Source organism: Lampetra planeri, chromosome 6 (assembly GCF_965212315.1).
Source record: "Lampetra planeri chromosome 6, kcLamPlan1.2.h2, whole genome shotgun sequence".
In the NCBI taxonomy this organism is placed as follows: domain Eukaryota; kingdom Metazoa; phylum Chordata; class Hyperoartia; order Petromyzontiformes; family Petromyzontidae; genus Lampetra; species Lampetra planeri.
The window spans coordinates 11,461,867-11,533,955 of NC_136112.1; positions in this window are offsets into that span (position 1 = coordinate 11,461,867).

Genomic DNA, 72,089 nt, shown 5'->3' on the forward strand with positions numbered 1-72,089 from the left:
AGTTGAAACCCCTCTGCAATCCGCATAAACAATCAGATTTAGAAACGTACAGATATAATTATATCTGTCAAACGTATTTCATTTAGGGTGGAAACTGATAATTATTAGGAAAGATGATCCAAAAGGTTATAATCAAAATAACAATTTGCAAAGTGCACTTCTGGGTGGGCTTTTGTTATACATTTATGATATCGTCTATCAAAAAAATACTGCATTCCATGCCTGAATTTGTCAGTTCTATTAGCTGGGAATGTTTTTTTTTATAACAGCCCAACTTGCATAGCCCTCATTGTGCCAAGTCACAATGAACCGATTTCATATTAATTGCCAGTTCCCATTTTCGTTAAGTCTTTCAGTCATCAAGAAGTATAAAATACGCTTGCCTCATTAAATTCCCCTAATTAGCTGGTCCTGATGGCATCCCACTATTATTTTTCAAGTTAGCCTCAAGCTCATTTGCAGGTCCAATTATACACATTTTAAATCTCCCCGTTTAATCAAATGTATTGCCCAAGAACTGGAATTTTGGTATGTGCATCCTGTACATGAAGGTGGTCACATAAAAAATATAACTTTAGGCTGATATTAAATATGTACGTTATTTGCAATCTCCTAAAAATAAACACAGCAACAAAAAACAAGTGTCATTTCAAGGCAAATCAAATTTTCAATTTAAAAGAATCCGGGTTTAGAATGTGGCATCAAACTAACAGCCAAACATCATGTTTTATGACATTCATGGCTAATTAAATACAAAAAACAGTGTACCGATGTGTTTTTATGACCTAAAGCACTCCACATGGTATGACATCTTAGTTTCAAGGTGATAAATCTGTGTTTTTAACAGCAGAAAAAGTGGGCTGGTCCCCAAATTATTTGGAGAGATTTTCTTTTATGACATCTAGGAGCGACTCGTCAGCTTCCTCTCCAAATTTGCGAGGACTTTCTCCCCAAGGTTCGACACGTGGCCACCGATTATATTATTTTTGTACTCAAATTTGTTGACTCAATTCAACTCACTGGGAGATACATATACACGATTGTACTCCCGTGTTTACTGTTTAAGAAGTTAATTCTAAATTGCAAGTGGATTTCAATGATATCGAATAAGATATATACCATGGAGACTCTTATCGAATGCTTACAAAAACAGAATGTTTCACTTTTGTTAGACCGACTTGCTTCTTGAAATTTAATCCCTGTAAAATAGCATTTTACACTTTACGTGGCTCCAATATTTAACATGTCGAATCTTAAAACACGAAGGCACGTGGCTACAGTATATCCTTCTCAAACATCTAAAATAGATATCCAAACTATCGGGGATCTTGCTGTGGTGTGATGGTTATGATGGTCAGCACATTGGACTTGCAATCCAGAGTTGACCGGTTCAATTCGATCTCCCGGTGCTGCAGTTGAAACTATTGGATGAGTCTCTGAAATCCCCCCAGCCTCTGTCCAAAACAGTGGCATATGGGCCACAGTTAGTGGATCGGCACGTCATATTTGGTGGGGTAAAGTGTGGGTACTCCTGCATATTCCAAGACATCGGGTAACAGTGTAGAAGAGTAGGCGAAATAACCTCTAGAGGGGCTCTTTAGAGTTTCCTCCAGTGGATGTCCTTCTGCCAGCAGTGGCATCATCAAGTAATTGTGAGATTGCACCTTTATCTTGATACAAAATGTAAACGATACGTTTTAACTTGTCACCGCTACTTGTTTTCTAGTTATTTTTTTATGGCAATGTGGTGTTCAGATTCACCAACACAAGTGTATGATTTGGGGTCGGACAAACGAGATAGTGAGACTCGAGAAATTTGTGTTTCTGGGAATGATTAATGGAAATGAATATGTAGTGATGGAAGCATAGGATTAATCAGGGACTATAAGCATATATAAACATAACAAATTTATGTGTATATATCAGACGTCATTTATCCAGACCAATATTATAAAGAAACATTTTTTAAAGCAAGCAATCTCTGGAATGGGTTGGTTCTCATCAGCATTCAAGCTTCTTAAGCAAATGCTGCTAGACTACCATAGGTTATTGGCAAAAACTCTCCATTTAAACTATAATAGGGTCTTGATAAATGCAACACACAATATCGGCTCACTATGCATTGCCATGAAGCGTTATGGGTAAACGCATATGTTCTGTTTCCACATTTATATATACTAGCGGAAGTACCCGGCTTTGCCCGGGTGAAAAATATATTTCTTAAAAACCTTACATATATATACACAGATACTAAGGTATTGTCAAAGCCCGGTGGGCTGTTTGTACATTTTTCCACCAACAAATATATAAGAGGCTTTCACAAGTCCAAAAAGTTGTAGAAAGTGTGGGGTAAATAGTTGATGTCAAAAGGTTTCCGAAAATTGTGGTCTCCCCCTCCACCTCAAAAAATATCTTTACCCCTCGTAGGTATATATACTAACAACACCTTACATAAAACAGAGGAAGTGGTATCTATTGATTCTGTAGTAGTATCTACTGACTGTACCGTAGTATCTACTGAGCCAGTAGTAGCTACTGACTGTGTAGTAGTATTTAGTGACTGTAATAACTACTGACCATAGTAGTATTTACTGGGCCTACAGTAGTATCTACCGACTATATACTCGTAACGACTAACTGTATAGTATCTGCTGACTCTATAGTTGTATCCACTGACTATAGTAGTAACTACAAAATCTATAGCAGTATCTACTCACTCTATAATAGTATCTACTGACTCTAGTAGCTACTCACCGTGGTAGTATGTACTGACTGTATAGTAGTATATACTGACTGTAGCAGTATTGACTGACTGTAGCGGTATATACTGACTGTTTTAGTATTTACTATAGCGGTATCTACCAACTCGATAGCAGTATCTACAATCGCTACAGCAGTGTATACCGACTGAGGTCGTACCTGCTATCACTACAGCAGTGCATACTGCTGTGTTGGTACCTGTTATGATGACAGCAGTGCATATTGTGGTGGAACCTGCTATGATTACAGCAGTGCATACTGCTGTGGTGGTATCTGCTATGATGAGAGGAGTACATATTGTGGTGGTGGTACCTGGTATGATAACAGCAGTACATACCGAGTGTGGTGGCACCTGCTATGACGACAGCAGTACATACTGTGGTGGTACCTGCTATGATGACAGCAGTACATTCTGTGGTGGTGGTACCTGCTATGATTACAGCAGTGCATATTGACTGTACTCATCATTCACCCTCACCATTCACCACTCACAACTCACCCTTACCACTCATCCTCACCACTCACCACTCCCACTCACTATTCACCATTCACCCTCACAACTCACCACTCACCAATCTCCCTCACCAATCTCCCTCACCACTCACCCTCACCACTAACCCTCACCACTAACCCTCACCACTCTCCCTCACCACTCTCCCTCACCACTCACCACTCACTCTCACCATTCACCCTCACCATTCAGCCTCACCCTCACCACTCACCGTCACAACCACCACTCACCCTCACCACACAACCTCACCCTCACTACTCACCATTCATCCTCACCAATCACCACTGACCAATCACCACTCACCACTCTCCACTAACCCTCACCACTCAACCTCACCACTCACCCTTAAAACTAACCACTCTCTCACCACTCACCCTCACCACTCAGCACTCACCCTCACCACTCACCCTCACCACTCACGCTCACCACTCACCCCTCACCACTCACCACTCACCCATCACCACTCACAACTGCCACTCACCCTCACCACTCACCCTCACCACTCACCCTCACAACAACCACTCACCCTCACCGCTCACCACTCACCCTGACCACTCACCACTCATCCTCACCAATCACACCCTCACCAATCACCAATCACCCGCACTGCTCACTCTCACCACTCACCACTCACCCTCACCACTCAACCTCCCCTCACCACTCAACCTCACCCTCACCACTCACCCCTCACTAATCACCACTCACAACCGCCACTCACCCTCCCCACTCACCCTCACTACTCACCACTCATCCTCACCAATCACACCCTCACCAATCACCACTCACCCTCACCACTTGCCACTCACCCTCACCACTCACCACTCACCCTCACCATTCACCCTCACCACTCTCCCTCACCACTCTCCCTCACCACTCACCAGTCATGCTCACCACTCACCATCACTACTCACCACTCACCCTCAACACTCACCCTCACCGCTCACCACTCACCCTGACCACTCACCACTCATCCTCACCAATCACACCCTCACCAATCACCACTCACCCTCACTGCTCACCCTCACTGCTCACCCTCACCACTCACACTCACCACTCACGCTCACCCTCACCACTCACCCCTCACTAATCACCACTAACAACCGCCACTCACCCTCACCACTCACTCTTACCACTCACCCTCACCACTCACCCTCACAACAACCACTCACCCTCACTACTCACCCTCACGACTTATCCTCACCAATCACCACTCACCCTCACCACTCACCCTCACCAATCACCACTCACCCTCACCACTCACCCTCACCACTTACTACTCACCCTCACCACTCACCCTCACCATTCACCCTCACCACTCACCCTCACCATTCACCCTCATCACTCTCCCTCACCACTCTCCCTCACCACTCACCCTCACCACTAACCAGTCACGCTCACCACTAACCAGTCACGCTCACCACTCACCCTCACTACTCACCACTCACCCTCAACACTCACCCTCACCGCTCACCACTCACCCTCACCACTCACCCTGACCACTCACCACTCATCCTCACCAATCACACCCTCACCAATCACCACTCACCCTCACTGCTCACCCTCACTGCTCACCCTCACCACTCACCCTCACCACTCACGCTCACCCTCACCACTCACCCCTCACTAATCACCACTCACAACCGCCACTCACCCTCACCACTCACCCTCACCACTCATTCTCACCAATCACACCCTCAACAATCACCACTCACCCTCACCACTCACTAATCACCTCTCACAACCGTCACTCACCCTCACCACTCACTCTTACCACTCACCCTCACCACTCACCCTCACAACAACCACTCACCCTAACAACAACCACTCACCCTCACTACTCACCCTCACCACTCATCCTCACCAATCACACCCTCACCACTCACCCTCACCAATCAGCACTCTCCCTCACCACTCTCCCTCACCACTCTCCCTCACCACTCTTCCTCACCACTCACCCTCACCAGTCACGCTCACCACTCACGCTCACCACTCATCCTCACTACTCACCCTAACCACTCACCACTCACCCTCAACACTCACCCTCACCACCACCACTCACCCTATTCCCGTTTTAAAAACTTACTTACGTGTCGCCAAGTATGCTTGAGGGTGATTGGTGATTGGTGAGTGAGAATGGTGAGGGTAAGTAGTGAGGAATAGTGGTGAGGGTGAGTTGTGAGGGTAAGTGGTGAGGGTGAGTGTGAGTGGTGAGTGGTCAGTGATAGTGAGTGGTGAGTGATAGTGAGTGATAGTGAGTGTTGAGGGTGAGTGGTGATGGTGAATGAGGGAGAGTGGTGAGGTAGAGTGGTGAAGGTGTATATATTTTTACCTATGATGACAGCAGTACATGCTGACGTTTGTATGTTAAATGTAAAAGCTAAATGTGTGAATGTGTGTGGGAAATGTTAAGCAAACGTGGCAGGAATAGGGCGATTCTAAAGGAATCTACAACCTTCAATGATTCCTTTGCGCGATTCAAAGAATCGATTCCTGGCGCGTAGGAGGTTTCCATATTTAATTACAGAGTTTTATTTTCATTGGTATGTTATGTTTTAAAGTTTTCAGGAGTTTTTAATTATATTTTTGCCCCGGTCAACGCCGGATATTTCCCATTCGTAGCAGTTTACATCGACTCTATAACAAACTTATATTAAACGGGAACACGGCGATTCTAAATGAATCTACAACCTTCGATTCCTTTTCGCGATTCAGAGAATCGATTCTTGGCGCGGTCGGGTTTAGAATTTTAATTACACAGTTGTATTTTCATTGGTATGTTATGTTTTAAAGTTTTCTGAAGATTTTAAATGTATTTTTCCCCCGGGCAACGCTGGGTATATCGAGTTTATACCACAAAGTCGTCACCTGACACGTGTGGGGTGTCGAGGCCTAGTACCGTGCAGAGCCTCCGGCCTCGCCTAGATTGCCCACCCGGCTGAGGCTGGGTACTGGGGCCGTTACCCCCCTCCCGCGCTACAATAATACTGTCTAATCGCTATAATTGTATTATCTACCGACCCTATAATAGTAATTGCACACATTGTAGTGGGGGGGGAGTGAAGAGGACGTGAAACTTTGATGAATTTACCTCAGAGTCGCGTGTTAATGCGTGCGCATATTTTTAACGGGAATTAAAAATGGCGTCCACCCCGCAGCGACAGCTTTGCTGCCCGTTGCCAGGGGCCAACCACCCGTTGCCAGGGGCAACCGCCTTATCGCATGCGCAACGGCGTGCTTCATTACGTGCTGGTCGGCAATAGTAAATAAATAAATAAAGAGAAATCGCACTAAATCGATAATCGGTCCGATTTAAAGTTTAGAGACGAAAAATCGGAAATGCCTAAGTTTACCGCGGGGCCGGGGGCGTGCCCACCTGCAAAATTTAATCTCGGCGAACCCCACGGTCCGAGAGCTACATCCCCCGGAAGGGAGCGTACGCAGACGGACAGACGGACGGACAGACAGACAGACAGACAAAAAATGAATTATATAGGTTAGATAACAATATGATTTAGTGCATCACCCCATTGGCTTTCCAGACCAATATTATAATTAGTATTATTTGTATTATTGCTTAAACAAACGGGGGAACACGCCCGAGAGGATATCAACAGCAGAGATGGAGCGATTAAATCAGCATGTTTGTAGGAGGTAAACAGATATATGTATCGCAAGACGGCAACAGCTTTTGGAGGCCTTCATCCAGCAGTGAATAGATCATGGTTGATGATGGCGGTGCGAGTATTTGGTGTTCAGCACTGCACACTGGATACACTGTCGCTCGGAAGAAACAATCTTAAGAGTGCTTGGCAAGCTCTGTCGGAGGAAAACAGAGAAGTGGGGTCAGGGCGTGTGAAGAGGGAGATATTGGAGAGTCGTGTGAGTGCCCTGGAAATATGGTAATGGACACACCCAGATAGATGCTGCGATGGGAGTCATGGAAAGAGTTTTCTAACATCACAAAGTTCTACAACGGTGTTGTTGTTGTTGTTAATAATAAATAACAAGTGAAGTGTCTCCACTGTTGTCGACATTGTTTGCTTGGTTTGCTGGCACTTAACCACTGCAGTGATGTGGTGCATAATTCGGAACCAATCACAGATCAAACAACCTCGATCAAGTTTTCTACACAGCCTTGTGTATATTCTTGGATGAGAACTATTCTAATCGTGAACTATTCTATATGTATTTAATACGCAGGCTTCCAGAACCAATATTAGTATTAATACTTGTTTTATTTAGATCAGTCATTGTGTAAGAAATGTGTCGTAAATCCTCCTCCACCCGACACAGCCAATTAATAAAAGTGTCACGGGAATCAAATGTGGCCAAACTTATTACTGCTTCATCAACACCAACGGTGTTGTTGTTGGAGAGGAATCTCACAATATTTAACAGGTGATTACGTTTCACTGGAGATTACATCCAGCATCCTCAGGTTGTCAACAGGAGCTCAGATCTCGAGTGAATGCACTTCCTGATCCAGGTCCTTCTGCACATCTGTGAAAAAGATCGGCATGGCCCATCAGATTCCTTCAGTCTAAATAAAGATCCTGATTCTGATTAAGAAGATGCCATGACGCCATTGGCACAGTCTAGCAAGACTTCAGGACTCAAATGTAACACCCAATGTATTTAACGTAACACATTACATTAAATAACTTCACGTACATGGTTGTGCACGTTTCATTCGCATAGAATTGTGTCCTGGCATGTATATTGTAGTTATATATATATAAAGAACAAGTGACTGTCCATCACACTGTGTGTTTCTGAAACATTACATTGAATAAAACATCTTTTGGTGAGGACATTTCTGCAAAAATGCTGCCTCGCTAAATTCACAACATTTTCCCACCGATGTTTCTAAGCTGAATAATGTAGAATACAAACCAATGAGAACCAAACACTTCCAAAGGAGTGGCTCGAGTTTTATTTGAAGAATCGTCCAGAAGGACGGTTTGCTCCATTGAATTAAATGTAGAACATGTCCGCTTTACGTCATTATCCCTTAAACAACGCATGTGGCTTCCCTGTGGTGATGTCACCCTATAGGGCTGTGTGATGCAAGTGATTACGTCATTGCACTTAACAACATGCACGCAGGCAAAAGAATGCTAAAGCTATATCGCATGCAAATGCCTGGGCAAGTATACATATTTAACCATATATTTAGCAACACATCTAAATATGTTATTTATATCTGGACTTAAAGCTTTCCTTGCTGCAGGAATTCATATTCTTGGGTCTTTCGGTAAAGTCACGTAGATAGGTTCAGAGAAAATAACAAAAAACTACGACGTTTCAATCGCAACACAAGTGGTCATCTTCAGGAAAAGGGGGGTTAGCTTTTAAGGCAAACTGTTTATAAGGGTTTGAAATGGCGTAGCCCAAATGTCAGCAGCCAATGAAAATGTAAGTGGTGGGCAACCAACCCAATGGTGGTTGGTTTTCCACCAATCAGACATTGACAAGATTGTTATCAATCAGAGTAACAATCCAATTTCAGACAGCCTAAAATCGGTTCTAGCCAAAGGGTTGAATTTTGCAGTCACCCCTAAACACATCCCAGTTAATTATATCATTACCCAGGTCGACATAGCCCTTAAGGGTTTGGGACACATTAATGCAGACGTGGCAAGATCAGAAATCACTGCAATACTCAAAAACGCTTTGAGCTTTCTCAATAAAAAAAGAGGGATGGCATTGTCATCCTCTCAGCCAAAAAGGGCAATGCCACAGTCATCATGGACAAAACTACATACAATAACACAATTCAGGACATACATAATGATTGTAGCTATACCAAAATTAACCGAGAACCCACCAACCGCATCGTTACGAAAACCAACAATATCATCACTGATTTGACATCTTTGATCAAACCAACCAAGCGGGTTTCCTTAATACCCACTGCTGCTAAACCACCCAGATTGTATGGCTTACCAAAAATCCATAAGGAAGGGACACCCCTTCGTCCTATCGTCTCCACCATTGACTCACCCACCTACAAACTGGCCCGATTTCTGTCTGAGACCTTACAACCATTCACTGCTAAGACCACTTCAGTTGTACTCAACTCAGCTCATTTGGTATCGTTAATTAAGGACATCTGACTATCTCCAGGGATTAGTTCCAATGTGGTCTCTTTGTTTGCCAAAGTTCCTGTGCTTAACACCATTGCAATCGTTGAAGATTTTGTCCAACAAGGACTGATTTCTGATGTACCGGCCCTGGTGAGACACTGCCTCACCAAACACTTACTTCACCTGGAAGAGAACATTCTACAAACAAGTTGAAGGTACCCCAATGGGTTCTCCCTTATCTCCAGTTGTAGCCAATGTTTTCATGGAAAATTTTGAGACAGATGCCATCCAGGCATCCACTCTACATCCGTCCTTGTGGAAGAGGTATGTAGATTACACGTTCGTCATCGGGCCACATGGCCGACCAGCTCTGAACCAATTCCTCAACCACATAAATTCCATACACCCAGCCATCAAATTCACCATGGATTTGGAAAAGGATAGCAAGTTACCATTCTTGGATGTTTTAATCCAAAAGAAACCAGATGGCTCAATGGGACACTCTGTCTAAAGGAAAGCCACCCATACCAATGCCTATCTAAAGCCTGAATCCCACCACCATCCATCCCAGAAGAATTCCCTCATCAACTCTACACCATAGAGCTCGATGTATTTCTGACCATCATCACCTAGAAGTGAACTGGAACACGTACACCACGCTCTCAAAATTAATGAATATTCAAACTACACAATCTGTAAAGCTATCACCCCAACTGTTCAGAAAGAACCATCTGAGGACCCAATCAAAACCATCACCTTGCCTTACATAGCAGGTGTCACTAAAAGATTTCCAAAATCATGAGCAAACACAAGATCCAGCTTCGATTTAACACAGTACATAAAATTCGTGATCTGATCCCATCTGTGAAGGATGTGTACCCTGACATGCAATACCCCGGTGTCTACAAACTAAGTTGTGTCTGCGGCAGTTGTTACATTGGGGAAACTAAGCGACATTTCTCGGACCGTGTTCATGAACATAAGGCAGATCTGAAACGCGGTGGGCTCACACGAAATTGATTTCTCTAAGACGAAGGTACTTTGCAAGCCCACTGGTTATCAACAAAGATTCATTCATATTTATAGACACAGACACAATTTCAACCGAGAAGATAGGTACAAACTGAGCAATCATTGGAAGGACGTTATCAACCAGTTTAAGTCATAATTGGATATGATGTTCCCATACTACCACCTTCCAATGTTAGTTGTGCTTTACTCCCATTTCAAACTTGCGCTTTCACTCGGTTTACACTAGCACAGTCATTTTGCGCTCCGACCTCTTGGTTGCTGCTCTGAGATATCCTATTAACATGTTAATCTCTCTTTTAAATGCTAATTTTCACTTGGCAGCCCTTTGATTGGTGAAAAACCAACCACCATGGGGTTGGCTGCCCACCACTTACATTATCATTGGCTACTGACATTTGGGCTATGCCCCCCTTTTCCTGAAGACGACCGCTTGTGTTGCGATCGATACGCCGTTGTTTTTGTTATTTTTTGTTATTTTCTTTGAACCTATCTACATGATATTCTTGGTTCTTTCGGTACAGTCACGTCTTTCCAACAGCTCTGTTCTTCACCTGAGGACGGCTGCTTGCGTTGTGGCCAAAACGTCGTGAGAATTTTATTCTGTTTTATTTTTATTATTTTATCATTTCCCTTCTACGTGACTTTACCGAAATAATCAAGAATATGAATCCCTTCAGTCACGAAAGCTTTAAATCGAAATCTATCTACATTACTTTACCGAAAGACCCAAGAATATGTGATTTATACATATTTGATATGCAAAGCCTATCCACATAAAGCTTTGAGCAGGTATTGAAAAGGCAATATAAATAACTTTAGTTAAAGGGTTTAAGAGAATGTGAATAAAATACGAATGATCAATTTTACCCATGAGTAATCAAGAAAAAACACCAGTAGCTTTTGAAGAGAAATAAAAAATGTTAACAAGTGTTGCATAAAGCATTGAGTCCAACTGTGCTTGTTTCAGCGATTCTACACATATTACAGATTTGCCTTATGGTAGTAAAATCACGTTTGCCAAACGGTATACGTATCAGCTGTGTGCCCATTTAGCACCCTTCTCTACCTACAGCCAATGCTCCCGCTATGTTTAGAATTCCCAGACTATTGCATCCCAAACTCTGACACTGCAGGGCAACTTTTAAGTCCGATTTGTTTTTTATTCTCACACAATCTTACATATTAAGCTTGGCCACCATTGTTGTTGACAAATACATGGCACGTTGTGTTTGGACCGGCACAATATTCTCCAACCGATACTATTCCTGTCAGTTGTACAGCCATCTATTTTTACATAATTATCTTTAAATGACATTTCAGATTACGGTACGCAATATATTTATATATGGGTATTTGTGTGTGTGTACATTTAATACAGTCCAATAGTTTTTTTTGTAATAGGCTGTTAATGGCTGAAGTTAATTTAACAATACATTCATTCTAGTTTGGCAGAGCAACCATTTTCCTTGGGATAATCAGGGATTATGTGCTATTGTGCAAAAACCACTGTCTAGGAAAAGGTTATATACAGTGAGGGAAAAAAGTATTTGATTCCCTGCAGATTTTGTACGTTTGCCCACTAACAAAGAAATGATCAGTCTATAATTTTAATGGTAGGTTTATTTGAACAGTGAGAGACAGAATAACAACAACAAAATCCAGAAAAACGCATGTCAAAAATGTTATAAATTGATTTGCATTTTAATGAGGGAAATAAGTATTTGACCCCCTCTCAATCAGAAAGATGTCTGGCTCCCAGGTGTCTTTTATACAGGTAACGAGCTGAGATTAGGAGCACACTCTTAAAGGGAGTGCTCCTAATCTCAGCTTGTTACCTGTATAAAATACACCTGTTCACATAAGCAATCAATCAATCCTCCAAACTCTCCACCATGGCCAAGACCAAAGAGCTCTCCAAGGATGTCAGGGACAAGATTGTAGACCTACACAAGGCTGGAATGGGCTACAAGACCATCGCCAAACAGCTTGGTGAGAAGGTGACAACAGTTGGTGCGATTATTCGCAAATGGAAGAAACACAAAATAACTGTCAATCTCCCTCGGCCTGGGGCTCCATGCAAGATCTCACCTTGCTGAGTTGCAATGATCATGAGAACGGTGAGGAATCAGCCCAGAACTACATGGGATGATCTTGTTAATGATCTCAAGGCAGCTGGGACCATAGTCACCAAGAAAACAGTTGGTAACACACTACGCCGTGAAGGACTGAAATCCTGCAGCGCCCGCAAGGAACCCCTGCTCAAGAAAGCACATATACATGCCCGTCTGAAGTTTGCCAATGAACATCTGAATGATTCAGAGGACAACTGGGTGAAAGTGTTGTGGTCAGATGAGACCAAAATGGAGCTCTTTGACATCAACTCAACTCGCCGTGTTTGGAGGAGGAGGAATGCTGCCTATGACCCCAAGAACACCATCTCCACCGTCAAACATGGAGGTGGAAACATTATGCTTTGGGGGTGTTTTTTCTGCTAAGGGGACAGGACAACTTCACCGCATCAAAGGGACGATGGACGGGGCCATGTACCATCCAATCTTGGGTGAGAACCTCCTTCCCTCAGCCAGGGCATTGAAAATGGGTCGTGGATGGGTATTCCCACATGACAATGACCCAAAACACACGGCCAAGGCAACAAAGGAGTGGCTCAAGAATAAGCACATTAAGGTCCTGGAGTGGCCTAGCCAGTCTCCAGACCTTAATCCCATAGAAAATCTGTGGAGGGAGCTGAAGGTTCGAGTTGCCAAACGTCAGCCTCGAAACCTTAATGACTTGGAGAAGATCTGCAAAGAGGAGTGGGACAAAATCCCTCCTGAGATGTGTGCAAACCTGGTGGCCAACTACAAGAAACGTCTGACTCTGTGATTGCCAACAAGGGTTTTGCCACCAAGTACTAAGTCATGTTTTGCAGAGGGATCAAATACTTATTTCCCTCATTAAAATGCAAATCAATTTATAACATTTTTGACATGCGTTTTTCTGGATTTTTTTGTTGTTATTCTGTCTCTCACTGTTCAAATAAACCTACCATTAAAATTATAGACTGATAATTTCTTTGTCAGTGGGCAAACGTACAAAATCAGCAGGGGATCAAATAATTTTTCCCTCACTGTATTGCTCCGTTTTTGTAAACATTTAGCGCAGCATAAGGATATATCTCACGACTGGTATTGACCACATCAGCTGCTAAGAAAATCATGAGCATTCATATAGGTGATATTACCTACAGTGTTCAATTCCACCATTAATACATGGCACAATCTCCACATAACAAGATGCCCCTGAAAGTAAGATTCACTCTAAACTAAAGTTATACAAATATTGTCGTATATACATACACACACCTACTGTATTTTAAGATGCACCCCCAACGTTTGCTTTCAATCCAGGGGGAAAAGTGCATCACAATTATAGCATCTATGCGATTTTTATTTTGTATACGGGTGAGAGGAGTCAGACCACTGAACCAGCTCTGCTGAGATCATAGGTTTGAATCCAGGTAACTACCCAGGGGTTGTGAGTTAACGGTCTCAACCGATGTATCAATGACAGCACCAACAACTATTTTACCCAGCTAAATTCCAGCTTTGAGAATGATCAGATATTGGTGTGATTGCGCCAGGATGATAATTTGTCTGTAGTGAAGCATGCGGCCAAGTGCACTCCACAGTGTGTGGACAAAAAAAGTAATTTGAAGGGGTCTCAGAAATCATATTCTCTTCTGCTGGTCGTTCTCAAATACACGAGGTGATACACCGCTTTGCGAGTTCCGCATGGATACTTCATCTCCTGACACGATGCCGATAGCTCACTGGGAATTAAAGTTCTTGAAAATAACAAACGAAATGAATAAATCAATAACCATGAGCTTCTAAAATATAGGAAGAGTTGTTAAATAATTCTCTATAACGTATGGTGCATGTGTTTTGGAATAATGGCTACTGCTGCATATCTTAATTTACATTTTTCACTCTTGCACTGACAAAAATGTTTTGTCTTGGTGCTAATGCACTGTTGCAGAAAACCTCTTTATGTATGTATCATTCCAATCCAGGGTCATGACCCCATGCATGCTTGATGCTGTGATCTGCTTGTGTGCAGGACTCCCAGATAATCTTTTGTCAACGCAGTAGTACATCACACACGCTGGATTTATTGTTCTTATTTTTTTACTGATCTTTCAAAATAAACGTTATCTTTCAAAGATTAAAATTATGTATACTGTAGTCCACCTTTTTGACATAGTCGCACAAAATCGAATGCCTTGCTACATAGTTCCAAACCCAGGAAGAAATATTAGAAGTGGATATTTAGCATTCTCAGTAATTGCAATAATATTGCTTGCATCTTCCGAATGTGCTTTTTGACACAGTGCCAGCAGGACATTATCACAGCACACAACATGGAGTTTTAAGGCACTGAACCATTTCCTCAGTAGGAAGCACTCTAGACCTCTAGATAGCACCTATTATTTGTGAAAGTAATTTTGTGGACTTTAATCCTCTAATTTTACAGTCTGTTGGTACTTATTTTTTAAAATAATCTATAACCTAATTTACATTCTGAAAAAAGAAGTAAATTGTATTCAACATAATTCATTCTTGTGTGTGCTGTACGTGCATGACAGTGTTGTAATGCTCAGACTTGTGTCGTTTATAGATGAAGACAGGTTTATCACAGTGCTGAAATTTGTATTATAAAGTTTGAAAACAGGTACAAATATGATGGAAATGTAGATGAAAATGTAAAAAACAATCTACTGCAGGATGACAATAACTAAAGGTATAAATTTCGATTTAAAGCTTTCGTGACTGCAGGGATTCATCTTCTTGGTTCTTTTGGTAAAGTCACGTAGAATTGAAATAATAAAATAATAAAAATAAAACATAATAAAATAATTCTCACGACGTTTCGGCCACAAAGCAAGTAGCCGTCCTCAGGTGGAGAACAGGTCTGTCAAGTAGCCGTCCTCAGGTGGAGAACAGGTCTGTCGAGGAGACAGACCTGTTCTCCACCTGAGGACGGCTACTTGCGTTGTGGCCGAAACGTCGTGAGAATTATTTTATTGTTTAATTTTTATTATTTTATTATTTCAATTCTACGTGACTTTACCGAAAGAACCAGGAAGAACTAAAGGTATGTACAGCCACAGGTCAATCCACTGCAGCTGGCTGAAGACCTCCTCGTGTCCTGTTGGTCATTATATTTTTTTTATAGCATACATCACCACGCTTGTCAAAGTGGGTTGGTGATATGGGGAGGGGGGGGGACCAGTTCAGATATCAATCTGCGCTGACGTTTTCTATGGCTGGGGATCAATTTCAGGTTGCCTGGTTCATAGTGCGCCAGGAAACTGTGCCACTGCAGCTTCATATTCCACGTGAACATAACTGGTGGCTTCATTATTTTGAGGGCATCACAGCTGGTGCTGCTGCACTCATTTGCACAGGCACACCTGTTCAAACCCTGGAGTTATCATCCTTATTGTTAAAACCCATTCCCAAAGTGTGGCATCTATTCTAAGGTTGGTTTTCGATAAACTGTGCCATTATTTGCAAACAGGGTTGCCGGTATAATGATTTGAATGGGGGGCCTGAAGAGTAACTCACAAAAAGAAAATACAACCTTCGCTGCATATTATTCTCTTGGCGGTATAAATAGTTACTTACAGTTTCCTTGCCATATTGCATTTTAGCTAACACCAGGCTCTTAATAAAGAAAATAATTTTAAATTGAAAATGGAGTCACGAAAAGTGTTGTGCAACAGCCCAGCTTAGTGTATTAGCTTGAAACATTGCATGCTTTGTTGATTTCCGTTTAGAGCAGCTTCTTATAACATTCTCTCAATGAAGGTCCCGGAGAGGAAAACAAATAATAAAGGGAAATGTTGTGGCTTATTGTACCACTTATAACTGTGTTCCTTTTTGTAGTTAAGTGAAATCTCAGACCTTTGCTTGTTAAGTGAAATCTCAGACCTTTGCTTGTTACAGCCCGGCCTTGGAGTTTCCAGTTTAAGTGCAAGAATGGCATGCCAACTCCTTATCCTCTGTGCAGGATCTGCAGTATGACAAAAACCGATTGTACCATCAGAGGGGGTGCTGGGTTGATTATCCTTTCAATGACCAGGATTAAAGGTCCCACGAGATGGGTAATGAAGTGAAAGCAATTGCATGCAGTGATGTAACCCATTTAGCGATGCAAAATATATCACGTCTCATAATATACGTGAAAGCCTTTGTTCTATCAATGGAAAATAGCACAGCATAACATAGAAATATACATTGATTTGGGTGTAACTACACTTTATGAATATTATAAAATTGTTGTGAGGAGCTTTATCTGTATCTGAATTGCTCCTCGTACGTGCAAATTTTAAATTTAAGAGGGGTACCATGGTGGTGAGATGTTAACTTCCTCGCCTGGTATACGGGAGGTTGCGGGTTCGATTCCGACCCTAACGCCTATATAGTTAGAGTTTGCATATTCTACCCCTGGTCGTGTAGAATTTTATCCGGTTCCTCCGGTTTTTTCCTCCACATTTAGAAACGTGCGTTTAGAGTATTTGGCTGCTATAAATTTCCACGTGATAAGTCACTTTGTTGAACTATCATTTGGAGCCAGGTCGCGTCTGAAAAAGAGCTATATAACTTATCTAGTACAATACAAATAAAAGTTAAAATAAAATAAATATGTAGTATTTATATAGAAACACAGTAGGTAGAGCACTGCACTGTGAACCCAGCAGACTGAATTTTATGAGTTTGTTCCCCCCATGACATGGGACGGCATTCATCCAGCAGTAGATTTACAAATAGCTTACATTATCATGTATTGTACATAAACAGGGGCATATTAGAGATTTATATTTATAGCAGAGGTAATAGTGGTTGAAATAAACATCGAGCAGCAATAATTGTTACATGGGTGATACATATACGTAGATTACAAATACATGGACTTGCAATTCAGAGGTCGCCAGTTTAATTTGATCTCCCCGGTACAGCAGCTGAAACAATGGGTAATTTTCTCATATCTCTTCGCTTCTGTCCACCCAACAAGTACTGTAGTGTTAGCAATTCGACAGTTCCTTTGTCACGCAATAAAGTGTGGCTACTCCCACCTCTTGCAAAAGGTCAGCCCAGCATGGAACTGCAGGTCAAATATGCCCTACAGGGGCTTTCTAGAGCTCCATCTGGGTGAAGGCCCCTTCCACCAACAGTGACGAGAGCAAAATCAATTGCAGAGCTGCACCTTTAACCTTCTATAACTGCACTTATAAAATTCCACGTAAAAATATCCCTACTCTGTTGGCTTGATAATAATGCAGGGACTCTGTCGAGAAAAACACTTTTATGAAACCGTGCTCGATTAGCTGCCCAGTTTATTTTGAGCTCCACTCTGGGCAGTCAGTATCCCAGCTCCGTACAAAAGTAGATGGTGTTCAATATAAAGATATCAGCACAAAAGCACCTCATTCATTGTGTACAGCAGTGCCTAACTGTGTAAAAGAAAACAAAAAATAAGTTTGCTGAAAGAAACCTTATAACAAACTGACAGGATGTAATTAATTATTGCACTGACATTGAGTGCAGTCTTGTCAAACAGATTCGTTTTAGTGGATTAGTTTTATTGACAGGAGCGAAGGCAATAAAAAGTATCAGAGGACCTCCTTTGCCAATACCAAAATAAGAGAATAAGTTTTTCCCCTTTCATCTGGCAACAAAACAGGTGTTAAGTTGCTGAAGCACGCTTTCCCTGCTGTGATTGTCTCACCTGATGACGGTCGCTTGTGTTGCGATCGAAATGTCGTGATCTATTATTTTCTACCTACGTGACTTTACCGAAATAACCAAAGAGTATAGATTCCTGCAGTCACGAAAGCTTCAAATAAAGATTAGGTGTTAAGTTGTTAAAACACCAAACTGAAACCTTTTACATGGAATCATATCTGCATTAACCACAAACTTGTGGTCAAAATACAAACATGCATTGTCTTTATATGCTTTTTTTTGACCACAAGTATTGTGGTTAATGCAGACATGATTCCTTGTTAAAGGTTTCAGTTTGGTGTTTTAATAACTTAACATCTTTTTTGTTGCCAGATGAAAGGGGAAAAACGTATTCTCATATTTTGGTACTGGCAAAGGAGGTCCCATGATGTAGATGCTCATCCCGAGCTCTCATTACTCTGATAGTGCAGTGTCTTTGTGCTGTACGCCTTTTAGCGTCCTCTGGTCTAACACTGCTTGAGACGAGGCTCAAAAGAAAGCTGTCTTTGGTGTGGACCAATCAGTTTCAAAGACAATGCATATATTATCAGAGTATGTTTTTGTTTCTATTTTGAGCACAAGTATTGTGCTTAATGCAGATATGATTCCTTATAAAAGGTTTCAGCTTGGTGTTGTACTAACTTACCACCTGTTTTGTTGCCAGATAAAAGGAGAAAAACGTATTCCCAGTATCAGAGGAAAACTTTGAGGAGTAATTAGGGGGTATGTGTTATATTCAATGCATAAATATGCATTTAGCTGTATTTTAGAGTAATGTGTTCAACTTCTTGGTTCTTTCGGTAAAGTCACGTAGAAGGGGTCTGTTGGAAAGACAGCAGACGCTGTCTTTCCGACAGACCTGTTCTTCACCTGAGGACGGCTGCTTGCGTTATGGCCGAAAGGTCGTGAGAATTGTATATTTTTATGTTTTATTTTCTCATTTTCTTATTATTTCCCTTCTACGTGACTTTACCGAAAGAACCAAGAAGATGAATCCCTGCAGTCACGAAAGCTTTAAATCGAAATTTAATGTGTTCATATTTATGACTGGATAACATTTTGGTAAACCTTGGTGATACTTACATCATTATAACGCGTAGACTTTTGCAATCAATATTATCCATACCGGAGGTTTTTTTGCTTTGGATCGCATAAATATGAATCTGTTTTGTTCAACCTTTCACCACCCAGCACAATCAATTAGCAAGGCATTCCACGTGAACAAAACGTGCCAATTAGTTACTACTTTAGCACACCAGAATATTGGAGAGCAAACCCACACCATATACAATTCGAGTTCGATGTTTTGCTATTTAAGACTCTCCTATTTAAGATTGAAACAAGAGGACTTCTTCACAATTCTGGCTATTGGCTGTTGAAGCTGGTTGTAATCACCAGTGAAACCTTACTAATTGGCTGTGTCGGGTGGTGGTGGGTTTAATGACAAATTCATATTTACGCGATCTAACCCATTAAACCTTTAGTATGGATTGTATCATTATATGTATACTGTCTTGACAGCATAAGTATTAACAATGAGAGGAGGGGTGGCACAGTGGTTCGAATACCGCAATGAGAACCAATGTTTGATTCCTCGCCATACTTTACATCAGTGGCAAACAATATCTGAACCATACCTGGCATCCCCCCTTCACTGACTTACACTACCTGCATGGTGAAGTATGGTCAAACAACAGGTGGTGTGGGAAGGCCTCCTAGCTGCGTGTCCAGCCCAATCTCATTTACTTTTCTTTAACAGTAAAATGGTTGTCTTTAAACAGTGTATTTTCATATGTTCATCTGTCTGTCTTTCAGTGTAATTCCCAAGTATGCATCACTGCATGCATCTATGTGCATGTCTAAGCTTTTGCTCCAACCTCTCCGTCGGTGTCCATGTATCTGGTCCATATGTCATAGCAGGTAGTAAACGCCTACTAAAGACGTTCTTCTTTAGACACATTGGTTATGTTGCTTTTTATTATCAAGATTAGACTTCTAAAATTAAAACAATCCACTCTCATTCGCCTTTGCTTTCATCACTTTGATCTCTGTCTGACTTAAATAACTGCCCTATATACACATGCTGTGCTGCGTTTTCTAGTTGTATTCCTCTGACAGATATCTCTGATCGTTAGGCGAGCTTGCTGAATGCGAATTCTGTATTGCTCGTATTTATATCGAGCTAAACTTTCCAGCCTTCTTCATTAAGTTCGTCTGACATTTCCTGTAGTCCATTCCCATCGGACATTATAATGACAATGTCAGAAAATGTAATATAGTTATTGCTTTCCTCACATATATTTATGCCTTTGTTTCTCGATAAAATCTAAGGAAAATATCTTCTGATGTTATTTATATGTTTAATTATTCGTATTCCAGAAAAGTCACCAACTATAGATTGTTCGTATTTAGGGCAGTGTGATTGACAATTGCGTTTTTTTTTCGTACTAGCTGTGTTTGTACACACTACTGCCAATGCCATATCACCAAATAATTAGTTTAATTACACGTTTGTTGATTTTTTTACTAGATCTCTCTAATGTGTTTTAATATAAGAGGTTTAACGCTTGTCAATAAAACATTCTTTTTTCATTGAAACCGACTTGAGTGCTTTCAAGAAAATGGCTGCAGTGCCTGAATATATCCAGCCTAAATATTTCACGGTGAAAATGTGATTAACGCTTTGTTGTCAAATATATTCCCACAGAAACCAGCAGTTAGTTGAATAAAACAGTGTAAGTAAATAATAAAAAAAATGAACCCATAAACTGAGGATTTATTGACAGATCATTTTTACACATGGGAGAAGGGGAAATGTTGACTTGTCATAAATTGTGTTGGCATATAATCCTATTGAATACAATTTGAATTAAAGAGATGTCAATGGCATATTTATCCACAAGCGTATACAAATGTGATGGTTGTGATGAAATATACATGTAATGTTATCTGCCCAGAGATTGATATATTCTTGGTATTGCTGTTGTCCATGTGAGGGCAAAGGCAAGAGGAGGTCAGAATATGTCAACAATGTGGTTATCTTCCTCCACACATTCTGACATTGAATGTAATCCTGTCATATTACAAAAAAGCCCGTCATATAAGTTGCTCACAGGCGAATTATCAAGAAAATGGAACAAAAATGTTATCCCAATTGTGAGAGGGATTTATTTTTTTGGAAAACTTTTACTTTTCATTTCCATAATATTTAATAATTAATATAATATTGACATTTAAATGGTATGCAGCAATAGCGTTTTTAAAGTCCATAGCACATTGTGAACTATGACATACGGATAGAAAAACATGGACACTTTCAAGAATATGGAACAAAATCTGAAAGTGTAGTGTAATTGCAGTGAAAGATATATCAACATGAGGGTCAGAGGGAAAACAACTAAATACATGCATCCTATTCACATCATATTCATATTATTTTGCCTTCTAAGGCGAGGTAGTTAACATCTCACCACCGCATGGTGCCGTGATGCTAACTACCTCGCCTGGCATACAGGAGGTCGTGGGTTCGATCCCAACCCTGACGCCTGTATATTTGGAGTTTGCATGTTATCCCTGTGGTTGCATGGATTCTTCTCCAGGTCTTCCAGTTTTTCCCTCCACATTTAGAAACATGTTTAGAGTATGTGGCTGCTGTACATTTCTACGTGATACGCTGCTTAATTGGGCTATTATTTGTGGCAAGGTCCCTTCTGAAATAGAACAATATAGCTCAGTGGGCCATACTTGGTAAAATAAAAATAGTTAGTGGATATAAATAGTTAGTGTATAGTTAGTTACAGTATAAGCGTTTGGGCAGGACACATTACAAGAAAAGATGACCAATGAATGATACTTATGATGGCATGGCAGCCAAAGAACAGAATGTGCCCATGAATCTTGACTAAAAGCTTTTGTGACTGCAGGAATTCATATTCTTTGGGTCTTTTGGTAAAGCCACGTAGATAAAAAAAATCACGATGTTTCGATCGCAACACAAGCAATCGTCTTCAGGTGAAAAAGAGGGAAATCTGCTGAGGCAGGCTGTTTATAAAGTTTTAGAGATGGGCGGGAAGCTAATGTTAATGTAGGAGTGAGTAGGAGAGAACGAGTAGGAGAGAGAACTTTGCTTGTAAATGTAAGCTCGGCGAGGGCCAAGCTCGGCTAGGGCCCGGAAATTTGCATATAAATGTAAGCTCGGCGGGGGCCAAGCTCGGCTAAGGCCCGGACGACGCAGTGGCAAGCCGCCATTTACAAACACACCTAAAGGTTGGCTGTGTTAGTGAATGGAACTCAGATAGTACAAAATAACTGCTAACATAGGTAGGTAGAATAGGAACATCAGAGCCAGTTATGACATAATCTGGTTAATAACGTCCTTCCAATGATTTCTCAGTTTGTACCCATCTTCTCGGTTGACATTGTGTCTGTGTTTATATATCTGGATGGCTTCATGAACGATTCTTTGCTGATAGCCAGTGGGTTTGCAGAGTACCGTCGTCTTAGCAAAATCAATTTCCTGTGTGCCCAGTGTTAACACAATGATCAGCCACGGCTGAGGTATTGGTCCTTCCGTGTTTCAGATCTGCCTTATGTTCACGAACCCAGTCCGCTTAGTTCCCCCAATGTAACTGCTGCCGCAGACACAGCTTAGTTTGTAGACACCGGGGTATTGCATGTCAGGGATCACATCCTTCACAGATGTGATCAGATCACGAATTTTATGTCCTGTGTTGAATCGTACCTGGATCTTGTGTTTGTTCATGATTTTGGAAATCTTTCTGGTGACCCCTGCTATGTATGGCAAGGTGATGGTTTTGATTGGGTCCTCAGATGGTTCTGTCCCAACGGTTGGGGTGATGGCTTTATGGATTGTGGAGTCTGAATATCCATTCTTCTTGAGGGCTTGGTGTATGTGCTCCAGTTCACTGGCTAGGTGGTGACGGTTGGAAATACAACGAGCTCTATAGTATAGAGTTTTGATGAGGGAATTATTCTGGGATGGATGGTGGTGGGACTCAGGTTTAGGTAGGCATCCGTGTGGGTGGCTTTCCTATAGACAGAGTGTCCCATTGAGCCATCAGGTCTCTTTTCGATTAAAACATCCGAGAATGGAAACTTGCCATCTTTTTCCACCTCCATGGTGAATTTGATGGCTGGGTGTATGGAATTGATGTCGTTTAAAAATTGGTCTAGAGCTGGTAGGCCATGTGGCCAGATGACGAACGTATCATCAACGTATCTCTTCCACAAGGAAGGACGTAGGGTGGATGACTGGATGGCATCTGTCTCAATTTTCTCCATTAAAACATTGGCTAATACTGGAGATGAGGGAGAGCCCATTGGGGTACCTTCAACTTGTTTGTAGAATGTTCCATTCCAGGTGAAGTAAGTGTTGGTGAGGCAGTGTCTAACCAGGGCCGGTACATCAGCATTCAGTCCTTGTTGGACCACCCACACAGAAGGACATTATCAACCAGTTTAAGTCATAACTGGCTGTAATGTGTCGATTTTAGACCTGGCAGCCCTTTAATTGGTGGAAGCCCACCACCAGCACCATCACTACCCACTACTACCATCACCTCTAGCAGTCCTTTACTTGGTAGAAGTCAACCACCAGGACCATTACTGCCCACTCCCTTTATTGGTAGAAGCCTACTACCAACAATTACCATCACCTCTTGTATCAACTTCCCTTACATTAAAATTAGGTATTGCACACATGCTGCTGCCGCTTGGGCTATGCCCATTTTTTTACCTTTATAAACAGTTTGCCTTTAGAGGCTAACCCCCTTTTCCTGATGACGACTGCTTGTGTTGCGATCGAAACGTAGTAGTTTTTTTATGTTCTTTGAACCTATCTACGTGACTTTACCGAAAGACTGAAAGAATATAATAATTACAATTAGATTTTAATAAAATGAAATTGTATATATATATCATTGGCTCATCTGGAATTATCTTACTTTAAATTTGAAACAAATTGCCGAAAGAAGAAAGGTTTTAAACAATGTGTACCTTCTGTTATGACATATGGATTAGATGCATTGGTTATTAACTGAGAACATATAACAATGTGCAAAAGCATGGAGAGATGCAGTTTTATAATACAATTGAGAGACGGGAAAGCAGAACACACGGTTGGAGACCAGATGCAGGTTACAGTATTACCTGCAAATGTATATTTATTCTTATATATGAGTTTAACAATGCTTCCCTTTTTTTAAACCAAAAACACATTTTATAACACTGACCGTATGTACAATTAAATATTGAGTTCTGAGATACAAACAAGTCTACTTACAAATGGGTCTCAAGAACGTAAGTCGAGGACTGCCTGTTGATTTTCTCATATTTTTAGTTGGTGAAAAAAAAACATAATTTGCTTGTCATGTTTTTTGCAATCACGATTAATGTTGTCCTTGTGATTATTCAAATACGTTGTTCAAATGTTACCTTGCCCCAAATATCAACGTTATGTTATTGCAGCTAGTTATATTGCGATCTGAATCAACATATTGTTCAAGTTACATAAAATATTTTGATAAAATGTGTTCTCATTTGCCATGCAGCTGATTGAAACATTTTATTCAAAGGAATTACTAATGATAATGTAATTTTATGAAATATTTAGTCATCCTCAACTTTATTTCGAATACGTGATTCAGCGTAGTGTATTTGTGAACGTGCTATCAAGACAGCAGAACCGCTAAGATTTCTAAGGACAAATTGCCTCTAGAAAACATGCCATGTATAGAGGAAAGGGTGTTGTATTTCTCAGATGGACTTAAAGATTTTATTGATTTGTGGGCCTTGTGGTTTATTGCCATCATTCAGCATAACCCATTTTGTTTTACATCCGCCACTGTCGTCCATATACATGCAGGCAATGTTTAAAATGATATGTAGAAATGTATGTTGTGAACATATGTTAATTGGTTGACATGCAGCCCTTCTTATAGGCGAGCTGAAAAAACCCTAACATTAAAACATTTAATGTTTCTGACCTAGCGACCACAATGTTGCACATTCGTCGGCCGTTTGTGCCGGAATTAAAATATATATTCCTGACTGTCACCTCAGGTAATACCCCTGGGTTGTAGAGCCGGCCTCTGCCCTCAAATTCTGCAAAAACACATTCCCTCCCTTTCCCAACAGCATCCAGCTCTCAAGCTCGTACTGCCCCCGGAACTTAATTTAAGCCTTGCTACCTTGGTGAGGGTCGGTGATGAGTGGGGATGGCAATGATTTTGTGTGGGTGTGTTTGTGAGCATATAGGTGATAGGAGCACTAGAGCAGTCAAGTCGTCACCCCTTAATAGCATCATCAGTCTTTTACCATATCATTAGACAAAGGGTCCTACACTCTTCAGAACAAGATGAAATATATGCTATTACTTTTAAGCAGGAACCAATGTTAAAATCCTTACATATATGCATGGGTATACATTTGCTTGTGAACATGAACCAGGGCAGACGATTGGTTGACCCACATAAATACCTTTTTAAAAGTATAATGAGGTGATTATACGGTGGGGTGACTGATGGAATATTTATATTCTAAATAGGGCAGTAAACATTACATTTTAAAATTAAATTCCACGGTGGATTCTCATTGGACCTTTGGTCTGTATTTATGAATTTTAAATATAAGACCATGCTCAGCTGTTTATTGTGATGGTTAGGGTCTTCATAAGCGTATTGATAGTGGTATGATATACACGGGTTATTTTGCCATGTGCTTTCATGACCAATGCAAGAAATATTTCACGAGTATTGTTTCAAACCAATGTAGTCCAAAACACCCATTATTACAGGACAATAAATATTAAATAAAAAATACACACACATGTGAATACACTCAACAGCTGTTAGCATAAAATATGAAGTAGCCTCTCTCCTACAAAAGTGAGTGTCATTTACAAATATAGAAAATTGTTGTTGCAGGCCGATGCAGGAAATGTTACTCTTGATAAGTGCACAATGTATATACATCAATCATCATAATCATCATCAGACTTGCTATAACTACCCACTGCTGTAAAAAGGCCTGCCCAAGGCATTAAATTATCTGTCTCATAATTTTATCACTCCATCTCCATGGTGGTCATACTCTTGGGCTTTTGGTATCTCATTTGGCTATCACATCTATCAGCTATCATCCCTCAGAGTATGGTATTCTGTCCAAACTAACTTACTTTTCTCAATCAACACAAGTAAACATCAGTATAAATGTTATTCCTGTGATGTTCTCCCCTGATGATGATTGCTTGTGTTGCAACCGAAACGTCGTGATTAAATTGTATTTATTTTTATACTTTATTTTGATTTGTATTTATTATTTTCTTTACCTACGTGACTTCACCGAAAAAAACAAGAGTATGAATAAAGGGTGTCGTCTCAAAAGGATGGCTGCCGGGACGATGGAGCAGGCGAGTTCTTGTCGTGCTTGAGGAAAACGGATTGTGGCATCATGGGACCATATTGGGTGGCAACAGTGTAGGGAGGCATTCATCCAACAGTAGATATAACATGGCTGATGATATCCATGGTGACTAGAGATTAAACAACGTCCTCAAGTATTGTCATTGATAGTATCAGCCTAAATGCACAATACAAACTATCCGATACATTGTGTTTCTCATTTAGGTTGTCTGAGCCCAGCTCTGAGAGATAAAACTTGTGTGAATGCTCGTATGTCCATCTTCTGACTCAGTAACAATGCCAGACGGTGCTAGCACATGGGATGAGCATTAAACAACGGCAGGCCGTCACTTCCTGCTGATTTCCTTAACATTGTTTTTACTAGCAGTAATGCAGTATCAAATTCAGAAACAGCTTTTTTCACAGATGTTCAGTAGGGGTGGGTCAGAAAGTTACAAAAACAATCATGTTTACAGAATGAGAGCATCTGATGGATTATTAAGTTACAAGGTTAATATCAATTTTCTGTAATTTCTAGGGTGGCCTCAAATTGATTATTAAGGTACAAAAATGGCCCATTACAGTGGGTTTATTTGGATGGAAATTGTTATTTATTGTCATTGAAAAGAAACCAATACTCTTTTTATAAACAGGAGTAAAATAGGAAAAAAAATACATTGTGATGTTGTCAATGTTTGTTTGATATAGTCATGAAATGAGGAAGCATTTGCATGTAGTCAATACTTCACACTATTTACACTTTGTTCATACAACATTTCAAAGTAGCTGATTTGACTGCAATTCCAATGTTCCTGGTTGTGGTGGGTAAAATAATGTTTTACAAAGTACATTAAGGGAAGGTTCACTGCATCAACAAATAACCTCAATCTGATGAAATATTGCATCCAATTTAATACAGATATGTTTTTAGTAGGAAAAATAATACAGCTCATGAAAGAAAAGCCAACAAATTACATTTTTATAACTCAAACTGAAGCCATATAATTTATATCGCTGGTATGAAAAGGAAGATTCATTTGAAAATTAATGAATGCTGCACTTGAATATGTCAGACACGCTATACCAATTCTTTATATATTTTTTTGATATATTATTGGTAACATAGTTGCAGTGCTGTTCACTTACGCACTGTTTTTTTCAGTAAATTAGCGGAGCAATGGTATTTGAACCATTAGAAAGTTGGGTTTACTTACTTACAATCAAATAACAAAAATGTTAACAATCCAGTGCTAAATATGGGTTGCATAGCTGTAGCCTATGTATTGGGCAATATACAGACATTGATAAAAACATTGTATTTTTATAACAGTCGGCAGGATGACAGTGTGCATTTTTCATCCTTCAATCTATAGTACCTTAGTTGCTGGCTTGGAAACAACCCCCTGTCATACTTTCCGTTAATTTTTGCATCTTGGAAATGCAATAGGCTGCCCATATCTGCATTCTTTGCATGTCTGTCAAAAGAGTGAAAAGCTATTTTTCTCGCGGATGGACAAGTGGCTTCTATTTAAAATATTCCATCGGAAGAAATACATTAACATTTACGCTGTATACCCTTTTGGAATTAAGTGAATGCTGACAATGCAAGAAACCTAAACTATGGGAAATAAAATAAAACGTCGTTCTCTTATTCTCTGTGCATACTAAATCACAGAGCTCTCTGCAAATGCCACAAAGTTTGTGTCTCGAAAGTTTGTGAAAGGCACATGCTTTTTTAAGCCTCGCATTTATCGAACAAATAAGGCCGCTTATTGGTGGGGCACTGTGACAGCTTCCCAGCAACTGTGGCTGGGCAGATCGTGTCACGCATTTTAATTCTGATAACAGCGTCAGCCCTTGCCAGTGATAAATCTATTATCTGTAAGGAAGATGACCTTTTTATAGATTGGAATCCTCCACACACACAAATGTAAGGCAAACGGTTGCCCGCGGACAGCGTCGTCCCTGATAATTCACTTGTTTTACCATCACGCTGTGGAATAATGAGAATGAAGCTTTTAAAAATGTTATCTAAAGCTGTTTGTCTACTCTATTTGCTGAAAAAACAGGGGTTGAGTGGGGAGCAATTGGATGTCCATTTCTGATGCTAACTAGATAACATCTCTGTTTGGTTTATACAGTATAAATATGCACAGCAATTTAAATATGTATCTTCATTGTGAGCTAATATTTGCTCAAATTACATATATAACGCGAATGACAGTGCTACGCAATCAGTGCATTAACATTTATTTTAAAAAAATTGCACTGTCATTATTCCCCAGGGAATCTTTAATATTACAACCCAGAAATCCAGTAAAGCATTATCATTTTCAAACACAGCAGACATCCATGATTTTCCAAGTGGGCTGATGCAGTAAGAAGCATCCTGGTGATGCTCATGAGCTTGTGTACCTACACATAGAAAACCATTAATCTACCATGAACGCAACTCGCTTCTTCTCATGTCCTGCAGTGAGTGAATGGCACCCCCCTGCACTAATGAGAATCGTGTGGTGGTGCTCATCATTGTTGACATTACGGAGCCAATGGTTAAAATTACATATTTGTATGATGGGAGGAAGTCACTCCAGATCAATAGGAAGCAGCGATTGATTCATATATATATGTATTTATAAATCATAGTTTACAGGGATTTACAATGCATATACCTGATCATAATATGCAATGCAGTTAGAGCTCATAATAGAGATTTTTGGTTTAGATCGCGTAAATATACAGTATAAATGTGTCGTTAAAACCCGCCACCACCTGACATAGACAACTTGCGAGGGTTGTCACGTAAACAGAACATGCCAATTCGTCACGAGTACAGCAGTGTGTTGGAGAGCCAAGCCACAACATTTACAATCTGAGTACGACGTTTCGCCAGTAATTACAACTAGCTTCATCAAGCGACAGCCATATTTGTGGAGAAGTCTTACTGTTTCGTTCCTTATATAGAGGCTTAGATGTGTTGACCACGCTGCTGCGCTTTTGCACAATGTGTCCTTCCTGTCTATTGTGTTTATTAAAATAGCCCTACCAACGGTAATCCCTATGGAAGTACATTGTCCTTTGTAGGCATGCATTTCAATAATGTATTATTTGATGATTCGCTTCCACGCAGCACTAAGGCGGTAGCTATCTGAACGGGTAAAGTTATTTTTATTTCTTTCAATTTCGATAGATTCTCTAATTAGTCTTGGCCAGTAGTAGCTATTTTTGCACAAAACTTCAACATTATCAAAATCAATTGAGTGTCCTTGTTGGCACGCGCGGTCTGCTACTGCTGACAGTTGTATTTGGGAGAATTTTACATTTCTCTGATGCTCTTTTAGTCTCTGGTTGATCTTTGGTCCTGTTTGCCCAACATAACATTCATCACACATGCAGTTAATCCTGTACACACCTTCTGTTGATAGTTCGGTAATACATCTTTTGTAACAGATATAAATTTCTGTATTTTATGTACCATGCTAAATCTGACTCGGATGTTTTGTTTTTCCAAACATCTGCCTAGTTTATCAGTTACTCCCACAAAATACGGCATTTTTTTATTTTAATTACTTGGGCAATTCAATGCTCTTGTTATTTGATATGGTTTTGATATTCAATGCCCTGTTGATATGTGCATTATTGTAACCATTCATTTGTAGCGCTTCTTTAACATGTTGAATTTAACTTCTCAGACTGTCATAATCTGACACTTTCTCAGCTCGATGAATGAGCGTCTTGATAAGAGTAGATTTCTGTACGGGGTGATGGTGTGACTCTGCATTCAGATAGGCGTCAGTATGTGTTTTCTTTCGGTAAATACTGTGTTATTTTACCATTTCTACCCCGTCCAAGCAGAATATCCAGAAATGGTAGACTTCTGTCAGCTTCCACTTCCATGGTGAACTGGATGAATGGGTTTTGCGAGTTGAGATGATTTAGAAATGCGTTCAGTGGATCTTTGCCGTGAGGACCACCAAAATGTGTCATCCACATATCTAAACCAAGCAGATGGTTTTAGTGTGCTTGAAGCTATTGCTTTTGTTTCAAAATCTTCCATGTACAAATTCGCTATCACAGGAGACAAAGGAGAGCCCATTGCTGCTCCTTCCTTTTGTTTATAGAAGTTTACTTGCCACAAGAAGTAAATGTTCTTTAGACAGTGTTCAGCTAGTCCTGGGATATATTTTGCTAAACCTTTGTTCGTTACCAGTGTCGAGTAATTAAATTGACTCGTTGAACGAAACCCTCATGAACAGAGAGGTCACATCAAAACTAACGAGAATATCATTAGGGTTACGCTTAATATCTTTTAACTAGGTTGTTGCGCCGATGGCGCCCCCCGCAAAACCACAGCCTGCAGTGCCCCCGAACAACCACAGCCTGCGGCGGCCCTGAACAACCACAGCGTGCGGCGGCCCCCAACAGACTGGTCAAGTAAATCCTTACGATCCACTCGCACAGTGTGCAGTGGGCCTTCATCCAGCAGTGGATTTAAGCACCAAAAAACTCGAGTACTAATGTAATGGACAGAGCACGGCTCTCCCTCAGGGCAGCAGTGGAGAACACGGGGGTCCCTCAGGGAAGCCGTGGATAGAGCACAGCTCTCCCTCAGGGCAGCAGTGGAGAGAGCGCGGCTCTCCCTCAGCGCAGCAGTGGAGAGAGCGTGGCTCTCCCTCAGGGCAGCAGTGGACAGAGCACGGTTCTCCCTCAGGGCAGCAGCGGAGCAAGCATGGCTCTGCCTCAGGGCAGCAGTGGAGAGAGCGCGGCTCTGCCCAGGACAGCAGTGGAGACAGTGCGGCTCTCCCTGAATTCCAGCAGTGGAGAGCACGGGGGTCCCTCAGGGCAGCAGTGGACGCAGCATGGCTCTGCCTCACTCTGACTCACCCGTCTCTTCTGAGCTGCATGCAATTGTGTGTGAGTGTGAGCTGTGTCACTGTGTGTATGAGTGAGCCGTGTGTGACTGGATCGACCGTCAGCTTCCTCACTCTGACTCACCCGTCTTCTCTGAGGTGCATGCGATTGTGTGTGTGAGTGAGTGAGCTGTGTGTATGAGTGAGCCGTGTGTGAGTGGATCGACCGTGAGCTTTCCGTGGCTGCGTCTCCGGCACCTGTGGCCGTCATGTTGCTGCTTCTCGGGCCTCCTTCTCAGGCTTCCGAGGTGCGGGGCGCACCACAACAGTAAGTGGCCAGCTCGCGGTCACGTGACGCACTTCAACCAATCTAGGAGCATACATGTTTGGGAGGGGCGTACCTCTGGTTGGCTGCTTGCTCGCGGTCACGTGACGCACTTCAACCAATCCAGGGGCGTTAATCACAGTCACAGAATGACAGATCTGGGCTATAATATGTGTATTATATTTACGAGATGTTTCATAGTTTTTTTTTTCATGAACGAAGAGGTCCTACCGATGTAGGGCTGTATTGTTCCGTTATGTATTGCGCTAATTTGTACGTGACAGAGCCTATTGTACTATGGGTCTTAATGAGACATCAGGTTTGTGGATTTTTGGTAGCCCATAAAGTCTTGGTGTTTTTGATGCCCTTCGTTTGACCAGGTATTGTTCTTCCTTGGGAATTGATGACTTGGCAATGATTGCCCGTTGTTTAATGTTCCAAGGTGCTGGTTGGGTCTTGTTTCATTTTATCATAGTCCTCACGGGGCATCACAACAGTCGATCGGCCCTTATCAGCTGCAAGAATTTGGAAATCTTTATTTGTTCTCAATTCTCTTAAGGCTTTTGCTTCACTGAAGTTAATATTTGTTTTTGGCTGTTCTCAATAATTTGGCAACCTCGTGCCTAGTCATCTCAGCTTGATTATGGGGGAGATGTCTAACTGCTGATTCCACTTCAGCAATGATCTCATCGACAGGGATTGTACGTGGGGCAACAGCAAAGTTAAGACCTTTAGACAGGACTGAAACCATATCGCTGGATAATACAACGTTAGTCATGTTGATACCGTTTTGTTTATAAAATGTTCATTTTTAGTTGAGAGTTGTTTGTTAGTCTAGCAAATTTGTTAATTTGGGTAGTGTTAGTTTTGTTCAATACATTATCAGCTGATTGCTGTGTAATTGTGTCGATTATATTCCAGTGATCTGTAGAGATTAATTTCTACGTGGAAGGACATTGATTTAGAAGTGTGACTTAATTCACTTCTATTGTGCTGTATTATCTCGTTTAGCAACAACTCACGAGCTTCATGTAGTATTTGGTTAGCTTTAAGTGACTTAATGTGATGAGTTACTTTAACTGCGTGTGGAATTACCTTTGAATCTCTGCATCTTTTTTTTATAAACACAATATATAGGAAGGACAAGTTCAAAAGGGCTCGCATAATGCACATGCATAATGTACGTTGTCTCAGTAATCCCCCCCCCCACATTGTGCAAGAGCGCAGCTGCGTGGTCAACACATATACGCCTCTATATAAGGAACGACACCGTTAGACTTCTCTACAAATCTGGCTGTCGCCTGATGAAGCTAGTTGTAATTACTGGCAAAACGTCGTACTCAGATTGTAAATGTTGTGGCTTGGCTCTCCAACACACTGGTGTGGTGTACTAGTAACGAATTGGCATGTTCTGTTTACATGACAACCCTCACTAGTCTTCTTGGTTCTTTCGGTAAAGTCACGTAGAAGGGAAGTAATAATATAATAAAAATAAAACATAATAAATAATTCTCACGACGTTTCGGCCACAACGCAAGCAGCCGTCCTCAGGTGAAGAATGAAACATCACCAAGCTTGGAGCGTATATTTAAGCTGGGTTGGAGGGGTGGAGGTGGGGAGAAGAGCGCCTTGACAAAATAATTTGCATATCAAGAGGAATTTAGCATATGGAAAATGCGTCGGAGGTGGGTGGAGGGGTTTCAAATTAATATTATGCCCGTGCATTATGCAGGATTAGCAGCATCAAAGGGAGGGGGAAGGGGGGTAGCATTAACAAAGGAAAGGAATGTTAATAGTGTAATGCGGGCGTAAACGACCTTCCGGATGTGACGTCACGGGGGGGAGGAGTTACGTCACGTGGGAGAAGGGTTCGGGTCTTTAAGGGGAGAAACCGGAAGAGGAAGGGAGGTTGTTGGAGACTGGACTAGGGTGAAGCCACGCAGGGCGAAGGCTGGGAGGAGTGGCGAGATCGCCACACACACTCAGAGAGAGGATTGGCACCGTCGGCCAGCGGTGACCAACCCAGGGAGCAGCGGCGAGGCTGCAGCGAGAGCAGCCAGCGAGGCTGCACGAAGAGGCAGCAGTGGGACTGCTCGGAGAGGGAGAGCAGTGGTGGAGCTGCAGCGAGGGCAGCCGGAGAGGCTGCGTGAGGAGATCAGCAGCGAGGCTGCTAGAGGCTACGGGAGCGACGCGAGGAGATCAGCAGCGAGGCTCTTAGCGGCGACGGGAGCAACAGCAGCGTCGGCGCCGAGCGGAGGGTCTCAGAGGGAGAGAGCCGTGTGGGAAGAGTAGACGAACCCGAATAAAGGAAACAAAGCCAGATACCGTGGTCGAGTCTTTTGTTACAATAGTATGTAGCTGCAGTTACTAAACCATGTAAAAAAAAAAACTAAAGTATAAACTACATAAACAACTAAAGTATAAACTACATAGCATCATCAGTATACTTACTATACACTACAATAATCTGAGTTACTTACAGTAAGTAATACATTACAATTCTACGTCGTAAAAATTATATAATATGCTTCCATCTAAACTTTATTCTCTTACATCACACGCGTCTACACCGTACTATATACTGCCATAGACAAACCCAACATTAAATTATATACTGTATTGCTATAAACCACCCTATACCTTATACATTTTAATATAACACTATGTATTATTATACCCACCCTAATGTGTATCACACTGCTATATGTTTACTATACAATTACGATACTATATATTACTTTGTACATTGTATTAAGCATATAAATGTTATACTATTTGTTATTATACACTGTACCATTGACCATCGTGTCAATGGGTGAGTCGTGGGGGGGAAACTTGCAGCGGAGCAAAGAATCAATTCCCTGCGGAGAATACAATGCCAGTGAGTGGAATGCGGTCTGAAAGTCACCGTAAACGTGAACACAATCAGTTAAGATCCGAAATGGTTTATTACGTCCTTCCAATGATTACTAAGCAAGAATCCATCTTCTCGGTTGAAATTGTCTCTGTGTTTGTATATGTGGATCGCCTCATGAACGAATCTCTCATGATAGCCAGATGGCTTGCAGAGAACCTCTGTCTTGGAGAAGTCAATGTCATGTGAGCCCACTGTGTTGTAACAGTGATCTGCCACGGCTGAGGTGTTTGTCCTACCGTGTTTCAGGTCTGCTTTATGTCCACGGATGCGGTCCGAGACATGTCGTTTGGTTTCTCCAATGTAACTGCTACCACAGAGGCAACTTAGTTTGTAGACGCCAGGGTACTGTATGTCTGGAACCACATCTCCAAAATCCTGATTAAACACAAGATCCAGGTCCGATTCAACACAGTACATAAAATCCGTGATCTGGTCCCGTCTGTAAAATATGTGGTTCCAGACATACAGTACCCTGGCGTCTACAAACTAAGTTGCCTCTGTGGTAGCAGTTACCTTGGAGAAACCAAACGACATGTCTCGGACCGCATCCGTGAACATAAAGCAGACCTGAAACACGGTAGGACAAACACCTCAGCCGTGGCAGATCACTGTTACAACTCAGTGGGCTCACATGACATTGACTTCTCCAAGACAGAGGTTCTCTGCAAGCCTTCTGGCTATCATGAGAGATTCGTTCATGAGGCGATCCACATATACAAACACAGAGACAATTTCAACCGAGAAGATGGATTCTGGCTTAGCAATCATTGGAAGGACGTAATACACCATTTCGGATCTTAACTGATTGTGTTCACGTTTACGGTGACTTTCAGACCGCGTTCCACTCACTGGCATTGTATTCTCCGCAGGGAATTGATTCTTTGCTCCGCTGCAAGTTTCCCCCCCACGACTCACCCATTGACACGACGGTCAATGGTACAGTGTATAATAACAAATAGTATAACATTTATATGCTTAATACAATGTACAAAGTAATATATAGTATCGTAATTGTATAGTAAACATATAGCAGTGTGATACACATTAGGGTGGGTAGAATAATACATAGTGTTATATTAAAATGTATAAGGTATAGGGTGGTTTATAGCAATACAGTATATAATTCAATGTTGGGTTTGTCTATGGCAGTATATAGTACGGTGTAGACTCGTGTGATGTAAGAGAATAAAGTTTAAATGGAAGCATATTATATAATTTTTACGACGTAAAATTGTAATGTATTACTTACTGTTAGTAACTCAGCTTATTGTAGAGTATAGTAAGTATACTGATGATGCTATGTAGTTTATACTTTAGTTGTTTATGTAGTTTATACTTTAGTTTTTTTACGTGGTTGTTTAGTAACTGCAGCTACATACTACTAACATTCCTTTCCTTTGTTAATGCTACCCCCCTTCCCCCTCCCTTTGATGCTGCTAATCCTGCATAATGCACGGGAATATTAATTTGAACCCCCCCCTGCCCACCTCCTACGCATTTTCCATATGCTAAATTCCTCTTGATATGCAAATTATTTTGTCAAGGCGCTCTTCTTCCCACCTCCCCCCCTCCAACCCAGCTTAAATATACGCTCCAAGCTTGGTGGTGTTTCATTCTTCACCTGAGGACGGCTGCTTGCGTTGTGGCCGAAACGTCGTGAGAATTATTTTATTACGTTTTATTTTTATTAATTTATTACTTCCCTTCTACGTGACTTTACCGAAAGAACCAAGAAGATGAACCCTCACTAGTTGGCTGTGTCGGGTGGTGGCGGATTTTAACGACACATTCATATATTTACGCGATGTAACCCAAAAACCTCTATTATGGATATTGGTCGTGAAAGCCTACATGTTAAGCAGTTATAGCTGTGCGATGAAATTATAACTTAGTATAGCATCCATTATAAATTTACAGTACCATGAGTTGTAAGGTTGAAGTAATATTTTCTGATACAGTTTCTATATATAAAGGTGTGCTTTGCTTGCTATCAGAGTAGAAATATTATTTGTCAATGTCTATCTACTGTTAGATAAAGGCATCTTATTTTTTTTCGCCATTCCTCATGGCCCCTGTGATGTCACAATCCATCTATCTCCCACCCCTGCACTATATCTGGCCTCATCACTCGTCTCCTTGCCAGCTGTATTCTCAGGCGTGTTCTCTCATTTGTCGACTATTCGATCGCCAAATCTTGTCTGTCACCTGGACATCATGCCTTCCAATGTCGCCTGCTTAAGCCCACCAACTTTTGTTTCGTCAATGTGATGTCTGTGATTTGTGATTATTCGTCGATCAACATATGCACTTCGTGCTGTCCCGGACTGTAATACAAAACATGCAGCTTTATACCCTTATAAACGTACTTTCAACATTTGTGCCATTCGCTATGTCAGTGTTGATGCTTTTTGTTTACAAATGTTTACCTGGAACGTTGCCTGTTTTTTATTCAACAATTACCCTCGACTTACATTTTCTACTTGAGTCCAACGTTGTGTCCTTGATGTACTTCTGCAATAACTTCTTATACTTCTATTACAATGTTTTTTTATCGTGACTGTTGGCAGCACATCTAATATGGCTAATACTTTTTCCATTGGTTTTTGTGCCCTTTATTTCTCCCATATAATTTATAATTTCCAGGTAAACAACACAAAACATTGAATCTATTCCACGGCCATGAGATGCTCAGAATTATGGAAAATCAGTGTGTCTCAAGGATAATCCGTGAGATTTGACAAGTATGGGGGTTTTTTTTGTTGGTAATTTGTTTTAATTAACATGCATTTGTTGAGAAGTGAAATGTATTCGTTGGCATCTATTATTGTTGAGGATTTGAACCCAAGTCATCTCTTGCATGTCTCCATTGGGAACGTTTTTTGGCCATCCATATGCAGTGAGCATATTGGTGGAATAACTGGAACACAGAAAGAGAGTAAAATAAAAGCTAACCGAATGTAAAATGTATGTGTTGGAGCAGCTACGTGACATGTTTTAAAATATGATAATTGCCAAATGTTTCTATCTATAGTTTTTCAATGTAGAATGTATGCTTTCTGTGGGTATACACTAAAGTATTATCGTGCATATGTGTTCCTCACAATTACACGTATACAGGTGAAATGAGATTCAAATACCACTGGTTTGGTTAAGTGTGGGAGGAATGTGGAGTCTTTCCATCTGTTGTGATGTCAGCAGCATGCTAAAAATGTTCCTGATGTAATCAAAATGTCAGCATAGACTATGTCAATAAATGTTCTATGGCTGCAGGCATCTGACTGAAGACAGCATAGGCAGACGTCATGACTCAAAGCTTATATTATTTTATAATCTAAGCGCTGCTTAGAATGTAATATTTTATTCAATTATGTTGATATTTTATATTAATGTTTGGTCATGAGGACCACGATGTAGAGAAAGAGCTTACACATTTAACAATGTGTTATTTGATATGCAGCAGTGTGTATATATATTTCAATGAATGAAAATATAGTATACATGATATATGTAGCCATGTAAAATCAACTGTGCGTGTATATCGCCTTATTGTTTTTAAAAGCCCAATTAAATAGTATATCCTTTGCAAGGAAAACATGGTAAATATATATTTATTCGTATAATTTGTAATATTTTACATTATAATGGCATGTTAAAGGGATATAACAATAATTGTTTATTTACCGAGGAAAACCACACGAGGTGTCATTACTCTGTTTCAGGAGAGTCCTGCATTTGGATATTTGGACAATACCAATTACACTGTATACATTTATCGAGGTGAAAAAACGGAATAACCCAGAGACAATCGGTCTAGAACAGGGGGATAACATACAAACTGCGAGGCACAAAGTGTCACCACTGCACCGCCATGTCACCTTTTCATGAATACAGATTTCACAAAAGCCACGTACATGTTACTACCTTGAATAAATCCTGGATTGCATCTTGACACAGAAAGGATAATTGAGCAAGAAAAGCTTATCCCATGCACCTTGAGCGCTTTGGACAAGACCACATGAGCTATCAATACAGGCAGTCCCCGGGTTACGGAAGGGTTAGGTTCCCGAGAATGATCAATAACCCCAATTTTCCATATGTCGGAAACTGAACAATTTTTTCCCCAAAATAAAGATAAAATCTTATAGCCGGAAATAGTTGCGCCTCTCTTACCCGATTACGAGTTCATTTTCTCTCAGTACTGTATCGCGCTGTCATCCGTTTTCTATCGCTACCTCTATCGTATCGCTGTACATACGCACTTTACTTCCTATGATTCTTTCATTGTATCGAATATATACCCGAACACTATCCATAATTAAAGTAATGGAATACCCAATTGTTTATGAATACCACAAAACATTTTGATATTCATTGTTAACATAAAGCAGTCACTTCCGAATGTTCGTTTACCATGCATTAGGCTAGGCCTAGACTTCTCCGATCTCCATTGGCTGAGACCATAAGCAATTTAAGTTTAATGGTATTAAATAAAGTATATACAAAAAAGAACTGATGTAATAAACTTGAAATGAAGAAAACTATCAATAGAAACTTGTGGAAAAAAAGATAGTTCTATACATAGAAAACAAACAATTGCGTAATGCTACAAAAGGAAGAGCATTACGTAACTCTACAAAACATTAAATTTACCTTAAATCCTAGTGAAGCTCGGGTTAGTGAAGGCAGCACTCTGCGGTATTCATACGCAACCTCATCACACTGCACTATTTTCGCTTACGTAACTAACGCAAACATTTCCTCATATTGACATGTTTTTTAATATGCTTTTTTGGAGAATTTCTGTGAATTCGGATTTCCGTAAATCGGGTCTTCCGCAATCTGGGGACTTACTGTATGTGCAAGATCTTTAATTCATTAATATTTAAACTGGTGAACCCCATGGCTGTATTCTTTTGTACACACAAAATCCTGTGGGCACAATTCACATATATTGGTGGAACTCTGGCAGACTTAAAAAAAACGCTTTTGTAAGTCGGCTGCTTTCCACAGAGGTTGCTGTCGTATTCACATTTTGGATTTTTGCACAAAATAACCAAAATATGCCAGGGATATGGTACGGTAGCTTCGATCAATCTGGAGTTGTGATCTGCATGACTTTGGCATCATGACGTCGGTACGTCTGAGCATCGGCATCCCTCCGTGGTGGTGGGGTATGGCATGTCCATTCGGGAACTGCACGTGCCTAAAAAGGAACTTTAACCACCGCACCACTCTTAATAGAAACAATGGGGAAAGCTTCTTAAATCCCCTAGCCCCTGTCCACCCAGCAGTGCAGTTCGTCAATACGGGTAAAGTGTGGGAAGTTCTACCCGCTGGCCAGCGTGGAAGAGTGGAAACGTTCTCGAGTGAGTTCTGGAAAGCCCCCTTTAGTGGAGACCCTTCTTTCAGCAGTGGCATGAGCAAGGCATTGCAGGGCTGCACCTTTACCTTTAACTAATGTAGTTTATAGAACATTTATACATTTACGTAATACCCAATTCATTCGAATGGTTCCATAGGCTGGTTCAATTCGGCACAGATAAATAAGGTGAGAGGTCATTATCACAATTATGATAGCTGAGGTTGCAGTTTTTGTTATTGCTGTTGCCTTTTGTTTCTTTTCCTATACCTTTCTCTCGTCTATGTTGCTTTCTTGTTTTGTTATTGTCTGTTCCCTGCCTGTCCTTTCGGTACTCTTGCTGTGCTCTCTGTGCTACACTCATTCTGTTCTCTCTCACTCCCCCCACATTCTATTATCTGCAGATGTGCTCACACCGCTAATGTAACTCTGTTGGTGTGAACAAAGTAAAAGGTGAAGGTGCAGCCCTGTAATTACTTGCTCACATCACTGGTAGCAAAAATATTTCCACTCGAGGAAGCTCGAAAGAACCTTTGTCGAGGATAAATGGCCCACTGTTCTCTGCTGACCAGACGTTTTGGAAGAAGTCGGAATACCCAAACTCTGCCCCACCACACATGACCTGCCGAATGACTAACTCTTGAACACCCATTTACACTGCAGGGTGGACAGGTGGGGGGATTTGAAGAAAATTGCACTTTCGTTTCAACTGCTGTGCCAGGAAATCGAATTGAACTGGCGAACTCTGCATTGCAAATCCAGGGTGCTAATCGTTACATAAAAACAGCATCTCATATCCTATTCTACTCTGCCAACATTTATGCCCAGGCCACTGGATCAGTGGAACCAAGAATTATGTCATGCTTCATCTAGGAGATGTGAATCGGGAATAGCAAGGATAACACCTCAAGCCATGACCCCAAAGGCAGGTGGATCACAGAAAATGCTCCGTCAGCCTCTCCTGCCAGGTCCGTAAAATATGTATATTGGACCACCTTGTGTACAAAAGCCCAAGGGAGCGCGGTGGTGCAGTGGTTAGCGCCATGCACTATGAGCCCTGCAATCCGGGTCAATTTTAATCCGTGGCTAGCATCAGTGGTAAGTGATATCTGAACCAGTGCCTGGGCTGTCCCCTTCGCCAACCAGCATGAAGTATGGCGAAATAACCCCACGACTGAGACAGTCTGGTGAGATATTCTTCCACCAGTGCATTGATATAGAGCTTTAGACATATGTGTAGCATGCCTGTGTTGGGCTTAGTTTTGTCAAAACAGAGCGCTCTGCAAGGTTTCATTGGCCCTCTGCCAAAGTGTAAATTGTACCTTTTTGTTGACGTCTTCACTTTTATATTCCGTGTGAAAATTTTGGCACAGGTAGTAAACGTAATTTTGTGATTTCTCAGGCATCATACTGATCATAATTTAACTTATTTTAATCGACTTGATTTCATTTTTTTTTATTCCGCCATGCTCATCAAAGTTTTTTTTTAAGCATCCCATGTATGTAATGGATATTAGTTGCATTCACAATTAATTATGAACTAGAAATAGCTTACATGTTTAGTATGTGCTGGGAAATAAATGTAATAAAGGTATCTTGATATGTATAATCTCCATTGGGAACTGTAAGCATATATGTCAAGTGGTTAGCTTAATGTGCTATGAGTCCCGCAAACTGAGTTTTATTCCCAGTCGTGGCTGACATCGGTGACGAGTGACGTCTGAAAAAGTATTGGGCTTTCCTTGCACCAAGCTGCACTCACCAGAATGGTGAAGTATGCTCAAACAACCCCTATGACTGACAAAGTGTCAGAACACCAGTGTAGTGACGTTAATAGAGTCACTAGGGCGTCCAGCGCTAGCTACCATCACAAGAGTGGAACTGTGTGTTGTGAGGCTTTCTCTGGCACCAGAGTAGGTATGGCATGGGAGCGGGCCCTAGGGGGCATAGTTCTGGTGACGGTCAGAGGGAGTGCAAGTGAGAACGTGACAGTCTGGGTGAACCCGAGAGGGCGCGTGACCGGGACAGGGTAATGAGGGGGCCCAAAGGGGCGCTTGAGGGACACGTGATGAGTGGCTGAGAACCTTCTGGTAAGATCCAGAGGGGGCGTGGCCGAGGGGGGAGCGAGAACCATGCTAGGCAGCATAAAGTAGAGGTCCTGAAAGCAATCGCGGCTGTCTGCTGGAATGGAACCCTCGGTACTACCTCTCTTCGGTCTTCAGTCGTTACGCTCGGCAACGTGGATTAGGCAGTGTGTCGCTGACCTGACCCGTTTATGTAGTTACCCTGTTGGGGTCCAGTAACTGTGTACGTTTATGTAGTAACCCTGTTGGGTGTTAGAATAAACGTGTTGCCTCCGAAGTAAAGTGTGTGCCTCCGTGGAACCCACTACACCAGGATTGTGTTGAGAAAGGGCTACGCAATAGTATTCATGATCATGCTATGGCAACCTGAGCAGCATACAACCTTGTTATACACTCCTTTCCTTAAACTCTCATTAAGCTATTACAGTAGTAATTTCTATATGTGTAATAACAATTGCGAGGTCTTGTATTTTGGTACAATTAAATGGGTCTATGGTCATTTTTAGACATTTTATAATCTTAGTGGTGCTCACTGTTGATGATCCACTGATGTTTTTGTATCAGGTTGCATTTATCATAACAGTGTGCTTACGTTAATTTTGTTCACATTAATTACGACGTTTTGCACTCATTGCATTGACCCTGTAAACCATAAGTCTAATTATTGGTATTTCCACATGTATTTCTATCTTATATTGAGAAATGAATTTTGCTATTGTTAGCAGTTGTGGTTTTCGACATGACCCACCTGCCATTTGAAGTGGCCATGCCAATTTTAACTATTGCTGCTTCGCTTATTAATGATTAGTCCATGATAAATAGTTGCCCGAAGGGTTTATTTTACATACAGTAGCTTACTGTCTGCACTAAGCATATTTGATATTTCAGAACTAGACAAGACTAAAATTACTACTGACCTGCATCCAGAATGCCAGCCAACAAAACAGGTGTGTAACCTTCCTCATTGAGGAGAGTTGATGATCTTTAATGTCCACATTGCAGACTTCATCTCTATTTAACAGCACTTCTTATACATGACACCTCCTGGACAAAACACACATAGCAGCTGACTGCACTTCTAACGTACAAAGGTACCACCGTTTGAGGAAGGAGATATGTAAAGACTATAAATAGGACACACACATGTGAACATCCACTTGCAAAGGCACACCTGATAGCAGTCATCGCAAGTACATTTTGCACAATTGCCTTACACTATTTATATATGTTTGTTCAACACCCATTTAATTTGTCTTAGAGCACTCATTTGTCAATTGGGAAAAACTAAACATTTATATAAATCAAAATTTACTACAATTAGCTTCGTGTTTATGTGACTTACAGTAATTGATTTAGGGAATGCAAATCTTGTTTGCAATATATTCAAGGTACAGGGAATCATGATTTATCTAAATCTAATTATCATTCATTATGCTAAATCAAGATTTACAAGCATTTATCAATTTGCATCATTATCAGATTGACCTTAAGGACATAATGCTCACAGGAATATTTGCCCATAATCATTATATGGACATTCAGCATGATGACATCCAAGCTATAAGTAGCATCGATGTGTAAAGAAGCTCCTTCGCAGGTTCCATTTCCTAGACGATTTAATTTACAGTAACGTATTTACAAGGCGAGAGTACGACTAACACGTTCACAAAGCTATGACTATCTGCAGCCCCGGTGGTTCCCACTAGATTAATCTCGAACAGTCCTTCTTGATGGTTTCCACCATGTAGATCTCGAACAGTTGGCCCTGATGTCGTCCACCTGCAGTCGTCCTTCAGTCCCCAAGCCATCGCCCCGATCGCGGGCCTCGCTCCCCCTTATATACCCGCTCGGCCATGCCCCGGTAACTTCCAGCACTTTCCCCCGGTAAATTATTTCAGCAGACTCTACTGTCTGCTACTTCCCTTCTCGAACCTTCCCTCGTACAGTACCCTGCACCTGTTTCCACCCATCTCCACTGACCCCAATATGACCCTTTTCCATGTAAAGTACCCTACAAATGCTTTATTTGAACAATAGACTTGTATAAAGATATGTTTCAAATTTTACGCAATATTATTACGGTTTTTTTTTTCGCTCAGAAATTAATAACGATATTTTCCCAAATTTGTACATTTTGAATGTCATGGTTACGTTGGAAAAAATTATATACAGCAGATATATATCTTCTTGGATCTTTCGGTAAAGTCTACGTGACTTTACCGAAAGAACCAAGAAGATGAATCCCTGCAGTCACGAGAGCTTTAAGCAGATATATACTTTCGATTTTAGCACACGTCAGAACAAAATCTTCTGGTGTGACCGATTAGCACGTTTATTAAATCCCCCCCCCCCGTGCGCCCCCATACAGTGAGGGAAAAAACGTATTTGATCCCCTGCTGCCCACTGACAAAGAAATGATCAGTCTATAATTGTAATGGTAGGTTTATTTGAACAGTGAGAGACAGAATAACAACAACAAAATCCAGAAAAACGCATGTCAAAAATGTTATAAATTGATTTGCATTTTAATGAGGGAAATAAGTATTTGACCCCCTCTCAATCAGAAAGATTTCTGGCTCCCAGGTGTCTTTTATATAGGTGACGAGCTGAGATTAGGAGCATAGTCTTAAAGGGAGTGCTCCTAATCTCAGCTTGTTACCTGTATAAAAGACACCTGTTCACAGAAGCAATCAATCAATCAGATTACAAACTTTCCACCATGGCCAAGACCAAAGAGCTCTCCAAGGATGTCAGGGACAAGATTGTAGGCCTACACAAGGCTGGAATGGGCTACAAGACCATCACCAAGCAGCTTGGTGAGAAGGTGACAACAGTTGGTGCGATTATTCGCAAATGGAAGAAACACAAAAGAACTGTCAATCTCCCTCGGCGTGGGACTCCATGCAAGATCTCACCTCGTGGAGTTGCAATGATCATGAGAACGGTGAGGAATCAGCCCAGATCTACATGGGAGGATCTTGTCAATGATCTCAAGGCAGCTAGGACCATAGTCACCAAGAAAACAGTTGGTAACACACTACGCCGTGAAGGACTGAAATCCTGCAGCGCTCGCAAAGTCCCCCTGCTCAAGAAAGCACATATACATGCCCGTCTGAAGTTTGCCAATGAACATCTGAATGATTCAGAGGACAACTGGGTGAAAGTGTTGTGGTCAGATGAGACCAAAATGGAGCTCTTTGGCATCAACTCAACTCGCCGTGTTTGGAGGAGGAGGAATGCTGCCTATGTCCCCAAGAACACCATCCCCACCGTCAAACATGGAGGTGGAAACATTATGCTTTGGGGGTGTTTTTCTGCTAAGGGGACAGGACAACTTCTCCGCATCAATGGGACGATGGACGGGGCCATGTACCGTCAAATCTTGGGTGAGAACCTCCTTCCCTCAGCCAGGGCATTGAAAATGGGTCGTGGATGGGTATTCCAGCATAACAATGACCCAAAACACACGGCCAAGGCAACAAAGGAGTGGCTTAAGAAGAAGCACATTAAGGTCCTGGAGTTGCCTAGCCAGTCTCCAGACCTTAATCCCATAGAAAATCTGTGGAGGGAGCTGAAGGTTGGAGTTGCCAAACGGCATCCTCGAAACCTTAATGACTTGGAGAAGATCTGCAAAGAGGAGTGGGACAAAATCCCTCCTGAGATGTGTGCAAACCTGGTGGCCAACTACAAGAAACGTCTGACCTCTTTGATTGCCAACAAGGGTTTTGCCACCAAGTACTAAGTCATGTTTTGCAGAGGGGTTAAATACTTATTTCCCTCATTAAAATGCAAATGAATTTATAACATTTTTGACATGCGTTTTTCTGGATTTTGTTGTTGTTATTCTGTCTCTCACTGTTCAAATAAACCTACCATTAAAATTATAGACTGATCATTTTTTTGTCAGTGGGCAAACGTACAAAATCAGCAGGGGATCAAATACTTTTTTCCCTCACTCTATCTGTCCACCCAGCTGTGTAAATGCGTACACCACAGTTAGTTGATGTTGTGTTTTGGGGGTGGAGTGTGGGAATTCCCACCTCTTCCAAGAAAACAACTGACTAACGGTGGAAAAGTAGGCTATATACACTCGAGAGGGGCTCTTTGAGAGCTCCCTCCGATAGAATTCTATAAAGATACGCTGCGCACAGTTGCCGAATAGAGTTATTCATTTCTTAGCAGAAAAACATTTGTTAGCGATAAAATTCGTCAAAAAATTTAAGCATTTTTCCATCTCCACACCTTACATTCATTTGGCCTGACAGTGCAATGGTATCTAGTCACAAAATAATTATAATTATTCAACAGTTTTCAGAAAATCATTATTTTATTGCTTATTGGATAGAAATAAATCCTGTGCTGTAATGACTATTTCATATTGACCAGTCAAGCAATGTTACCACCAGTTGCATTGTTACAAAAAAACACGATAAACAATCTGTAGGTCCGCACATAAGTGCAGATGTGGCTTTTTTCTAATAAATGTGCAAGGCTTTAAAGAATGAGAACATCATTCTGGAAAAAAGCTGAACCAAATTCTTACCACACTTTACTGAGGCTGCATCAATGTGTAGTGGCTCGTTGCAAGGCAGCTTACATGAATACGATTTGATGATGGAGGCCAGCCAGCAAAATATATGCGTTGAGTACTGCGTGGGTGCACACACTCGACAAAAATGTAATGTATTGTTGACTTTTTTATTTAAATTCCTTTTCTGGCAAATTTTTTTTATTACAATTGCGTTATTGGCATCATGTCAAGAGATTCATCTTCGTATGGTTGTTGTTAATGTAGAGCAACAACGATAATTTGACATTGAGGTTCTCGAGCAAGATAATTGCATCGGCAGTAGCGGAGTGTAATGCTGCGATTTCTCCCTCATACTTTGAATCAGGCATTGTCATTCTATGTTCCACAGTCTGTTCTGGGTGACCACAGGCACACATCGGAGAGTTTTTTGTGTGCATTAAGTGTCCTCATGGCTTGTGCAGATGAGGTTTAGGGTTGAGGCCCATAAGCTTTGTGGAAGATCGAAGCCAAGGATTTCCTGCATTGAGTCTTTCACGAGATGTTCATTTGTGCCTTCTTGTGAACGACATTCGGCTTTCCATGTATCATCAGATTTGAAATTGCATCGTTGAATGTAAAGAGGATGGGTCCGAAAGGGACACACGGTGGACTTAGATAAAGTGGATATCTAGTGCGATACCAATGATAAAGAAAAACAACTTAAATAGTGCAGATAGTTATAAACTAATTGTTGCTTGGTGCTATATTATTAACTAGCTGTACTACCCGGCTTCGCCCGGGACTTGGATTCACCACACCCGGCCGCCTTTGTCTCCCCAGTGTTCACACCACAACAGTTACTCGTATGAGGCTGAGTCGACCTAGGGGAGGCCCAGGACCGGTTCAAATAATCGTCACTGGTGGTGGCCGTGAGCGGGAATCGAACTCGGGTCGCCGGGTTCGTAGCGCAGTGCGCTAACCACTACACTACCGCTCCAAAGACAAAGATCCCCCATATAGATTTAACAGACTGTAGGGGCAAGTGCTGTTAGCGAGCACCTATGAAGGCACACAAGGGGGTGGGTGACAGCAGCACGCCCGGCCACCTTTGTCTCCCCAGTGGCAATGTTCACACACCACATTAGTTACTCATTTGAGGCTGATTCGACCTAGGGGAGGCCCAGGACCGGTTCAAATAATCGTTACTGGTGGTGGCCATGAGTGGGAATCGAACTTGGGTCGCGTAGTTCGTAGCGCAGCGCGCTAACTGCTACACTACAATGCGTTACGCTGCCACATTCGCGGGTCACGATTTGACGTCACAGCTCACTTGCCGTGCAATAAATATATGCATTATTGAGCTCCACCCCCCCCCCCCCCCCAAAAGTATATTTTTATAATTTCGTACATGGTGTACAGTGTGGAAAGTACCCACATGGCAAATTTGTAGTTTGTTGCATGTCGGGAAGTACGCTAAACATTTTGAACAGACACACATATTCACAACTTTGCCTTTTATATATATGGAGATAACAAATATACAAACTATACCACACTACTGTATAAACTCATTTACAAACTATCAGAACCAACACAGCTAATATACATGTGTAATTTGACAAGTAAATAGTAAAACTAATACAACTCAATAACTGCACACCAGGAATCAATTTCAATGAAGCCCTCTGAAAATGTACTCCTTTGAGGAAAATCATTGAAATAATGTACGTATTAAAAGCAGCCAGACCAAACTTACCAAGCAAATGGGAATGACCCATTGCTTTGGGAGTTGGTTATGTCATAGTATAATTAAGCACAGAGTGAGATGAAGCAGTTTCACTCGATGTATGAGCTCACTATCTGATGAAACTCAGGAGTTTCATTGAATTGTCTTCATATTAATCACGTTCAATTCGGCCATGAAAGTGATGAAGCCACTGGCAGAGCTCTATTGGTCAGAATTATTATAAACGCATTGGCACGTAGAACTAATATCTGCATAAACATGGCAATCTTGTTGGGTGGTGGAGGGTTAACGCTACACAGTTTAAAATAACAAAAAATTACAACATTTTGCATGCAGTCTTTCAAGTGGCTAAAAGTTCCCTGTTGTTAATCCCAGTGCCATAAAACAGTTTAGGTTCTCCACAATAACCCTTATAAAAATGATATTATTGACAATAAAGCCAAAAGCAGAAACTATTGTATTTTTGATGTCCACTAAATTGATCAATTTAAGCATAGTGTTTTGTTCAATGCTTTGGACTGAAGATGTATTGCTCAGCCATTATACACAATGCAATGGCCATGTGAATTCAAGCGCTCATGTACAGGGTGATCCATTTGTAGATGTCCCATTGATTTCCAATTACTCTCATTTTATTCTCAACAGCTGGTTGAATATTGTGACGCGACGGCTCTATATCTTACGGAGGAGGGCGTTTAAAGACTGAATGTCTATTTTAGTGGGAAACATGTACAGACTTTTAAGTAAAATCTCATCTTAACTTTTAACCGCCCCCCTGCCCCCGATTAGGGTTGAGTTTTGGGAGAGAAAATGTTACTTATGATTTTAAGGACAATTTCGGACGTATTTTAGATTTTTATTTTATTTACGGTATGTAATATATTTGCATGTCTATATGCTAACAAAGGGACATCACCCAATACGACTCCATGTGATTTTAATCCTGTGTCTATAATTGGATCGTAGGTTAAACCATCAAAGTGATTTCTTCCTTTATATGAGCATTGAGCCGGTGCTCATTTCCTATTTACAACCCTGAGCCAGTGGTGTAAATTCCACATTCCACAAAGTGGTACACTTTTATCCACCCCCAGAGAGATGATGGACTGAGTAAAATCCACAAGAGGATTTCAACTCGGAACCTTCCGATTGCAAGCCCCTTTGCCCTATGTCATGCGAATATGTTTTTTGTAACCTATGGCAAAAGCTATTTCTTCACCCCAAAAAATAATATATTATGTTCATGCCATGACATTGAATGTCCGACGTGCTCATATTAGATCCACGGACATTAGTCGAAAAATAGACTACGTGTAACAGAAGCCATGCATCCGAATTACTCACTAATGATACATTCATGTCATGAAATATTGTCTTAATTTTATAATTCATTCAGTGAGCCTAACCTTTACTCATTTCCTCTTCAGAAAGCACTTACTCCTCAGCCTATTTCCCAAAGTGCAGTTTAATACTGCAATGAGCATAGAATCAGGACCGTAATCCTGAAAAGCCAATATGAGTTCACACAAAGAAGAGGCTCGCATTGCCACACAAACGTGCATGTTGCCTCTCTGTTCCAATGCATTTGAATTGCAACAGATGTTCTATATGCTATGAAAAATTAAATCAGTACACTTTGTTATTTCCTTTTCCTGTTTTTTTTGTATAATGTATCAGACAAATTATTGAATGTAATTTCTTTTTTAATTTTCGATTTAAAGCTTTCGTGACTGCAGGGATTCATCTTCTTGGTTCTTTCGGTAAAGTCACGTAGAAGGGAAATAATAAAAAAATAAAAATAAAACATAATGAAATAATTCTCACGACGTTTCGGCCACAACGCAAGCAGCCGTCCTCAGGTGAAGAACAGGTCTGTTGGAAAGACAGACCTGCTTGCGTTGTGGCCGAAACGTCGTGAGAATTATTTTATTATGTTTTATTTTTATTATTTTTCATTTTTAATATTTCATGATATTTTAATGTATTTTTTTGTGTTTGCTACTGGTAAGTTGAAAAATAAACAACACACATGCGTAGTAAATGAATACGTGGAAGGACAATATGCAGAGTTTCTATCATTGTTAAATACCCGATGCTAAGAACTTAAGATGTATGTGTATATATTGACCTTCTTTCGCACCGTACATAGCCAACCGTGCTAATCGGAGGTGCGGGGGAAGGACAATAAAGCAAACAGAAAAAGCAGTAAGAAAGAAATGAGTTTTCAATCTATATTTCATTGCATAGCTCCAGTGCCTTCTGCATATCGGAAGGAAGAGCGTTCCGGACGGCCTCAGAAGTGCATCTGAAAGCGCGTGATGCAATACTCTCTTTGTTCGATGGTTAGCCAAAAGCCGCTGCAAGGATGACCAGAGTTTGCATGATGGTTCTTTGTTCCTTGACGAGATCAGTACCGTATTGTGGTGCATTTGTGGCAAGAACTTTGTGTGTCATGAACGCGACTTAATAATGTATCCGTTTGGCAACATGATTTGTTCGTCTACATAACAAAGGCTCAGTCCCAGCAGTAACCATAGCCGTACCAACCTTAACATAAAAAACCTCCTCTCCAGGGGCCTACCCTGGCTCCCCCCCCCCTCAACCAGTATATATACAAGGTCGGGTCTCTTGGGATTTCTCTTTCTCTTTACTTGATACAGCAATCGTGCTGTGACTGTTCCACCTGAAGACGGAAACTTGTGTTGCATCCGAAACGTCGTGAATTATTATTTTATTTCTATTATTACTTTTATTAATTATAATTTCATTTTTTACCTACGTGACTTTACCGAAAAAACCTAAGAGTATGAATCCTTGCAGTCACGAAAGCTTCATATCTAGAATTGTACAGCATTCTTCTTTCTTCATTGAAAATTCAACACATCACAACCAATGATCATACTGCAACACTGATATTTCCTTATTTGTGGTGGTGGAAATGTATCGCATCAAACTGTGCAAGACCTACATTGAAAGACATCTTTTTGAAAATGCAAAAAACTAGTTTAAATTATAAAGCAGACCTGTATAGCTCGACGATCGATGGGTTTTTATCCAACACTGTTGCACACACTGTATTTTAAAGAGGTCGCAGTTTGCGACTGATTTTCCTCGTCGTGCATCCACAATGTTGAGACGTATGCTTGCTTGTGAGGCATTTCAACATTCTTAAGGGGTGTTTGTTAAATAACTCCCATTCCTATGGGGCATCCTTAGTTCTTTTGTTTACACTATTAGGTGAAGGGTATTTGGGAGTGGGTGTCAGGGGGAGGCATACGAATAGCCGTCCGATTCATGGATGCCTCTCACCCAAAGACCCCCCCACACACACTCACCCCATCTCTCCAATCCAACCCCATTGCCATTCCAGCTCAGTGTGAAATGAACACGGTACCTCTGCCGCATGCCCGCATTGGCTTGAATATGCAACGCGTTAGCCAAACCAAGATTGACTCGAGACACCAACGACGACTACACCCAACTGTTTTGTTCGTTGTGAGTTTTGTCCACGCCATCCTATAGTTAGACCATCGTTCTTTGACCAGAAACAGAGGCTGCTTCAGAATTGATTCGTCGGCCAAACGAAATGGAGAGGGGGGTGGGAGGGGGTGGGGCATGAGCAGGATGTGTGTGTGTATATACTCATTGGTTGTGAGTCCCGACGTGTTCTGCATACAGAACGAGCCGTTTCCTTAACAAATACATGCTCACGCGCTGCACACAAACGCGCACACGCACACACACATACATCGCTGTACGTGATTGGAGCTAGTTCAGGTCATATGCAGGACTCGGAGAAATGCATGGAAATAACAATTGGTGCTTTGCGAAACATGTTTTGTTTCTGGTTGTTGTTGAACAAAGGTAGTGAATGCAAAAAAATGCATTTCTTTCTTTTTTTACATCTCAGATTAAATGTCTGTTTGAGTAAATATTCCAGTCGTACGTAATTAAATCTGTATTCCTAGCCAAGGGATTCCACGTTTGCTCTATGTATTTACACATCATATTTATTCACGTATGTATCTGTGGGAAAGCATAGCTATTTTGTTTAAGTAAATATGCTGCACAATGCGTGCTGTTCGTATGCCATTTAACATTGCTCTTCAGCACTGCTTGTTCTTACATTCTCTTGAAGAACATTAAATCGAGATATGTTACCTTCACATGACCTGCTGACTTCAATGATACAAGACTTTCACATCTTAATGCTCGTAACCGCTCACGCACAAGTCGTCGGAATGTGCGGAGGTTTTGCATGAATGCACACAAATGTCACCAGTTTGTAGGACAACTTGATGGGGTATCTGAACCCCCAAAGTTCCCATTGACTATTGCAGTGAATGGGAATTGCTCCCAACCACCATAAATAATGAATGCTTATTTGTCTCTGCTAAATTCCTACAGATTTTGCATGTCCGGGCATTCCTAGCCAAAGACTTGATTTAAATAAGCAACGGTGGCATGAAAGAAAACTTCTTCAGAATAAAGAGTAATATATTTATTTCGAAATACTTCAGAGACATTAATTAGATGCAAACAAGTTATAAACTATTAAATTAAATAAAAACCTCCCACTGAAGCTCTAAAGATATTAAGAACACATTAAACAGTAATATATTTTAATTGCTGTAATGTTAATGTGTTTTTTCATGATATTTTTTTTAAGTTTATAAATTATTCAGCATTGCACGTTAATGAAAAGCCAGATGGTGATATTTAAGAGTTAGAGTTTAGGCTTTTTTTTACATTTCCTTTGGCCCAAAATGTTCTAGCAGATGAACACTACCTTGTCAAACATGATTCTAATAATTTTAGCAAAAATACCCCTAAATATATGCTCAATTTATAGTCAAACTAATGCAGCCATCAACATCATCGCGATCCAGATAGGCCATAGGTGTCCACTGCACATTTCGTCATTAGTTTCCACTTCCCACTGTCTTGTGCCAATATGCTCAAGTAGTGCCACATCTTTCTGGCACACATCTCTTATTTCATCAAGCCATTCTCTGTTAGGTCCTCCTCTCTTTCGGTTCTTTCCCATTTTTCCAAACAGCACATTTCTCCCGGTATTGGCCATCCTACATATGTGTCAGTTTCCTTCTCATCACTGCCTGCATCAGATCTTATTCTACATGCAATCGTTTCTTACTTCTAGGTCGGTCACTCCTTGGGTTCAGTTTATTGATGCAAGTAATGCAGAACGTCAGGGAAAAAAATATTTTAACTCAGTTCAACTTTTCTAAATGCGACGCTTTGTATTTGTGCCTGCATATGAATCTGGTCAAGTGTCTCGGTGGTCGTGCGAGTGGCTCGCAATGGTAATGTTGCAAGTTCAAATCCTGGTGTGGAGCCTATAAAATCAGTCCCACTTTTGTATGGGGGAAGTCAACATTGGTTGTCCTATGGAGAGATACACACTCCCTGCCATAGGAATGTGGAATTTCCACCACTGGCTAAGGGCTGTAAACGAGACATGAGCACCACCTCAATGCTTTTTTGAGCAGGAAATGTCACTGCGTATTGAATGTGTTAACTCGATGCTGAGCTATTATTAGCAAATTTTCTGAAAGTATAATTTCGAAGATAACTTTAATTGAGGCTGGGAGTATATTTCAGTGTAACAAAATAATTAACAAAAAAATCTATGATAGTCATAAACACCAGAAGCACCATTCTGAAGAAAAAACTTTTAAGTTACAAAGCACTGAGACACAATTAATTTAGCATGTAAAATTATAATGAAAGTATAGTTTTGGTTCTTTCGGTAAAGTCACGTAGATAGAAAATAAAATAAAATGAAATAATTTTTTTAAATAAATAAAATTTTTTAATAAAAGCAAAGAACCACGACCTTTCAATTGCAACACCAGCGGTCTACATCTGGCGGAGAGAAAAGAGGGGGCAAGCCTCCAAATGCAACTGATTCTAAGGGCTTTCAAAGTGAGCAAAGCTGTGTGGCGTAAACAGCATGGGCAGGGCAGCCAGCGCCAATGTAGGAGCAAAGCACCACAAGAACACAGTGCATACAATTCGTGATCTGATTCCATCTGTCAAGGACGAGATTCCTGACATGCAATATCCCGGCGTCTACAAACTAAGCTGTATCTGCGGCAGCAGTTACATTGGGGAAACCAAACGACATGTCTCGGACCGTGTTCGTGAACATAAGGCAGATCTGAAACACGGCAGGACCAATACTTCGGCCGTGGCTGATCATTACTTTAATGCGGCTGGCTCACGTGGCTGGCTCACGTGAAATTGAGTGCTCACGAAGCCATCCATATATACAGACACAATTTCAACCGAGACGACGGTTTTAAACTCAGAAATTATTGGAAAAAGATGTCATCAACCACTTTGGGTCATGACTTGATTTGTGTTTTCTTGTCAACCTCAACCGTCAGCAGTGTGGATGGGTGTAGCGAGGTGCAATTCCCCCCCCCCATCTCTACCCCCTTCTCTCCCCCTATCTCTACCCCCCCCTCTCTCCCCCCCTATCTCTACCCTCTTCCTCCCCCCATTGTCTAACACACTTGGACTGCGCCGTCGCCTTCAGCTCCACCTCTATCTCTATCCCCCCTGTCTCTGCCCCCTCCCTCCCCCCATTGTCTCACGCACTCGCTTTACTTGCACTACTTGTACTTGTGGTGCTTTGCTACTACATTGGCGCTGGCTGCCCCGCCCATACTGTTTACGCCACACAGCTTTGCTCACTTTGAAAGCCCTTATAAGCATTGCATTTGGAGTCTTGCCCCCTCTTTTCTCTCCGTTGATGAAGACCGCTTGTGTTGCGATCGAAACGTCGTGGTTTTTTTGCTTTTATTAAAAGTTTATTTATTTTTTATTTAATTTAATTTTTATTTTCTATCTACGTGACTTCACCGAAAGAACCAAGAATATGAATTCCTGCTGCAATGTTCTTGACGAATGCAACACTGAGCCCGATTCATGTAGCTATGTGGCTGTCATTCTTCCAAGAGCGGCAGAATCGTGGTCAACGCTGGCATGCGTACAGTGAGGGATTTTGTACGTTTGCCCACTGACAAAGAAATGATCAGTCTATAATTTTAATGGTAGGTTTATTTGAACAGTGAGAGACAGAATAACAACAACAAAATCCAGAAAAACATGTAAAAAATGTTATAAATTTATTTGCATTTTAATGAGGAAAATAAGTATTTGACCCCCTCTCAATCAGAAAGATTTCTGGCTCCCAGGTGTCTTTTATACAGGTAATGAGCTGAGATTAGGAGCACACTCTTAAAGGGAGTGCTCCTAATCTCAGCTTGTTTACTTGTATAAATGACACCTGTTCACAGAAGCATTCAATCAATCAGATTCCAACCTCTCCACCATGGCCAAGAACAAAGAACTCTCCAAAGATGTCAGGGACAAGATTGTAGACCTACACAAGGTTGGAATGGGCTACAAGACCATCGCCAAGCAGCTTGGTGAAAAGGTGACAACATTTGGTGCGATTATTCGCAAATGGAAGAAACACAAAAGAACTGTCAATCTCCCTCGGCCTGAGGCTCCATGCAAGATCTCACCTTGTGGAGTTGCAATGATCATGAGAACGGTGAGGAATCAGCCCAGAACGACACGGGAGGATATTGTCAATGATCTCAAGGCAGCTGGTACCATAGTCACCAAGAAAACAGTTGGTAACACACTACGCCGTGAAGGACTGAAATCCTGCAGCGCTCGCAAAGTCCCCCTGCTCAAGAAAGCACATATACATGCCCGTCTGAAGTTTGCCAATGAACATCTGAATGATTCAGAGGACAACTGGGTGAAAGTGTTGTGGTCAGATGAGACCAAAATGGATCTCTTTGGCATCAACTCAACTCGCCGTGTTTGGAGGAGGAGGAATGCTGCCTATGTCCCCAAGAACACCATCCCCACCGTCAAATATGGAGGTGGAAACATTATGCTTTGGGGGTGTTTTTCTGCTAAGGGGACAGGACAACCTCACCGCACCAAAGGGACGATGGACGGGGCCATGTACCATCAACTCTGGGGTGAGAACCTCCTTCCCTCAGCCAGGGCATTGAAAATGGGCCGTGGATGGGTATTCCAGCATGACAATGACCCAAAACACACGGCCAAGGCAACAAAGGAGTGGCTCAAGAAGAAGCACATTAAGGTCCTGGAGTGGCCTTGCCAGTCTCCAGACCTTAATTCCATAGAAAATCTGTGGAGGGAGCTGAAGGTTCGAGTTGCCAAACATCAGCCTCGAAACCTTAATGACTTGGATTAGATCTGCAAAGAGGAGTGGGACAACATCCCTCCTGAGATGTGTGCAAACCTGGTGGCCAACTACAAGAAACGTCTGACCCTGTGATTGCCAACAAGGGTTTTGCCACCAAGTACTAAGTCATGTTTTGCAGAGGGGTCAAATACTCATTTCCCTCATTAAAATGCAAATCAATTTATAACATTTGTGACATGCGTTTTTCTGCATTTTGTTGTTGTTATTCTGTCTCCCACTGTTCAACTAAACCTACCATTAAAATTATAGACTCATCATTTCTTTGTCAGTGGGCAAACGTACAAAATCAGCAGGGGATCAAATATTTTTTCCCTCACTGTATATGTGTGTGTTCTTGTGTGTGGCAGACGCAGCCTGATTGGTTGGCTTGGCCATTTGGTGGGGCGAGCGTGCTGATGTCAGCACGCACAATCGTGTTGGAATGAGGTGTTGTCATAGGGAATCGTTAAGACAATAAAAGCCAAGATTTTTGTCAGTTTTCGTAACAATATATACCACTCAAAACAATGTATTTATAATGTAGCACTCCCCTCTTCTGGTAATGTAATATTTTTCTTCTTCTCCTTGACATGTTCGGTTTGTTTTTAGTTGGCAACCCGAGTCAGCACTGCCCTGACTAATAATTAGCAGCAGGATGTTTTTTTTGGAATGGGGATCCACCAATTCCGCATGGTAAATTGGGGTAAAAACTGCTGTGTAAGTTAGGTGGAGTCACGTTTGTGGAACATTCCAGCAAATGCCAGAATGCCACAAGAGCAAAAAAACTAGCTCAATAAAAAAAATCAGGTGCTAAGTTTGTGTTGGAACAGTGTTGTCAACAGCGCTGCCCTCAGGACCATTTAATTTACCATACTTGTTAGAGTCGCACATTGAGCTTAATCTCAATTATGATCCTGCCGGCTGGGGTGATCTTAGAGCTGTCACTGTGGCCGCCATTGCATTACTGAGTTTCCTGGGGGCTGATTATATTACTAGAGCTGGTTTGTAACAACTGAAAGTAATCCTTTTTGTCTGTAGCTGTTACAGACACAGTGTTCTTATCTGGTATGTCAGCACAGTTATAACTCTACTGAAAAACCACTTATTTTATCTTGCCACATTTAAAGCTACTGTTGTTTTTCCCTTTTTAATATGTAACTTACATTGACGTTCTGTTTGAGCAGACATGGCCTACTGAGTCTATTGCCTCTGGCCAAGTTCTGCCAAGTACAGTATTTAAATCAGCGTTCAGTATTCGACTAAATGTTTGCATCTCTGTGGCCACAAACCCCATTGAAATGTGAACGAGAAAGAATTGGTACAGCTCGATATGAATGTGCAGTAATATTGCACAGTAATCAGTGAATTTGGATTAATTTTGCGCGTTTTAATCGTGATGTATTAGCCTAATCGTGGATTGCATTTGGTATAGAAAAATGTGGGTTCCTCCCAGTCATTGTTTTATAGTTTGGTAAGCATTGAGGGTCGGTTGTATTATCTTCATAATGTGGTGGCTCTCCAAATAAAAAGCATTAACTACTTTAGCAGGGTTGACCTTTGCATTATATAGATTTCACATATATAAAGACAAAGACACATATCCCACGTAAAGCCTTAACACACTTTAGGAGCAAGTGTTGTTAGTGACCACCTATGAAGGCCGTCACAGCACACGAGGGGGTGGATGGCCAGCACCACGCACTTTGTCTCCCTGGTGGCAATGTCTACACAACGCACCAGGTACTCATTTGAGGCTGAGTCGACCTTGGGGAGGCCCAGGACCGGCTCAGATAATGGTCACTGGTGTTGGCGGTGAGCAGGAATCGAACTCGGGTCGATGAGTTTGTAGCGCAGCGCACTAACTGTTATACTTCCACTCCCAAAAAATATGTATATACATAAATTTAGAAGGTGTCTGGAGGCTTTGCGAATTATTTATTTTTGTGGTTGTTAGAACACTCAGACTGCACGTATTTTAAGCCGTAACAATATCCTGCAACGTTTAGACATTTCATTGGAAAAGTTGTTTTCACGTACTGCAACTAAGTGAATGTGCAAGAAAACAGATGGCAGTTCAATGGTTATTGAGTAAGCAAACTGGGAGTGGATGATTGCATGTGTGTGTGGTGGAGTATTGTCACTTAACATTTGGCAAATTGTTTATTTGAGCTGCATTTTTGGGGTTGATTTTTGGCTGCCAGCTCCGGTGAAGCATTGTCTGAATGTTGCAATAGCTTTAATATTCTGTAAGGCAAGTACATTGATGAAGATGTTGATTTACACAATCATATATTTATTTCCCTTGTATGCAATTATAGACAGTGTTTGTTGCGACTGTTACTCTGTTCAAATCTTCTCAAATGCAATCGCTCTCAAATTTCAGCTAACTTAAAACATGACGCGTGTTATTTACGCAATGTGTTGTTTAGCCATATCAAGGAAATGCTTTGCCTTTCGAGCAAATAATTTGCATGTTTACTCGCGAGATGAGCCACTGCTGTGAATTACAGTGCAGCACATAGCACATGCAGTTTCAGAATTTTCCATATTCATATGCAACTATTTCAAATGTACTAATTTCATAAATTGTCTATTGGCAAAGGCAAACAGCTGGGCTTTAACTTCCACACTACATTTTATTTACATGCCTTTGTTTCATAATGAAGGTTTTTGGGTTAGATCGCGTTATTTATAAATGTTGCAACCCTCCACCACACGACACATCCAATCAGTAAAAAATGTGTCACGTTGACAAAAGACAAATAGTTCACTACTTTAGCCCACTGGTGTGTTGAAGAGTGAATCCACAACATTTGCAATTTTGAGTACGACGTTTCGCTGGTAATTACATCCAGCATCATCGGGCGATTTGTCATTATAGTGAATCCCTCCACCTGCTCCCGGTCTTAAATAGAGCAGCAGGGTGACGTCATCATTTAAACATTCAAATATACACCGTTGTATATTTATGTGTTTTTTCTTCCACGGAATATTTAATGAACATGTATATGTAAGCTAATTTTGAATAATTATATTTTCCATTTGATTTGCAGTGACCTTTTCAGCGATCGTAAAATGTTCAAATAAATAAAATGTAGCAGTAAAAACAGTTAATGTAAATAAAAGTCTCAATTTTTTTTTAATACGTCCCCAAATAATATACATAATTCATATTTTGAACTGCAATTGATATAATAATTACTTTCGTGGGCATTACAATAACGTGGTGTGTCTGTATCTCTCTTTATAGTCATTTCTACTTTTTTTTTACGGCAGACGCAATGCAGAGGTGCAAAGGTAGAGATAAACGTGGAGCGAAAGAGAGAAGACACAGACTAAGATATATCGAGAGCGACAAGGAAACAATACACAAAGACATGGAGACAGGCAGCCAAGGAGGAAAAGACGGAGAGAGACAAACGACACAGAGAGACAAAGACACAAGGAGACATCGAGAAAGACTCAGAAATAAAGAGGGACATGGATAGCAACAGACACTAAGATGTGGAGACAGAGAGACACAGAAAGAGTCAAAGACACAGATATAAAAAGATCTAAACAGAGAGACAGGTGTGACATGGAGGGGAGACGAGGAAAAAGACACGGCAAGTCACGCAGAGAAACAGCTTGCCTGTTCACTGAAATGTGCTGCATGCTGTCATGATTGAATCATTCTTTAGTTCCAGGGGAGGCAGTGCCTAGGCATAAAAGTGTTGGAGAGGGGGTAAAGGCACCCACTCCACCCCCTTTTGGGCTGTTCAATTCAAGATCTGCAATGGGCTATATATTACTCATCAAAAATTTGACAATAGAATCTCGCTGGACTTTCGCAGATGCTCCCCTGGCACAATCCAAGGCTATGAACACGCGTGTTGTACCTGCCCGGAAGTCCCGTGTATTGTACCGACGATCACGAAATACTTTTCACAGAATAGACGCAGCGACCCTTTTTACCCAACATGAAATACATCATTGTGGGGAATCAGCTGGCAGGCCTGACGTGGCACCAGAATGCCTTATTCTAATATCGTCAACATTTTGGCATGAAAAGCCAACCTGAAATACACGGAAAGCACATGAGACCCTCCCCCCACCCCGCCCCCATCCCTGGTGAAATAATTTATTCCACCTCCCCTCCCTGGAACACCTCTGGTACAAACTGAAAGGGAAAGATGCAGCGTCCCAAAACAGCTTATCTGTGCCAATTTATGGATAACCCTCTCAAGCTTATTGCAATGGTTCCCCCCACCATGCTCCTGAGGCTCAGGAGCTGCAACCTTGTCCTAGCCCCCCCCCCCCTGCCTGAGGTGACATCCTCACAACACTTGACATCAATAAGTTGTGGGAATAACAAATTAAATTTTGACTTAAAACTTTCGTGACTGCAGGAAATCATATTATTTGGTTCTTTCGGTAAAGACACGTAGATAGAAAAGTGTTTAATAAAAATAAAGTGAATAAAAATATCACGACATTTCTATCGCAACACAAGCGGTCGTCATCAGGAAAAAAATAACCAACGAATATAACAAATGAACTTGAATTATACAACACTCACAGAAGTTTTGATGTATTTGTTAAATATGTTGGAATGTGTTGGTAATAAAGTTTGCAACAACAAAAACATGTTGGAGAAGGCAGGGAACTGACCAGGCTTAAGTAAAGGCAGCATCACCGTACAAAATGCATACAATGGCATTAAAAATCCGCATTCGCATTACCTTAATACAGGGTTATGGGAATTCCTCATGTAATTAATGACTGCAAAGTCAAACCACTCGTATTAATATTATTGATGTTATTTTTATTCCGGGGTTCAAAAAATTTCCTGACCGAGAAAAAGCTTGCAGAATTAACCTTAAAATCGAATTTATGTTAGAATAGGTTTTCCCCTTTTTTCTGTTAAAACATCAAACTGAAACCTTTTACAAGGAATCATGTCTGCATTAACCACAATACTTGTGGTCAGAATGCAAACAAAAAACATACTCTGATAATATATGCATTGTCCTTGAAACTGATTGGTCCACACCAGAGACAGCATACTTTTTAGCCTCGTCTAAAAACGGCGTTAGACCAGAGGACGCCAAAAGGCGTACAATTTATGTGTAGAAGTGTATCCTTGTGGCCCATGTCGTTAACAGCTTAGCCAATTAAATGGCACATTTTATTTAAATTGCCTGGGAGATTACAAACACATATTTACCGAACAAACTTTTCTCAACACGAAGGAAAGTATCCGTGGAATCTCTGTACTTGTCAGCAGCATTGCCTGAATTCAGTGAAACACCTCATACTTATTTGAGAGGGAATGGAACATAAACTATACGATGAGAGCAGTAGTCGACGTTTGTAGTATTTGCCAAGTTTCTCTCTTTTGAGTTATATTCGGTGTCAATGTGTGTATGGATTTCAAATCATCCTCATGTCCAAACAGTAGTATTTCCTTTCAATTGTTCAGTATACATATATAGTTGTTTGTGTTACTCCCCTTCCAAGAGCAAGATGCACATTGGATCCGATGTGTGAAATACGTACGTGAAATAAATTGTGTTTATCGTTATTATTACAAGTGCTGGTTCCAATGTCGACTCACTATTGTGTTAATACGACTTTTCCGTGTGTATTACCATCATGTGTATTATGGTATCCCCCTGAAGTAATATAGAATACTGTAAATCTCTTGCCACTTTACACCATGACAGATTTACTCATTCGTTACACTCTCGAATATCCATTCTCGAAGTGAACACTCTTTACCAACGTGTCAATGAGTTAATCTATGATTTCCCTGCCATGGACATGCTTCTTAGAAATGCCATAAGGCATATAACCTACACACAACTGTAAACTCCTGGAGTCATATTCTAGAGTCATAATAGCAACACACTGCAATGGATCTGTCTATTGAATAATCACACCTATCTGGCAGTGACGACCAGACTGCAATGATTCAATTTGAGAATTTAATCGATATGCAGCTTTTTTTTGTTCGTCTAGTTCAGGGGCCGGCAACTTGCGGCTTCAGAGTCGCATGGGACTCTTTAACGGCTGCTTTGTGACGCAATGTATGTATGAATTCACGTGCATTGCTGAATAAAAAAAAAAAGCCTCTTCTTGTTGTTTTGGATTCCTACCCCCTGGTCTAGTTTTTGTAAGGGTTGTACTCTGATTCTTTCTTGGCGAAAGGCTTCAAGAATTGTGTTTCCTTCAACCATGGAGGAAATTATAACGCAAACATTTCTATAAATGGATAATCTGTTATCCGAGCATTATCACGAGACAGCAGTTTGAATTCCATGGTTGAAACTGTTGCCAACATAGTCCTTAAACAGTGTGTCATGTATTTTATTTCAAATGAAAAGCTGCAGTGATCTTTAACAATATACAGCAGAAGCATTTCAAACTATCACACACGAGAAGTTTTGTAAATAACTAGGACTCCTCTCACAAATGTAGCTCTGGGTGTCATCATCGCAGACTTAAAAAATTGAGATAATGTTGTCAAGTTTAAAAGGGATAGCTTTATTCGAGCAGAGGGGGACCACGGATGGAACCTTGTAGGACACCATAGTACAGGGGTTTCTGAGAAACCTGCATACATATTGAATTATCTGTTAACTCAGACACCTATATAACTTCTTTATACCGTTCATGTAGCGCAAATATATGATGTTTTATGAATACTTAAGTATGGCAATGTGGGGAAAAATATGGCTTAACTTTAGTAGGTGGTGTCCGTCGTAATAGGTTAACATAATCCATATTCATGTAGATTGCACCGTTGCATTAGTCGAGTTATAATGTTACACGTGCTCTTTTCACGAAGATAAATACTGTAATACATCATTGCAGATGTTAATGGAGAGACCATTAAATCGATGTAAACTGGACTGGATTACCAGCACACAGACTGCAGCCCCATCCATGTCTATAGACGCAATGTGAGCAACAGTGCAACTGTGTTTGAAACTGTTAATTTCATCGTTCGATGGTGTTCCGTTCAAATGTTGATTAGATGTTTTGTTCACTTGACAAGGGCACTTTTGAGATGCCCAGGCAGAATTGTTGTGCCACATTGTGATTTTTTATTGGACGCCCATATTAATGAGGTTAAATTACAAACTCTTGTTTCATCAAGGGCGCCTAGAAATGAGTGGAATGTGTTTGAATAGAGGTTAAGTTGGTTGCATTTATTGATGATTGCTGCATATGCTGTTTCCTTTATAATAACTAGAGATGTTTACCACCCCCAGAATGTTTTGTAATTGTAGTATTTTATTCTGCTGGTTAAACATTTTTCTAAGCATTTGCACGGAAGTAATTGATGATTTATAATTGCAAAACCTATAATCAGTATCTCACTTAGCTGTGTTCTTTTGAGATACGTTATAAAGTGTGTGAAATTAAAATGTGATTTGTAAGCACGTGACTAGGTTTCTGTTTAATATCAGGTGTCTGTCTAATATCAGGTAAGCTCTCCGTAGCTCCTGTTCGATTGTTATTAGCTTTGAAGGCAACACTAAATAACTTTTAATCGAGCAATGTTGAGTCCCGTTCAGTGTGAAATCGGTAAGCAATACTCGGTGTTCATCGACATAGAGAATGTAATCGAGTCTGCCACTCATCATGTTACTCTCCGATTTAAAGCTTTCGTGACTGCAGGGATTCATCTTCTTGGTTCTTTCGGTAAAGTCACGTAGAAGGGAAGTAATAAAATAATAAAAATAAAACATAATAAAATAATTCTCACGACGTTTCGGCCACAACGCAAGCAGCCGTCCTCAGGTGAAGAACATGTCTGTCGATAAGACAGAGTCTAAATGACACGTCTTAGGCTTGGAGTGTCTATTTTAGCTCTGAGGGAGGAGGAAGAGAGCCTTGACGAAAGAATTTGCATTTGAAGAGGAATTTAGCATATTTATGGGAAATGCAGGAATGCGAATAGAGCTAATGGTGAAATGCGTGGGAGGTGGGCGGGGGGTTTTCAAAGTCATATTATGCCCATGCATTATGCAGGATTAGCAGCATCAAAGGGAGGGGGCAGGGGCAGCACCAACAAAGGGAAGGAATGTGAATAGTATGCAGCTGCAGCAACCAAACAACCACGTAAAAAACTAGTATAAACTTCATAATATCATCAGTATACTAAATATACTCTCCAATAAGCTGAGCTACTAACAGTAAGTAATACATTACAATTCTATGTCGCAAAAGATATAATATGCTTCCAGCTAAACTTTTTTCCCTTACATCAAACAGGTCTACCCCGTACTATATGCTGCCATAGACAAACCCAACATTAAATTATATACTGTATTACTATACACCTTATACATTGTTATATTACACTATGTATTATTCTACCCACCCTAATGTATATCACACTGCTATATATTCACTATACAATTACGATACTATATGAGGCGATCCACATATACAAACACAGAGACAATTTCAACCGAGAAGATGGATTCTGGCTCAGCAATCATTGGAAGGACGTAATAAACCATTTCGGATCTTAACTGATTGTTATTCACGTTTACGGTGACTTTCAGACCGCAGTCCACTCACTGGCATTGACTGTGTATCTTGTGTTCTCCACAGGGAATGCATTATTTGCTCCGCTGCGGGTCTCCATCCGCGCTCTCCCATTGACATGTTTCATTGCTTCTACATACTATTAACATTCCCTCCCTTTGTTAATGCTACCCCCTACCCCCTCCCTTTGATGCTGCTAATCCTGCATAATGCATGGACATAATATGACTTTGAAACCCCCCCGCCCACCTCCTACGCATTTCCCATGAATATGCTAAATTCCTCTTGATATGCACATTCTTTTGTTAAGGCGCTCTTCTTCCACCTCCAACCCAACTTATATATAAGCTCCAAGCTTGGCAGTGTCTCATTCTTCACCTGAAGACGGCTGCTTGCGTTGTAGCCGAAACGTCGTGAGAATTATTTTATTATGTTTTATTTTTATTATTTTATTACTTCCCTTCTACGTGACTTTACCGAAAGAACCAAGAAGATAAATATTCATTCTTTAAGCAGTTTAAATTAGTCGCGACACATGCTATGCTAGTTCTAGTAGGTCGTCAACTTAACTGTCATTTAGTTACATGAAAGCTGACTTCTGGAATTTAAGAGGTAAAGGGTTAAAAGTATTCCAAATAATATGTCCCTATACTTCCAGCCATGTATTAGACCTTGATAGTAACTTCAATATGAATAACATTGTATTCATGGTGTTGATCTACACGTGTGTATGAACAATGAGTATATATTATAAATAACCTTTAGTGACCAAATAAACCACACGTGTACAAGGGGGGAAATCTATATCGTAGAGATGGAACAGATGGAGCCCACATTTCCCTGTATCGCCTTCTTGCAAGTCAGGTTATCAACCAACCCTTGCCTCCACAGTGCTGGATTACAGGATTACACTACCATGGTCCAGCATACCTCCAATCAGACTGTTAAGGCAACTGAGATTAGTGAGTATGCCATGGGTAGTTGGTGGCACAGCGGTTGGCGCACTGTGCTATGAACCTAAATACGGGGCTCACAAATGGGCGAAACACACTCGCGTTCAGTGGTGATCATTTTCCACCATATCTATTCACATATTAAGTTACAAAAATGAAAAAAAAACGTATTGACGTGAATTTCAGGAAAGGAAATAATATTTTAGCTTGAACTCTTCTTACATATTCATCTTACCTATAATTTAAATAGGTATCCATTGCAGTTTTTTTATTGATATAGAAATGCTGTCAGATAGGGATGGAGAAAGTACTGTATGCATACTGTGCAAAGAGGTGATAGTGTTATATTCGGATTATACGGCGTAAAAGTCAACAGCTGTGTCTTTATTGCTTTTTTTCAAATCTGTCTCCATTCTCCACCTACCTTGCATGTCCTAATGTTAACAAATGCAAAGTCATTAAAATCCACATTCGATTTTATCGGGATTTATAGTGACATCACGACAAAGGCCCTATTGAGGGCATGTTGTTGCTGGATGCCTAATCTAAAGATTAACGTGGCTCAGGCTGTTTGTGCAACCTGGACACCAGCCCATAGACCATGAAGTCAGATGGGTCTTGCCCATGAAGGTGAATTCATTTTATTTTCTCGTTTGGTTACATCTGCAGTTCAGTTGTTCCCCACGTGTCACCCCTAACCTAGTTTTTCTTTTTAACGGTGTGCATTCATACTGGAACGTGGTCAGTTTAACTAAAAATAGGGTTTTGGGAAGAGTAAGTGTAATGTGTTGTACATCAATATATACTCGTCACAAAACCTGGCTGGGTGGTTGAGGGGGGTAACATCATGTTAAAGCATTAAGTCGGCACTACGGAGATCCTGATCTGAAATTTGGGCTGCCACATGTAATTAGACTTGAGTTTGCAAGGCCAGTGAGTTGATCGTATCAACCTGGGCCATCAGGGTGCTTCACAACTTCCACACAAATTAATCGTATTTAATGTTTCACCTCAGCACAGGAAAACAAAGCAATGCAGAATAAAATTCATCCCTTACAATATTGAGTAATTTAAAATGTATAGAATCATTATGAATGAGGCAGCTTCATTTTATCTTGATAATGAATAAACAATGCGTATTGTGTAAGCGTGCACATGCAATGGCACTAATAAATTATCACAATGACCAGCGCTTTTGAATGATGTCAGACAGCCACTGCAGGGCAGACCACACGGCCTGTTAATGTGCTGTAATGTTGCAGGTTCTCTGCCTCCACGATTAGCACTATCAAGCACACTGGCTCTGTGGCCAGCATACCAAACACTTGGTTATCCACCTCCCCATACTTATGTGGCAATTAGAGGGTTGACTTTTTAAAGACGAATACAAGGAAGGTGTGTGAAAAAGACACTGACTTACTCAGTTTGGACCAATTATACGGTACACAGCACATGCTTGCCTGCCTAGCCTAACACTATGTCAATCCAACCCCTTGGGACAGCATTCCGAATACAAAGTCTGTGGCCTAATTAGGGCAGTAGGGAAAAGTTTGAATAGATATATATTTTGAGCAGTAACGTTGGGTAGGTGTCAGACTTTCAGCAATGGACAGGAGGTCGGGTGCTTCCAGGAAGGGAGCCTTTGAGTGAAACTGCATGCACAGTATGGTGGTTTGGAAATGCTAATGGACATAATAATAATTGCCAGATTCAGTAAACATTTTAACAAGCCTGATTGCCGGAAATAATTGGCAGTGAAGCACAGTAATCCTTCATTAAGCAGTACGTGGACAAAACACTGAAGGGAACCTTGATTTTGCTGTTAATTTAATTTAGGTCATATGTGAAGCATATTATATGCTGTAAAAGAAACAAAGCCACTGGCAGTGCTATAATCCAATGCAATTTGTTTCATACTCATGAATTCCTAATTGTGCAGATACTGCAGATGCGTCGCATTCATCAATAGTGTGGCTCCATGTAAACAGCCCTGTGTCCCTGTATTAACTTCTGCCTCAGGCCATGCATTTCTTTGTAAACAGCATGTAGAGGGTGCGAGCAAAAAATATATGCACAGGAAGATGACTACACAGCAAAAATGTGGTAGGTAATCTAGCTTAAAAATAATTTTCTACTCTGAAAAAAAAAGATTCGGGATTAGTGCAAGGATTTTGCACTCTTCCTGCATGCAATTTTAATATGGCTGGTGTCGCTTAAGTAAACTTGATGCTGCTCCGCAGAATTAGTGATTTACCTGTTCAGGCCTCCAGCTATACTTCATCCTCCAAAATGTGGAAGAATAGGGATATTTTTTTAAATAAATAGCATTTAGTGTACATGCGATGGAGTGGAACGGTGGTACTGTGGTCGGACAGAATGAGTCTGTCTATTGATGTACACAGGACACTTGTTCGTGCACTGCACTTTAAACCTAACTCCCTCAGTTGGATTCCAGGCTGTGGCTAGCATCAGCAGAGAGCGGTATTTCATCCAGGCTTGAGCCCCCTCTTCATCAAACCCATACTAACCATTGTGGTGAAGTAGGATAAAATCACCCCCATAACCGAAATGCTGTGGGGAGGCCTTTAATTACCAGTGAACTGTAAATTATTTATATTAATACAGGTGATTGCAACAGTTCAAATATTTTTTTTAGTAATGCAAGCTTGTAGAAAACAAAGTCTAACTTTAGTCTACTTGTTTAATGTTGCTGGAAATAGGGCACATAGACAAGCAAGTGGGAATATTATTGCAGACACATTTACCTCTCAACATTCATGTACTATGAGAGTTCAGGGTACAAGCAGTGTTTCATGGAGCAATAAAAATGAATGTAAGAATAGAGGGATGTGGGAAAAGGCATTTATTGAAAGGGTGGCATAGTTGGGAGCACAGGGGGTCGCACCTGCATGTCATTGTAGTCAGTTAACCCATAACACCCGGGTCTGTCCCGTGACATCCTGCCTTAGAACCGTTCGATGTTACCCGTGACCTCAAAATGCATCTATCCTGGCATAAGCATCGTTGTAACGTCAGCATCCCTTTGTGGAAAATATCTAGTCGATGTTGCAGTTTTTTTCTTATTTTATTAAAAAGTAAAAAGAGCAATTGGAGAAATGTAATGATGAGTGTGCAAGCAATTATTGTTTCTGAAAAATACTACACAATATTGCCCGTAATTTTACACATGTAAATGTCGTCTTCCTTTGTACCACAGTTTGCTTTCCCCATTTGGTTGGATCTGGCTTGGTCTGGCTGGGTTTGGATTTCCGCTAAGGTTTTTCTTTAAGCTTTAATGACCATCATATTTTATGTGTGTAGCACCTCTGCTAACTGAGGAACAAGTGCTCCCTAATTTTCTGAATTTCGAACTGGCTTCATTACACTTTTGTTCATAAATTTCCAGATCGAGGATTTAATTTGCTGCCAATTCAAGACCAACCTTCTCACCTTTTCCCTTCAAAATTATGATCTTGTTATTGGACATTGGCCTGGAACTCACTATATCCGTTTCTAAACATTACGTTTTCATTAATTATTGTGACATCTATATAAACTACTATTTAACTTCATTAATAGTTCTGTCAGGATTTTTTCCCCTCTACATTTCAAAGCAATGAATGTCAATGTTTTGCCAAATCTATTCACATTTTATAATTTTTCTTGACAACTTTTGACACTTTAAAGCCGATTGCGAATAAGGTTAATATTGTACACGTTTTATGTTTTATAATTTTTGTAACAACAGTGCCTACTTAAATATGAGGGGAGTTATATCGTACTGTACAGCATGTATTTTTTTACTTTTACGAACTTAAATAGCTGCCTACCGACTATTAATTTATAGTGTTGTATGTGATTGTATGTCCACGTGTCCTATACATTTACAATTGGTCAATTTAGTTTTATGTATAAATGTCCCACGTATAAAATACTATTCTGTTAACTTTATCAACAACAATAATAAACTGCTGATAAACAGTGTGAACAGTTAATTGAATGTGGTGTTGTACTGACTTAAAACTTTCGTGACTGCAGGAATTCATATTCTTGGGTCTTTCGGTAAAGTCACGTAGAAAGGTTCAAAGAAAATAACAAAAAAGAACAAAAACTACGATGTTTCGATCGCAACACAAGCAATGGCCACCTCCGCAGCTTCGTCGTCGTGGAGGTAGCTCTCAGATCTTAATTTACATGCAAATTTCTCACTTTAATATCACTAGCCCCGCCCACTAAATCATTGGAAGGACGTTATTAACTGGTTTAAGTCATAACTGGCTGTGATGTCTCCATCCTACCTTCCGATGTTAGTAGTTATCTTCGACTCCCGGTTTTACATGAACAGGTTAAATGTCTTCACATTGACAGGTTAATTGTCTCATACCACAGCCACCGTTGCTCGTTTTCCTCGATGTGGCGGCTGCTCTGCGATCTTACATTGACATGCTAATCTTTCACAATACAATGGCCACCTCTGCAGCTTCGTCGTCGTGGAGGTAGCTCTCCGATTTTACATTGACATGCAAATGTCTCACTTTAACATCACTAGCCACGCTCACTTCACTTATGACCCTTGGGCTACACCCATTTCATACCTTTAAAACATCCTGCCTCAGCAGCTTTCCCGCTATTTTTTTCTCCTGATGACGATTTCTTTTGTTACAATCGAAACGTCGTAGTTTGTTGTTATTCTTTGTTATTTTCTTTGAACCTATCTACGTGACTTTACCGAAAGACCCAAGAATATGGTGTTGTACTGTATGGCAATGTCATTATAGAAACCATATAGGCATAATGATAATATAATTAAGATGTCTCCATTATTCGTGTAGTTATCTCCGGTTTGTCCCCTCTCATTCGCTGGATAATAATTTTAAGATAACCCCGAGTAAAATAGAATGAATGTGCTGCTCGACGTATAAGAGAACCACAGATAATCGAAAGAAATAGGTCCACAGACAATAGGAATTTTCACGGACCCTTTATCCACTTTGGATAACAGGAGTCACACAGTAATGAGGGCAAAAATAAGAGTCTGAGGTATAACAAAATATATCTTGAAGTTAGGGAATACTAGAAGTTCATACTGTTGATAAATGTGATGATAATATGTAGATAGTTTATAATCATTACCAATATGCTTCGAGCATCATAATGCTTTAATTTAGAATTGTTATTTCAACGTGCTGAAAAAAGTAGTCTTGCGTTGATCAAAAGAGGCCCTTCTCTTTTAATTACACGCAGCGAAACCTGAGTTTCAAATTAGATTATCAACAGTGACAGGGCAGTGTGAGCCACTCAATCACTTCCTGAAAAAATATAAAAATGTCAAGATTGAATTAAACATATTGCCACAAAGTTGAAATACCAAGGTTCATTAAAATGTATCAATAAATCAATTTAAAACAACATGGGTGTTGTTTTTTCAGTTGTTTAGACAAATTAAACATGTGCTTGCTAATTTATTTATGAGTGAAAATATGCAAAGCTATTACCTGCTAACGCAGGCAATCTGCACCCTTTGTTATGAATAGCTGTTGGAGCTTAAATCATTAGTTCACTTTGTGATGGCTTTCCATTATTCATGCCTCAATTTATTTTGATTTCATAATAGTTTGAATCAATTATTGATGTATTTAATTATTCTTTTACAGCACGTAAAAAAAGTTAAATAGTGCTCAAATGGCACTTTTGATGATTACCGTGGGTGTTTTTCATCATGTAAATGCCAAAAAAATTATTCTCATGCCATTTAACAATAGTTGACTAAGAATGTGTGTTTTTAGGGATTACAAAGACAAGTTTGTCTTTTTACCACATATGCATGATAATAGTCATCAAACATGACCTACAAAAGAGGTGTGTGGTTTGTGCACTTCATAGGAAGCACATTTGATTGTGTTTTAATACATTAAATAATTCAAATGTTTGTTTTTAATGGATATGCTTC